A 70,426-nucleotide genomic window follows, 5' to 3' on the forward strand; every position below is an offset into this window, starting at 1 on the left:
GCTACTCGGGTGACTAACACCCACTCAGCTACACGGGTGACTAACACCCACTTAGCTACTCGGGTGACTAACACCCACTCAGCTACTCGGGTGACTAACACCCACTCAGCTACACGGGTGACTAACACCCACTTAGCTACTCGGGTGACTAACACCCACTCAGCTATACTGACACGGGCTCTTACGCCCCGTAGCCTTCCGGAACACACCCGGCTGGGGTGTCCGTCTCGGCTCTGGGTACCACCGTCCCGACCCACGCGGGCGTCGGACTACGGGTTCCCCAGTCTCGGCTCCGAGCCACACAGGGCCCCGGTCCCGACAAGGACGGCGGGACTAGGGGTCTCGGGCCACTACCTCCTCCACTCCGTCTTCGGTCTTCAACTGGTTAACACTGACCACGAGTGCTCTCGCGCGTCTCCCTTTATACCCCTCCTGCGGACGTCGCTGAGAGCACCCATCTTATTGACCAATCACTGCGCGCGCTGGCTACGATCCTCTTTTCCCCGATTGTATCAGCGCGCCTCACCACCGGCGTGCGCGTTCATACCACGCCCACATCGCGTGCCCAACCCCGCGCCCCGTGATCCATCACTGTCGGCGCACGTCAACACCACCACTACACATACATAAGTACTTTGAGGCGCCAAAGGCTCGCTGGCAGGAGTTCACGGCACACACTCAGATGTTCTGGGTTAAGTCACGAGCGTCACTTGCAAAGGATGCTGCGGTAACGTGATGTTAACTACCTCGCCTGATATGCAGGAGGTCGTAGTTTCGATCCTGACCCTGATGCCTGCTGTATATTTGGAGTTTTCCTTTCTCTCTCTTTTCTTTTCTTACCATCAAAGAAAACAAGAAATGCTCGGTGTAGTCGGCACTTTGCTTCGTTCACCATTTAGGTTTTTTTTTGTTTTTCAATGCTTTGCTTTATGTGCCCCCCCCCCCTCTTTTTAAATGAAAGATTTCACGAAATATTTTACGCTCTGCTCTCCTCCTTCTTACCCCTTCCCTCTCTCTGTACCCCCTCTCTCCCTCCTCTATGTGATGCATCTGCACCCAGCCCTTCTCGCAGTCCTACGGCCTCCTTTATTATTGTTGTCTATTTAACCGACCTGGAGTGAAGGGAATCGTTGAAGACCGTGTCTCATTCTGGAAGAAAATAAAAACTCACATTATTGAAGACTACGCTGTTGGGTGTCACTGCACAGGGATTCTGTGAGCTCCTCACACAATCGAGCCTGGTTAATATTAAAGCCAGAATGGGATTCGTAGACAAGCCATCCCCAATGTTTTGAAACACGGCATGGCGGATGATCTGGCAAAGCGGTCCACGTTTCGCAAACAGAGATGAAGGGAGGACATTACTGTGGTTTGAGAAGACCAGAAGAAGACTAGAAGACCAGAAGCTTCGTATAATAATGGTAAAACCCTAACAGCTTTGTAGGTCAATAGCAGCATCCAATGCAAGGGACAAGAGAACGGGGTGTGATGTGCTCACGAGATGGTGTTTCGTGTAAAGCGTTCTAGCAGCAGCAGCAACATTCTGGACGAACGGAAGTCTACCGAGCACCTCGTTCGGAATCCCAATCGGTAATGCGTTGCAATAAATTTCGATTTAAAGCTTTCGTGACTGCAGGGATTCATCTTCTTGGTTCTTTCGGTAAAGTCACGTAGAAGGGAAGTAATACAATAATAAAAATAAAACATAATAAATAATTCTCACGACGTTTCGGCCACAACGCAAGCAGCCTCGACAGACCTGGTTTTCACCTGAGGACGGCTGCTTGCGTTGTGGCCGAAACGTCGTGAGAATTAGAGACCAAGGTGCTCTGCAAACCTTCGGGCTTGGACCTGGCGTGAATCCATAATGTTGCATCGATGCACCAATGTCGGTACAGCGTGTTTGTAATTAGAGGCCCATGGGCTACACAGAAGTCTAGCAGCCACCTTCCATTGTTATTAATATGATCTGGACAAATGCCTACCAATCACTCCAGCCCAGGTGTCAGCGGCATTAAAATCACCCAACAGAATGACTCTATTGCGAGGACCCACTTTAGCTAGCAGGAGGTCATAGAAGGCATCTGACTCACTGGCCTTGCCTGCATCACTCCACTGATGTTCATCTTTGGTGGGGGTGTAAGCAACCACAACAATTCCTCGCCTCCCCCTTAATGGGGAGGTGAGCCCAGAGTTACCTGGAGCTTACAGCTTCTCACACTTCATTATTTTGTTCAGAAGAATAGCCACTCCCTGTAGTTTGGCAGTATCCTATCCCAAGTAGAGTACTGTCCACTCCTCATAGTAACTGGAGCCAGAGCCGGTCTACCGGACCTCCGGAATGCCACAGAGATTCAGGCGGTACCGGTTCACATCCAGACAGAGGAGTGGCAGCCTCTCCTCCGCAGTTAGGGTTTCAACATTCCACTTGGCCACTCGCAGTGTTTTTTTTTCTGTTTCTGACCCTGCCAAATGGGGTTAGGCCAGGATCCGTCATAGATGCCTGTCCCCCCGGGGCCTCCAGCACAAGCTTAGATTTTTTCACATGTACTTTAGTGGTACTTGGGTTAAAGGTGGAGGGGTTACCAGCCCCTCAGACCCATCCAGAGATCCTATTGGCCGCTGTGGTGGCTACAAACACCATGAGGGGAATAGCTGATTGAAATGGGCTTCCCCCCCATGACATTGCTCACCACAGCATTACCATTTGGCACCACAGTCAAGGAAGGGGGTTATTTTGCCGAACACTCTCTAAACCACTCGACCACCTACTCTCCCACTCAAACGCTCATTTATTCATTCACTCATCCACTTACTCTCCTACTCACCCATTCACTCACTCCCCTTCCATCTCCCAAGGCATTCTCCTTACCATCCTTCACCGCCAGAACGCCAGCACCAGGACCCTGGCTGCCTTCCATCACCGGGGCTTTAGAACGGTCTTGTTGACCGGTTGGGGTCGAGCCATTGGTACTAGAATGGATGTCTTCATTTGCTCCAGTGGTGTTATAACTGCTCTGTGCAGCTGAGTCATTGGCGTTAGAACTGGTCTGTGTAGCTGAGTCAGTGGCGTTGGAACTGCTCTGCATAGCTGATTGAGAGGTGTTAGAACTATTCTGTGGAGCGGAGTCAGTGTCACTAGAACTTCTTTGTGGAGCGGAGTCATTGGTGTTAGAACTGCTCTGTAGAGCGGAGTCAGTGGCATTAGATCTATCTTTGACGTTTGAGTCAGTCTGATTGCTTCGACCCACCCAGACATGGTGAGCGTTAGAATCTCTCTTGATAGCCGAGCCAATAACGCTTGAATGGATGCGTTCCCTTATGTCATCGGCGGTAGAATTGCCATGTGGAGTTGCATCACTGGTGCTAGAACCGCGATGTGGCGTTTCATTATGGGCGTTAGAACTGTTCTGTTTAGATGGGTCACTTGCATTAGAATGGAAGTCTTTAATTTCCAAGCGAGTATTATAACCGGTGTATGTAGTTAAACCGCTGGCGTTAGAATTCCACCATTTATTCAAGTTAATTTCGTTAGAATAAGGGTGCTCTAACACCCCTATTTTCTGGGCGTTAGAATTGCTCTGTGTTACGTTGTGGTCGTCATAACGGATACCACTGGCGTTAGAATTTCCGAGTGCAGTTACACTGATGGCATTCATAAGCAAGCCTTTTATCCCCAGGGCGTTAGAACTGCCCTGCGCAGCAGAGTCCGTTGCGTTAGAACGAACGCCTTCTCTCTTGTCACTAGCGGTGACATGTGGAATGATCACACTCGCGTTAGAACTGGTGTGTGTAGTCAACGCACTGGTGTTAGAACTTCCCTGTGTCGCCAATCGACTGGCGTCAGAACTTTCCTTTGTAGCCAATTCACCAGCGTTAGAACTTCCCTTTGTAGCCAATTCACCAGCGTTAGAACTTTCCTTTGTAGCCAATTCACCAGCGTTAGAACTTCCCGTTGTAGCCACTCCAACAGTGTTAGAACTTCCCTTTGTAGCGAATTCACCAGCGTTAGAACTTCCCTTTGTAGCCAATTCACCAGCGTTAGAACTTCCTTTTGTAGCCAATTCACCAGCGTGATAACTTCCCTTTGTAGCCAATTCACCAGCGTTAGAACTTTCCTTTGTAGCCAATTCACCAGCGTTAGAACTTCCCTTTGTAGCCAATTCACCAGCGTTATAACTTCCCTTTGTAGCCAATTCACCAGCGTTAGAACTTTCCTTTGTATCCAATTCACCAGCGTTATAACTTCCCTTTGTAGCCAATTCACCAGCGTTAGAACTTCCCTTTGTAGCCAATTCACCAGCGTTATAACTTCCCTTTGTAGCCAATTCACCAGCGTTAGAACTTTCCTTTGTAGCCAATTCACCAGCGTTAGAACTTCCCTTTGTAGCCAAATCACCAGTATTATAACTCTCCTTTGTAGCCAATTCACCAGCGTTAGAACTTCCCTTTGTAGCCAATTCACCAGCGTTAGAACTTCCTTTTGTAGCCAATTCACCAGCGTTATAACTTCCCTTTGTAGCCAATTCACCAGCGTTAGAACTTTCCTTTGTAGCCAATTCACCAGTGTTAGAACTTCCCTTTGTAGCCACTTCACCAGTGTTAGAACTTCCTTTTGTAGCCAATTCACCAGCGTTATAACTTCCCTTTGTAGCCAATTCACCAGCGTTAGAACTTTCCTTTGTAGCCAATTCACCAGTGTTAGAACTTCCCTTTGTAGCCACTTCACCAGTGTTAGAACTTCCCTTTGTAGCCACTTCACCAGTGTTAGAACTTCCCTTTGTAGCCACTTCACCAGTGTTAGAACTTCCCTTTGTAGCCACTTCACCAGTGTTAGAACTTCCCTTTGTAGCCAATTCACCAGTGTTAGAACTTCCCTTTGTAGCCACTCCAACAGCGTTAGAACTTCCCGTTGTAGCCAATTCACCAGTGTTAGAACTTCCTTTTGTAGCCAATTCACCAGCGTTAGAACTTCCTTTTGTAGCCAATTCACCAGTGTTAGAACTTCCCTTTGTAGCCAATTCACCAGCGTTAGAACTTCCCTTTGTAGCCACTCCAACAGTGTTAGAACTTCCCTTTGTAGCCACTCCAACAGTGTTAGAACTTCCCTTTGTAGCCAATTCAGCAGCGTTAGAACTTCTCTTTGTAGCCACTCCACCAGTGTTAGAACTTCCCTTTATTGGCAATCCTTTGGTGTTAGAACTCTCCTGTGCAGGCAATGATTTGGAGCTCTGAATGCCCCTGGTTCTGCGGCTCTGTGCTCTGACCGCTCCTAGTGTTGGAAGGAGGAGCAGCAGCAGGAGGAGGTGGTGGAGGTGAGACATGCTCTCTAGAGAGAGAGGGTGGAGAGAGATGATGGAGAGAGATGGTGGAGGGGGGGGGGGAGAGGGGGGAGTGAGGGGTGCATAGAGAGAGGGGGGAGAGAGAAAGCAAAAGAGGGAGAAGAGAGAGAGGGAAGGGGAGATGGGGGAGATGGGGGAGGGGAAATAAGGGGAAAGAGTAGAGGATGGAGAAACGGGGAGAATAGAGAGATGTAAGAGAAAAGATAATTATGTTTATTAGTTTCTGAGCACAGTACCAAAGACAAATACCCCCATTCCTCCTGCAACAAACAGCACTGTTGAAGGTGTAACGGATAGCAGTTGACACGTTTCTTTATTTGAACGAGGTTATTACGATGATCATTATTTTTATTATTTTAAGAAACTTTGGGGAAGATAGAGGCTGTGGGAGGGAGTTCCAAAGTGGAGGGAAAAGAGTTAACGTCGATCGGTCGGTCAGGAACTGGTTCGTTCTAAATCGAAAGACCAATGAATCGAAATCGTCAGCTGTACTTTGTTTTTTACGATTCATCCGACGGTTTATTTGGTGAGCTTTAATTTACGAAACTCTATTTTCTTAACCTCAACATAATTTATACCATAATTATTATTGGAAATGTCCACTACACGTCGCACACGCGTGTGAATAAACCGAATAAATATGTTGCTCCAGTTCATCCGAAATCTACGCAATCTCCTCTACAATACAGTAGTTGCCTTATGGTTACAACAGTGGGGTGGAGTTTGATTGACGTTGATTGGCTGTGACTCTGCTGTCATCCATTTAGTGGGCCGAGTCATCTGCTGCTGGGCGGGAACCAGGAAAGTGTAATCATCACTGAGCACGCACATCATCGATCGTTAAGTAATTCGTTCTAAATCGAAAGAGTAACAATCGATATCGTCACCTGTGCTTCGCTGCAAGCGATCTATCCGATAACACTGGTCAACAAAAAAAATATTTCTGGCCTGGACTTTTGCAGCTGTTCTAGACTAATTTCAGGGTGCTGATTCCAAATCTGATCAGATTTGCTCTATCACATCTCATTTTATGCTATCGGCACACCCCATTTTCATTGATTTTACCCGAAATTAACACTTTCACTTATGATTGCAAATTGTTGCGAGTCAGTGACTGCTTTAGTGTTAAAATATCGTGCTGTATTTTTAGGATAGTGTGTTTATAATATCATTTTATGTAGATATCCACATTTATTTAATATTTTTCTTCTGCAGTTTTTTTTGAAAATGCAATATTTGATATCTCAAACACCTGATGTGATAGACACAAACTGATGCCAGATTTGGAATCAGCACCCCAAAATTACATTAAAACCGTTAGAATACCTTATGCCAGAAAAAGTATGTTTACCAGTGTAATTTATTTTGTGAGTTTTAATTTACGCAACTGTGCTATGGCAGAGAAACGTCAGCGTGTCGCTTTAACTTTAAATTAGAAACTGGATATTGTATACGTACATTGGAAGATGGCAGTTCCATAAAACATCTTTGCTGCAAGTCATGGCATTGATCTAACAACTGTCCGAAACATAAAAGTAACAAGGACCATATCATAAACGTCACCAGCAGCTCAGATTCTTCAAGTTAATTTAACTTAAACATAATTTACACCTAGATTAGTAGGGTTTTGACGTAGAGATCCGCTGGAAAATTGTTACATGTTTTAATTATCCATGATGTTTGAATAATTCGCGGCCATCCTCCCTGTCACTCGCGCGGATAATTGAGACTTCTAACCGAAGTTACACGTTGATTTTGTGTCACCAGATGAGTCTTATTTGCAAGATGAATTTATAAAAATAAACCCAACTCATAACAACGTTTCTATGGGTCAGATCGCGTGAATATAAATGCGTCGTTAAACCCGCCATCACCACCCAGCCAATCAGTAAAGGTTTTCACCCAATCACAAAACATGCCAATTAGTTATATTTTTATAAATAAATATTTTATAAAATAATTATTTTATTATGTTTAAAATATTTTATTTTATTATTTCCCTTCTACGTGACTTTACCGAAAGAACCAAGAAGACAAAATTATAATATTTAAAACGACGTTTCGATCGCAACACAAGCTCTCGTCCTCAGGCGGAAACAATAATCCAGCAGTGGAACTGCTGAACCAGCGAGAAAGTTGTAACAGCTTGTGTTGCGATCGAAACGTCGCGATACATATTATGTTTTGTTTTATTTTTCTACCTACGTGACTTTACCGAAAGAACCAAAGAGTATGTATGGATCCCTGCATTCACGAAAACTTCAATCTAGATTTTAGTCGAAACTATTTTTTATTTTGCCAGGTAAGGCCCACTACAGAGCGATGTAGCCATTTTTCAGAATCTGGCTATCACAAAAAACCTGGCAATCACAAATGATAGGTCAACGAAGTGGGCTCATCATCATGTGGAAATTTCTCGCAGTAGCCAAATAACTCTAAACGCATAAATGTGGAGGGGAAAACGGGAGGACTTGGAGAGTAATCCACGGGGAGACAGAGACACATACTCCAACTATACAACACGCATTGTCAGGGTCGGGATCGAATCCACGACCTCCTGTATACCAGGCGAGGTAGTTAATTGACATGGGTTACCAAAATTATTAGGGGGGGGGGGAATTTACAATTAAATCACAGCAGTGAAGAGAATTGAAATCAGAACAAAAATCAAGGAGAAATTATCACAACGCCGAATAGAAAACAGAGCAAAACGTAACCAAATTGGAAATCAGCGAAAACAACCGTGTGCGTGTATCGGTGTGTACCTCAGCGTATCCCTCAGTGTCTGTATCTCAGAGCATCTCTGTGTGTATCTCTGTTTAATCTCAGAGCATATCCGTGTGTGTGTGTCTCTCTGTGTGTATTGTATTGGGGAGCGGTAGTGTAGCGGTTAGCGCTATGAACCTGGCGACCCAGGTTCGATTCCCGCTCACGGCCAACACCAGTGACGATTATCTGAACCGGTCCTGGGCCTCCCCTAGGTCGACTCAGCCTGAAATGAGTACCTGGTGCGGTGTGTAAACATCGCCACTGGGGAGACAAAGGCGGTCGGGCGTGGTGCTGGCCACCCACCCCGTCGTGTACGTTTCGGCCTTCATAGGTGCTCGCTAACAGCACTTGCCCCTAGAGTCTGCTAAGGCTATACGGGGGATCTTTGTCTTTGTATCTCAGAGTATCCCTGCGTGTCTCTACGTGTTTATCATTGTATACCTCTCTGTCTCTAGTGCGACCCGAGTTCGATTCCCATTCACGGTTACCAACACCGGTGACGATAATCTGAACCGGTCTTGGTCCTCCCCTAGGTTTACTCAGCCTCAAATGAGTACCTGGTGCAGTGTGTAGTAAACATCGCCACTCGTGAGACAAAGGCGGCCGGGTGTGGTGCTGGCCACCCACCCCCTCGTGTGCCACAGTGCCGGTAGCCTTCACAGGTGCTCGCAAACAGCACTCTCCCTAAAAGTCTATCAAGGCTATATGGGGAATCTTTATATTTTTCTTTGTATCTCTGTGTGGGTATATCCCTGTGTGTGCATCGCTATGTGTGGGGAAGGGTTAGTGCGCTTGGCTACTAACCCAGCGATCCGAGTTCTATTAACGCTCACGGCCAACACAAGTGACGATTTTTTTTTACCCAGGCATGGGCCTCCCCTAGGTCGACTCAGACTCAAATGAGTACCTGGTGTGGTGTGTAGTAAACATCGCCACTGGGGAGACAAAGGCGGCCGGGCGTGATGCTGACCACCCACCCCTCGTGTGCCGTGCCGGCCTTCATAGGTGCTCGCTAACAACACTTGCCCCATCAGTCTGTTAAGGCTATACGGGGGATCTTTGTCACAATGTATCTCTGTGTTTATATGTGAATCTCTCTGCGTGTGTATCAGTGTATCTGTCTGTGCGTGTCTCTGTGTGATGTATGTGCGTGTGCATCTGAGCATCTCTATGTATCGTTGTGTTTACCTGTGCCTGTGTGTGCATCTGTGTGTGTGTGTGCCTCTGTATGAACTCACAGTTGCTCTGTCCCTCTCTCTCGGTCTCTCTCTTCTCCAGCTGAAAGTGGTAACCACTGTGGTGAGGATAAGTGCCCGTTTATATAAGCACCCTGTGTGTGTGTACGTATGTACGTCTGTGTATATGTGTTTGGCAAGGCTGCGTTGGCTAGGTCATGTAGCCCGCATGTCCACCCACCACATGCCCAAACAGCCTTTGTTCGACCGGATAGAGAGGGCTAAACGGGCGTGGCATGCGCTACAGAAGAGATGGAGTGATGTGGTACAAGAAGATGCGGAGCTGAGTGGATTTGCCAATATCTGGTACCTGCGGTGTCAAGATCGGGCTCTGTGGAGAAGGCTCGTGAAGGATGCAACTGGGCAGTTGGAGGCAGTCGCCCTCCAACAGCAGTGGAGGGAAGAGGAACGACGCTCACAACAACGAGCGGAGCGCCAGGCAGTTAAAGCACAGCAAGTTGGCATAGTAGAGGGTACAGGTGGTGCATCGGCCACTCATCTCAGTCAGTCAAACCATGGCACCTGCTGGGTCTGCCCAATGACCTACTGCCATTGGGCGTTCGACACTTCACGTGGCCTTAACGTGCACATAGTCTGGCACAAGCGCCGTGGATACGTCACCGCCACTTAGTAGCGAATGGCGGTTTTGTTGCTGGTTGAGTGAATTATTGGCTGAGAACTTGGGTGAGTGGATGAGTGAGCGGGTGTGGACCAATCAACTTCAAGGACAGTGCATACATTATCAGAGTTATGTTTTTTGTTTGCATTATGACTGCAGGTATTGTGGTCTATGAAAACATGACTCCTTGTAAAAAAAGTTGCCAGTTTTGTTGCCAGATAGAAGGGTAAAAAAACAATTATCATATGTTTTACTGGCAAATGAGGTTCCAATGGTGTTAGTAATAGGTTTTCACCCTTTCAACTGGTACAAAAACTGACACAAGGCATCATGTTTGCAATAACCACAACACAAGCAGTCAAAATGCGAACTAAAATAAACTTTGATAATGATAATGATATGCACTGTCCTTGAAGTTGATTGGTCCACACCCGAGACAGCTTTTCTTAGAGCCTATTCTCCATTGGTGTTGGACCAGATGACGCCAAAAGGTGTACAACTCAAAAACAGCGCACTATCAGAGTATTGAGAGCTCGGGGAAAGCATTTACACTATGAGACCTCCTTTACCAGTGGTAAAATATAGTGATAGGTTTTTACCCTTTCAACTGGTACAAAAACTGACACCTTTATACAAGGCATCATGTTTGCAATAACCACAACACAAGCAGTCAAAATGCAAACAAAAATAAACAACTCTGATAATGATATGCACTGTCCTTGAAGTTGATTGGTCCACACCCGAGACAGATTTTCTTAGAGCCTAGTCTCCATTGGTGTTGGACCAGATGACGCCACTGGTAAAGGAGGTCTCATAGTGTAAGTCCTTAACTCGCTGACGCAATGCGTCCCTGGGGCCCGTTCGTAAGTCGAGCTGTTCGTAAGTCGGAACGCGGCAACGCAAACGTGTTTAAATGTTGCTCCATGCGGCCAGCTTTATGCAATGTGTTACGATTCAACAAGAAAAAATGGAAGCGTTGTTGAACTCATTAATTCGACGAAATGTTGGACATTTGCATGTAACGCTGTAAAAATTAAACTGTCGAGTAATAAAAAAAAAATTAAGTAACATGAATAAAAACAAAATCTGTATTACTTGGAGGTCTGACGGTGGCTTGCTTGTCAGAGTCACTGCAATTGTACACAAACATGGGGGCACGCACAGAGAAACACAAACACAATTACAAAGATCCCCCATATAGCCTTAACATACTGTTGGGGCAAGTGCGGTTAGCGAGTACCACCTATGAAGGCCGGCACGGCACACGAGGGGGTGGGTGGCCAACACCACGCCCGGCCGCCTTTGTCTCCCTAGCGGCGATGTTTACACACCGCACCAGGTATCTCATTTGAGGCTGAGTCGACCTAGGGGAAGCCCAGGACCGGTTCAGATAATCGTCACCGGTGTTTGACCGTGAGCGGGAAAAGAAACCGTGTCGCCAGGTTCGTAGTGCAGAGCGCTAACCTCTACACTACCGCTCCCCACGTGTATACACACACACAACCACTCACTCCCAGTGCGAGGATGACTCACACTCGCGGAGGATCACTCCGCTGAACAAAATAGTTCCGTGGTTCAGTTTGCAAGTGAGAGTTTGCGTTTTAAGTTAACGTTAAAAGCATTAACATTGCATGGAAGCTGGTTCGTAAAGTGCAAGTGTTCGTAAGTGGGGGTGTTCGTAAGTGGGGGTGTTCGTAAGTGGGGGTGTTCATAAGTGGGAGTGTTCGTAAGTAGAGGTGTTCGTAAGTGGAGGTGTTCGTAAGTGGGAGTGTTCGTAAGTAGAGGTGTTCGTAAGTTGGAGGTGTTCGTAAGTGGGAGTGTTCGTAAGTAGAGGTGTTCGTAAGTGGAGGTGTTTGTAAGTGGGAGTGTTCGTAAGTAGAGGTGTTCGTAAGTTGGAGGTGTTCGTAAGTTGGAGTGTTCGTAAGTGGGAGTGTTCGCGAGGGCGAGTGTTCGTAAGTAGGGGTGTTCATAAGTGGGAGTGTTCGTAAGTAGATGTGTTCGTAAGTGGGGGTGTTCGTAAGTTGGAGTGTTCGTAAGTGGGGGTGTTCGTAAGTTGGAGTGTTCGTAAGTGGGGGTGCTCGTAACTAGAAGTGTTCGTAAGTGGGAGTGTTTGTAAGTGGGGGTGTTCGCAAGTGGGAGTGTTCGTTAGTGGGGGTGTTTGTAAGTGGAGGTGTTCGTAAGTGGAAGTGTTCGTAAGTGGGGGTCCTCGTAAGTGGGAGTGTTCATAAGTTGAGGACCGTAAGGTCGCCACTCAAATGAATCGCATTACCTTGCTGATTCCATCAAGGAGCATAAACAATCATCACTCGAACTCTGGTCATCCTCGCAGCGGCGGCTTTTGGCTTTGCCATCGAACAAAGACGGGCACAGCATTGCGTGCTTCTGCGGCCGTCTGGAATGCTCTTCCTTCTGATATTAAGAATTTAACAGTTTCTTAAGAACTGTTTTTTGTGTTTAGTTTTGGATGTCCTTCCCCCGCACCTTCGATTAGCACAGTTGGCTGTGTAGTTTGCGAAATAAGTTCAACACACATACATAGACTCACACAGAGACCCGTAGACTCATCACACAGAGACCCATAGACTCATCACACAGAGACCCATAGACTCATAAAACAGAGACCCATAGACTCGTAGTTTTTTGTCCTTCCCCCGCACCTCCGCTTAGCACGGCTAACTACGTACGGTGCGAAAGAAGTTCAGCGTGCATACAAACCTGTCACAGAATCGAGGAAGGTGGCGGCGGCTGCCTAGGGAGGCCTACATCCAGCAGCGGATAATCCCTGGCTGATGCTGATGATGGCAGTAGCGGCGTGGGTGAGACATCACACACAGGCGCGCGCGCGTGCGTGTTTTGGTTACAAATCGAGAAACGCAATTAGCGGACAGGGTCATACTAACTCCATCACGTGTGTGTCTGTGTGTCTGTGTGTGTGTCTGTATGTCAAGTGTGGGGAGCGGTGGTGTAGCGGTCAGCGCTACGCTGCGCTGCGAACCTGACGACCCGGGTTCAATTCCCGCTCACGGCCAACATCAGTGACGATTACCTGAACCGGTCCTGGGCCTCCCCTAGGTCGACTCGGCCTCAAATGAGTACCTGGTGCGATGTGTAAACATCGCCACTGGGGAGACAAAGGCGGCCGGGCGTGGTGCTGGCCACCCACCCCCTCGTGTGCCGTGTCGGCCTTTAAAGGTGCTCGCTAACAGTACTTGCCCCTACAATCTGTTAAGGCTATACGGGGGATCTTTGTCTTTATCTTTGTGTGGGGCATAGGGACCGGTAGTGGTAGCGGTTAGTGCCACGCTGCGCTCCGAACCCGGGCCACCCGAGTTCGATTATTCGCTCCTGGGCCTCCCTTAGGTCGGCTCGGCCTTAAATGAGTGCCACAGGCGCTGCTAAGCGTTAACAGCACTTGCCCCAACAGTCTGTTAAGGCGATTCGGGGGGGTGTCTTTGTCTCTGTGTGCCAGTCACAAACGTAAACGTCTCATTACCGAGGAGCCAACTTTGGCTCGGTCATTGTCATGTTGAACAAAAACAAAGAGCCCGTAGACAAAACCCGACTTCGCGAATCACAAGTTAGCTAAGGCGTTTACTGATAGGGGTTATCCACTTTTTTTCTGGCAACAAGACTGACACCTTTTGCAAGGAATCATGTTTACATTAACCACAATACTTGCAGTCAAATGCCAGAAAAAAGGGGAAAAGCCCTATTAGTATATTTTGGTACTGGCAAAGGAGGTCTCATGATATAGCTAAGGGGTTGTTTGCATCGCTAGTTTTTTTGTGCGTTACCGGTAACCGCACTGAAGGGAAGAAACCGGTAACCGGTTTCTTGGTTCTTTCTGTAAAGTTACGTAGAAGGAAAATAATAAAATAATAAAAATTAAACATAATAAAATTCTTACGACGTTTCGGCCACAACGCAAGCAGCCGTCCTCAGGTGAATAACGGGGCTGTCGGAAAGACAGCGTCCTAATGAACACTGCTAAGCTTGGCAGCGTATTTTTTAAGCTCTCTCCTCCTCCGACCCAGCTTAAAAATACGCTGCCAAGTTTAGCGGTGTTCATTAGGACGCTGTCTTTCCGACAGCCCTTTAATTCTAGATTTGAAGCTTTCGTGACTGCAAGGATTCATATTCTCAGGTTTTTTCGGTAAAGTCACGTAGGTAAAACATCAAAATTAATAAAAATAAAATAAAATAAAGATCACGACGTTTCGGAGGCAACACATTTTCGGTTGAATATGAATCCATGCAGTTACGAAAGCTTTAAACCGGTATAAACCGGTTTAGCGGTGTTTCGAAACGTCCAGCTCAGCGTATTGGCCAAATCCCCTCGCCACATGACCTTGTACACCGCCGATTACGATGGTGGTGATGGAGGTGATGCTGGTGGTAGTGAACATCTCGTCAAGATGGCTAGGAGATGTTAACTACCTCTGCTGGTGTATAAGAGATCATGGGTTTGAACCTGACCTTGCTGCCTGCTGTATATTTGGAATGTGCGTGTCTCTATCTCTTTCACATCACCACGGTGGCTAGGAGATGTTAACTACCTCGCCTGGTACACAGGAGGTCGTGGGTTCGATCCCGACCCTGACGCCTGCTTATGTATATTTGGAGTTTGCGTCTCTCTCTCTCTCTCATCATCATCACGGTGGCTAGGAGATGTTAACTACCTCGCCTGGTATACAGAATTTTCGTGGGTTCGATCCCGACCCTGACGCCTGCTTCTGTATATTTGGAGTTTGCGTATCTCTGTCTCTCTCTCTCTCTCCCCGTGGAGATGTTAACGACGTCACATGGTCCACAGGAGGTCGTCGGTTCGATCCCGACCTTTACGATGTCTGCTGCTCTACATTTGGAGTTTGTGTCTCTCTCGCATCATCACCACGGTGGCTAGGAGATGTTAACTACCTCGCCTGGTACACAGGAGGTCGTGGGTTCGATCCCGACCCTTACGATGCCTGCTGCTGTACATTTGGAGTTTGTGGGTCTCTCTCTCCCCGTGGTAGTTTAGAATCAACATCACGGCGTTGATGAGCGTTATTTGGCTACTTCAAATATCAAACTTGATGATGATGATGATGATATCAGCCACTTTTATTCAGATATCATTTGTGATAGCCAGGTGGGGCTTATCTGGTGAACATTTCTTTTTTAATATTCTATGGTTCTTTCGGTTAATAGATAACAAGTAAACCCGTAAAAACAAAGTTTTTCACTCTAAATCCTTTATATGCGTGGCGGCTAGAGTTCTCTCGTCCTCTGGCTTGAGATGGCTGCAATCTATGGGTCAGATGATTGTCTGCCAGTATTAAGCAATTGGTAATTAAATATTTAATTTGTTTTCCCTAAACAGTGTAAAGTTTTGGAAAAAAAATTTCACGAACATTAATTGTCACGCACAACGAGTCTGTGTGGAAAATGTCAGCTCGATTGGATCACGGGAAGTGGGTTAAAAAACGACCGAAAGATTTGCACGGTCCTAAGCAAGCAAGGAAGCACGCAAGCACGCAAGCACGCAAGCACGCGAACTTAATATAAAGGATTTAAAAAAGAAACATAAAGTGATTAAAAATATCACGACGCTTCGATCGAAACGTCATCAGGATGACGATAGTTTTGTGTTGCGATCGAAACGTCGTGATATTTTTAAAAACTTTTTTTTCTATCTACGTTACTTTACCGAAAGAACCATAGAATGTGAATTCCTTCAGCCACGAAAGTTTAAAGTCAAAATTTAGTTTTCAATATTTTAGTTTAAACATGACATTATGATATCAACAATAACATTAGTGTCAAACAACAACTACGCATTTTAAATGCGATTTTAAATGTATTTCTCATGAAAACTCGTTGTAACATTTACGTTTCGCCTTTGGTTTTAATCTTATTTAGAGCCGTCACGTAAAAAGTATTTTTAAACATTCATCTTTATATGCTATGTTTCGGCTTGGGTCTAATTGTCCACGCTCAACTGACGTTGGCTGTAAATCACCACGGTCCCTTACGTTTTTCTGGACTCGTGGAGTTCCGCGATTACTCGGACGGTACATTTCATTAAAGCTTGTTTAAAAAAAAATATTTTTAAATATTACTTGTTTCATAAAGCTGCTCCCGGGTTTTCGCGGTTTGAGTTTGGCAAATTTGATGCTGGCTGCTGTGGTGGTTGGGGTGATGTTGCTGCTCATGCTGCTGCTGATGATGATGATGCTAATAGCCATTAGCTTTTGCTAATTTCCCTGATGAGTAACAATTAGACGTTCTGTTATTTTAACCCTGGGTCTGTGAGTCTGGGTCAAGTCGACCTTGAGATCAGGGATGATGTCACGGGCGCGGGGTATATGGTGAAGTGAGTGGTAGCTAGGAGATGTTAACTACCTTGCCTTGTATGCACGAGGTCGTTTGGTCGATCCTGACTCTTACTGTGTATTTGGAGTTTGCGGCTCTCTCTCTCCCCATCTTCGGAAGGTGACACTGATGGTTGCTCTGTGCTTCCAGTGTTCAGAGGCCTGCTTAAGGCGCGGCTCCGGCTGGAGCACGCGTACCACACACATGTTGATGATGTGCACGTCTTCTTCGAACGCTGGGGAGCCGGAAAAGCCCCTCTCTGTACCAGCGTGGACGGCACCCTCATGTTCACCTTCTGAAGCGCTCGCTCGTCACCGTGGCGTGCGCGATGACACCCAAACCACGTGACTTTTCTTTAGTATTGTGCGCGGTGCTTTTAGCGCCACAGCTCGTCGATTTGTAGCGTTTATTTTCATTTGTTTGCTGGTGACTTTGTGTATTTCATATTGAAATCGCCTCCACTGCTCCACGCTTAGAATATTTGGCTGCTAAAATGAATGTCCACGTGATTAGCCACTTCATTGAGCTATCATTTGTGGCCAGGTCGCTTCTGAAAAATAGCGAAAAAGCTCAGTTGGTCTTACCTGGTTAAAAAATATATAGTTTACCTTGTAGTTTAGTTTGAGTGTCTCCTCCCATCTCATTCTACTCTCCTCCACGCACTCTCCTACCTCTCATCTCTCATCTCACTCCACTCCGCTCCACGAACTCTCCTGTCTCTCTCTTCTCACTCCACTCCCCTCCACGTACTCTCCCACCTCTCATCTCACTCCACTCCGCTCCACGAACTCTCCTGTCTCTCTCTTCTCACTCCACTCCCCTCCACGTACTCTCCTACCTCTCATCTCACTCCACTCCCCTCCACGCACTCTCCAACTAATCTCACTCCACTCCCCTCCACGCACTCTCCCACCTCTCTCATCTCACTCCACTCACTTCCACGCACTCTCCTGATAACTCATCTCACTCCACTCCACTCCACGCACTCTCCTGCCTCTCTCATCTCACTCCACTTTCCTCCACGCACTCTCCTGCCTCTCCCCTCTCATCTCACTCCACTCCCCTCCACGCACTCTCATGCCTCTCATCTCACTCCACTCCACTCCACGCACTCTCCTGCCTCTCGTCTTACCCGACACACACTCTCCTGTGTTGCTGAGGAGATGGAAACTTCCTCAGCAGCTTCGCTATAACAAATCACTCTTTAACTCCATCAACAGCCTATGGGTCTTTGGGTGAGTCTATTGGCCTCTGTGTGAGTCTATTGGCCTCTGTGTGAGTCTATATGTCTCTGTGTAAATATATATGGGTCTCTGTGTGAGTGTATGGGTCTCTGTGTGAGTGTATGGGTCTCTGTGTGAGTGTATGGGTCTCTGTGTGAGTCTATTGGCCTCTGTGTGAGTATATAGGTCTCTGTGTAAATATATATGGGTCTCTGTGTGAGTGTATGGGTCTCTGTGTGAGTGTATGGGTCTCTGTGTGAGTCTATTGGTCTCTGTGTGAGTGTATGGGTCTCTGTGTGAGTCTATTGGTCTCTGCGTGAGTCTATGGGTCTTTGGGTGAGTCTATATGTCTCTGTGTGAGTGTATGGGTCTCTGTGTGAGTGTATGGGTCTCTGTGTGAGTGTATGGGTCTCTGTGTGAGTGTATGGGTCTCTGTGTGAGTGTATGGGTCTCTGTGTGAGTCTATTGGCCTCTGTGTGAGTATATAGGTCTCTGTGTAAATATATATGGGTCTCTGTGTGAGTGTATGGGTCTCTGTGTGAGTGTATGGGTCTCTGTGTGAGTCTATTGGTCTCTGTGTGAGTGTATGGGTCTCTGTGTGAGTCTATTGGTCTCTGCGTGAGTCTATGGGTCTTTGGGTGAGTCTATATGTCTCTGTGTGAGTATATAGGTCTCTGTGTAAATATATATGGGTCTCTGTGTGAGTCTATGGGTCTCTGTGTGAGTGTATGGGTCTCTGTGTGAGTCTATTGGTCTCTGCGTGAGTCTATGGGTCTTTGGGTTAGTCTATGGGTCTCTGTGTGTATGGGTCTCTGTGAGTCTATGGGTCTCTGTGTGAGTCTATTGGTCTCTGTGTCAGTCTATTGGTATCTGTGTAAGTCTATAGATCTTTGTGTGAGTCTATTGATCTCTGTGTGAGTCTATGGGTCTCTGTGTGAGTCTATGCGTATCTGTGTGAGTCTCTGGCTCTCTGTGTAAATACGTTAAACTTTTGTCGCACCGTACGCAGCCAACCGTGCGAATCGGAAGTGCGGGAGGAAGGACAACAAACTAAACACAAGATGCAGTTCTAAAGAAACTAGTTTTTTGCAATCTGAATGATTAAAAAGTGCATAGCTCCAGTGGCTTCCTAACATCGGAAGGGAAGAGCGTTCCAGACGGCCGCAGAAGCTCATCTGATGACGCGGTGACCACCGGCTTTGTTCGACGGCTAACTTGCAGTACCACCCCTATAACCATCACCGAGTGAGTGGGTGAGTGATTGCGTCAGAGAATCAGTCAATCTATGGCACCAGGGTCTGTCCCGTGACCATCTCCTACACCGAGCCTGGCACAGCAGTCAACCCATGTCAACTGCTGGGTCTGTCCCGTCACGGCCTCCTGCACCTAGCCTGGCACATCAGTCAACGCATAACACCTGGGTCTGCCCCGTGAGCCACCTCCTGCACCTAGCCTGGCACAGCAGTCAACTCATAACACCTGGGTCTGCCCCGTGAGCCACCTCCTGCACCTAGCCTGGCACAGCAGTACAATCCTTACCACCTGAATATGTCCGGTGACCCCTGGCCAGCAGCAAGCCTTCGACACTTGACCTGGCCTTATAGTGTACATAGCCTGGCACAAGCGCCGTGACGTCACCGCCACTTAGTGGACACACGTGATGGTTGCTCGTTGTTGTCACCTGCACAGTAAGCGCATGGGTGAGTGAGTCGGTGAAGTAAGAGTTGCGGTGCAATTCACGACTCCGAGGCAGGTTGCTGTTAGGAGCTCACGCCACGTTTATTTCAGGGCTTACGCCAGGTTGGTAAGGCCGAACCAACACCCCCCTTAGCCAATAACTCCCCAGGGGACAGGGTACTGGGACCCCTACACCCCGGCTAGCTCGGCTCTCCACCCTGCCCCGGTCCGGGACCACCCCCAACCTCGGCCGGTCGTGCAGAGTAGCCTCCCCTCGCCTCGTGTGAGGACCAACTACCCGAGTCCCCACTCCTACCCCCTTTAAATACCCCCCTGGGGGCATGACGTCACCGTCCTCCACGGCCCGCCTGACGTCACTCTCTCCGAGGGCGCGCGTGACGTGATGTCACCCACTACACGTCTACATGAGTATGCCAGTGGATGGATTGGTGAGGATTGGGTGAGTGTCGGCCTCAGCAAGGTAAGGTAAAAGGTAAAAAGCAACGAGCCTACCTTTACCCTACCGTTTACCCTTACCCCTTGGCATGTCGACACCTTTACCCTTTTACCCGGTAAAAAGGGTAAATTACCTTACCTTGCCAAGGCCTAGGTGAGTGTGTGAGTGAGTGGGTGAGTGAGTCGGTGATCTCGGGGGAGGGGAAGTATGGAGGCCCCACCTCTGAATTCGTGGCTGGCTCGCCGTGCGATGCAGAGCCGGAGAGCGGGTGGACATTGAGATTATTCAGATGGACATGTGGCTGCTGCTATACAGGTAAAGTCACGTAGGTATAAAAGAAAATAAATTAAATCGCGACTTTTAGATTGCAACACAAGCAATCGTCATCATCATCAGGTGGGAAAACCACAGCAAGTGACGTCACGCACCTAGGGGGGGTTGGGGGGGGTCAGACATTTGTGACGATGTGTGTGACGAGGAGGGGGGGGGGTGAGAAATGTGACGTCACATCAAAATGCGCAACTTTAAATAAATATAGACAACACGTTCTACTTAATTAAATAGACTTTAAAAAAATGTTTTCTCCTACAACATCAGCGTGCAGCGCCACATTAAATACGCACTACAATGACAATATTTTAAAGAGATTTGAAGCATTTTTTATTTTCAAAATGGAAATATGGTTTTGGGGGGGGGGCAGAGCTTTGTGACGTCATATTTGAGGGGGTTTCTGATTTTTTGTGACGCCTTGTGACGAGGGGGGGGGGTCAAAAATCGTCCAAAATCGCGTGACGTCATTTATGGACGGCCCCTTACTCCACAGACTACAGCGGTTTTTCCTCTATGGCCCAGAGTTTTGGTTGCACGGTCACATCCGCACTGCGGCTCATTTATTAGTTCTACATTCATGAAGGCAGGGACGCAACTATGGAGGCGTGGGCGGGTGGGTTGGGGATATGTATGTGTGTGTGGCAGCGTTAGGCGACGCATAGCGGGGAAAGTGCTCAGTCGGCCACAAGGGGGACCCCTAAATCAACAGATTAAACACATTGATTTCTCCAAGACAGAGGTTCTTTGCAAGCCATCTGGCTACCATGAGAGGTTCGTTCATGAGGCTATTCACATATACAAACACAGAGACAATTTCAACCGAGAAGATTGATTATGGCTTAGCAATCATTGGAAGGATTTAATAAACCTTTTCGGGTCTTAATTGATTGTGTTCATGCTTACGGTGACTTTCAGACCGCATTCCATTTTCTGCTCCCCCCTCCTCTTTTCCGCAGTCACGAAAGCTTTAAATCGAAATTTAACCGCCACTACGGGGTGGGATTCCATAAAACTTTAAGATCCTTCAACAAGCTCCGTGATAAGAAGGCTCAGCTAATCGAGTCTCTCACCTTTCTGAAGAGATGCCGCGACTCTAAGACCCGTTTCTTCACCTGAGGACGGCTGCTTGCGTTGTGGCCGAAACGTCTTGAGAATTATTTTATTATTTTATTTTTTATTATTTTATTACTTCCCTTCTACGTGACTTTACCGAAAGAACCAAGAAGATAGATGGACTCGTCCATCTGGCAAACTGCCAAATCGCTGTCCTTGGTGCTGACGTTAGGAAAAACCGCCACTTTTTAAATCCTTTATATTAAGTTCACTTGCTTGCTTGCGTGCTTGCTTGCTTGCTTACGACTGTGCAAATCTTTCGGTCTTTTTTTAACCCACTTCCCGTGATCCAATGGAGCTGACATTTTGCACACAGACTCGTTGTGCGTGACAATTAATTTTCGTCAATTTTTTTTCTCCAAAATTTTACCCTGTTTAGGGAAAAATAAATAAATATTTAATTACCAATTGCTTAATGGTGGCAGACAATCATCTGACCCATAGGTGGCAGCCATCTCAAGCCAGAGGACGAGAGGACTCTAGCCGCCCCGATGCCACGCATATAAAGGATTTATAGTGAAAAACTTTGTTTTTACGGGTTAATTTTCTTCACATTTTCTTGCAGTGTATTTCACACCTGATGATTATTGCTTGTGTTGCAGTCGAAACGTCGTGAGAATTTGTATTGTTTTATATTAATATTATTTTATTGTTTCCCTTTTACGTGACTTTACCGAAATAACCAAAAATATGAATAAGTAGAAATCATGTTAAGAATTTTTTTATTCATAACAAAAATATATGCAGTCTACCATGGAGAAAGCCCGGATTAACGCATCTGGCTATCATCATATCAACAGAGCAGCATACAGTTTCGGTGATCTATCCAACCCCCTTTGAGGAAGTCCTGGACCGATGGGGACCCGGCATGAAAGCAAAAGAGGCACAATAACTTAATTGTTGAGTATTGTAACCTTTACATCTGTTTTAATTATTAATAACACTGTCACCATGAGACTCTCTTCTTATAAACCCAAATACACGGTGCAACTAAGGTAATATATAGGCGATATGGCTATACACTACCAACAAGCACGCGTGGTTAAATGCAGACTTGATGATGCCTTGCACTAATAGTTGCCTGTTTATTTTCTCTCTGAATGTCTTAAAACCTCTTGTGCTATTGCTGGACTAGGGTAAAGTGGATTATAATTTTATATATTCCAGTTGTTCGCTCTACCTCAGGGGCGTCGGCATTCAACATAACAAGAAGCTCCGTGGTTTTTTTCTTCTCTTTTTTCGAATTTGGTAGAACGTGAATGCGCACGTTACGTCACGAAGCAGTCTGCAGAGAAGCCGCATGCGGTTCAGGAGCTGCAGGTTGCAATGATTGTCTACGTGTATAATGTTAGTCTACGGGCAATGGTAGTCTATGGGCAATGATAGTCTAAGTGAAATGTTAGTCTATGGGCAATGTTAGTCTACGTGTATAATGTTAGTCTATGGGCACTGGTAGTCTATGAGCAATGTTAGTCTATGGGCAATGTTAGTCAACGTGTTTAATGTTAGTCTATGGGACACCGATAGTCTATGTACACTGATAGTCTAAGTGAAATGTTAGTCTATGGGCAATGTTAGTCTATGGGGCACTGATAGTCTATGGGCAATGTTAGTCTACAAGAAATGTTAGTCTATGGGCAATGTTAGTATATGGGCAATGTTAGTATATGGGCAATGTTAGTCTATCGGGCACTGATAGTCTAAGTGAAATGTTAGTCTATGGGCAATATTCGTCTACGAGAAATGTTAGTCTATGGGCAATGTTAGTCTATCGAGCACTGATAGTCTATGGGCAATGTTAGTCTACGAGAAATGTTAGTCTATGGGCAATGTTAGTCTACGTGTATAATGTTAGTCTATGGGCACTGGTAATCTATGGACACTGATAGTCTAAGTGAAATGTTAGTCTACGGGCAATGTTAGTCTATGGGGCACTGATAGTCTATGGGCAATGTTAGTCTACAAGAAATGTTAGTCTAAGTGAAATGTTAGTCTATGGGCAATGTTAGTCTAAGTGAAATGTTAGTCTATGGGCAATGTTAGTCTATGGGGCACTGATAGTCTATGGGCAATGTTAGTCTACAAGAAATGTTAGTCTAAGTGAAATGTTAGCCTATGGGCAATGTTAGTCTAAGTGAAATGTTTGTCTATGGGCAATGTTAGTCTATGGGGCACTGATAGTCTATGGGCAATGTTAGTCTACAAGAAATGTTAGTCTAAGTGAAATGTTAGCCTATGGGCAATGTTAGTCTAAGTGAAATGTTTGTCTATGGGCAATGTTGGTCTATGGCGCACTGATAGTCTATGGGCACTGATAACCTACGGGCAATGTTAGTCTATGGGGCACTGATAGTCTATGTGCAATGATAGTCTATGGGCAATGTTAGTCTAAGTGAAATGTTAGTGCAGGGGCAATGTTAGTTTATGTGCAATGATAGTCTATGTGCATTGTTAGCCTACGGGCAATGCTAGTCTATGGGTAATGGTAATGAAGCAGTAACATAAACAGCCGCAATGCATGTGAATACACAATATATTACATCACGAAGCAGTAACGCAAAGAGCCGCCTACAACTCCAGAGCCGCAGCTTGGCGACACCTTGCGCTACATCTACACCCACCGTACGAAGAAGAAGATGAAGATGATGATGATGAAGATGAAGATGATGAAGAAGTAGAAGGAAGAAGAAGGAAGAAAGACGAAAGAAGAAGAAGAATTCGCTCGTGGAACACAATTTTGAAACCGAGGCTTTAAACATCTCACAATCCGAGTTAGTAGAGCAGGAACCCGGTGAATGAGCTGTCAGGGAAGACCTTGACGCTGGGGCTGGTGAAGGAGGCGCCCTGTGCCGTCAGCCACACCTCATCGCCGACCTCCAGCGGCAGCACGAAGGCCCCGCTGACTACAACCCAGCCGGGGCTCCGGGCCAGCGCCCAGTCCGAGTAGCGCAGCGCCCTCTCTGAGTTGCGCATAACGTCGACGCGCGATGCTGACGCCTCGAGGGCCACGTGGAAGGAGAAGTGAAAGTGGCCCGCGTGGTGGGCCATGAACTTGGCCGTTTGGACGTTGAAGTGGTCCTGCTCGTTGACGATGGCGCCATCAAACGGGATCTGCGGGTGGGAGGTGGACCGGCCAGATGTTACATCATAGTGGCACTGCTCATTGACGATCGCACCGGCAAATGGAATCTGTGGGTGGGTGGGCGGTGAACCGGCCTGACCTGAAGTCATCGTGGCCCTCTTCTACGTGACTTTACCGAAAGAACCAAGAAGTCGGTAATTGTTTTTTTACCCTTCTATCTGGCAACAAAACTGACACCTTTTTACAAGGAGTCATGTTTGCTTAGACCACAATACCTGCAGTCGTAATGCAAACAACAAACATAACTCTGATAATGTGCACTGTCCCTGAAGTTGATTGGTTTATACAGTACGGTACTGTAAATTTCTACGTTTTGATAAATTATCACCATTCTTTAAGACTCCTGGGTAGGCTAGGCCATCTTCGACTTACGATATGTTTTACTTACGGTGGGGTCGTCGTAATGCATCTCTATCGTAAATAGAGGACTGCCAGTATTTGATGGTTGCATGAGTCTCTCTCTTCCATGGTAGTGTGGGTGTTTTGCTCCGGGTTCTCCGATTTTCCCTCCATATTTAGAAACATGCATTACATTTCTGTAGATTATTTTGATGCTATAAATGTCCTAATGATGGGCGAATTTGTTGAGCTATCATTTATGGCCAGATCGCTTCTGAAAAATGTTAGTCCCTCAGTGGGATTTGCCTAGTAGAATGGGGATGGTTTAGTTTTATGAGTGTTTGGGTGATTTCATATTCTTTGGTTCTTTCGGTAAAGTCATGGAGACAGAAATTTATGAAAAATAAAATATATAAAAATAATAATACAAATTTTGATTTAAAGATAAATTTAGATTTTATTATTTTATTATTTCCTTTCTACGTGACTTTACCAAAAGAACCAAGAATAATAACAAAATATTTTAAACATAAAAACCAAAAACTCACAACGTTTCGATCGCAATACGTGCGGTCGTAATCGGAAGCTTGTGTTGCGATCAAAGCGTATTATTTTCTATCTACGTGACTTTGCAGAAAGAACCAAAGAATATGTATTCCTGTAGTCACGAAAGTTTTAAGTCAAAATTTGGGTGATTCGTTTACCTTTCTTGTACTTTGCGCTACTATCATATTTTTGTATTGTTTGTTGTTGTAGCATTCTGACACCGTGCCCCTAACTGGACATCTGTGGAAAAAAAACTGCTTCATAGCTCATCGGATTCCTCCTGCAGTATAAATTCTGATTCTGAATCAAATGGTGCCCAACATCAACTGCTACGCTTTATATGACTTCACATTTGAACACCACCGCCATTTTTCTTACGCTAACCGAGTGCACATGAGCACCACGCTCGCCCTCTCATTGTTGAAGTGGTCGCGACGATCATTTGCGACAAAGCCCGTACCCATCGACAAAGCGAGCACTCGTAACTACGCAGAGGCGTAGCTAGGGGGGGGCAGGGGGGTACATATGTCCCCGGGCGCCAAGGTAAAGGGGCGCCAAAATGAGGCTTACAACGTTACATTATAACTTATTGCAGCGGGCGCGGCAGCCTGAAACTAGTAGTAGGTTTTTACCCTTTAAACTGGTACAAAACTGACACCTTTATTCAAGGCATCATGTTTGCAATAACCACAACACAAGTAGTCAAAAAAGCAAAGAAAAAGAAGCAACTCTGATAATGATAATAATATGCACTGTCCTTGAAGTTGATTGGTCCACACCCGAGACGGCTTTCTTTGGAGCCTAGTCCCCATTGGTGTTGGACCAGATGACACCAGAAGGCGTACAACTCAAACACAGCGCACTATCAGAGTATTGAGAGCTCGGGGTGAAGCATTTACTCTATGAGATGCCTTCGTCCCCGGGCGCAAAATATCCTAGCTACGCCTCTGTAACTACGCACGACGCACGAGAGAGAACACGATGGGACCGAGAAGGATGGCGGCGCATGTAGAGATTGCAAGTTGTTACAGTACGATCTTGATTTGAAGCTTTCGTGACTGCAAGAACCCATACTCTTTGGTTCTTTCGGTAAAGTCACGTGGGTATGAAAGTAAAATAAATGACGACGTTTCGGGCGCAACACAAGCGTCCATCATCAGGTGGGAAAGCACTCCAGTTTATGAGTTGCACAGTACGAAAACACCGTAACGACGCATGTCTGATTTCGATTTAAAGCTTTCGTGACTGCAGGGATTCACCTCCTACGCATTCCACAAGTAGTGACTAATCCCATATCTGCATTTCCCATAAACATGCTAAATTCCTCTTGATATGCAAATGCATTTGTCAAGGCGCTCTTCCCCCTCCAACCCAGCTTAAATATACGCTGCCAAGCTTGGGGTGGTGTTCATTCAGACGCTGTCTTTCCGACAGACCTGTTCTCCACCTGAGGACGGCTGCTTGCGTTGTGGCCGAAACGTCGTGAGAATTATTTTATTATTTTTATTTTTATTATTTTATTATTTTCCTTCTACGTGACGTTACCGAAAGAACCAAGAAGATGCATGTCTGAGTGGGGAACATTTTACATCGGGTTCCTCAAAAGAGTCAGCGACGTAAGCGCGAAACGACGTCTTGGAAACCCCTGTACTTGCATTGCCTTTTGTACAATTAGCCCCTTTTGGCGAATGGTAGTTCGATTTGACCGACGTTTCAGCCGCACACCCAGACCCCCATCAACTCACCGGGACTTTGGACAGCGCCAGCGCGTTGGAGGCCGTGACCTTGACGCTGAAGACTGAACGTGGAGCTTCCGTCCCCTCTCCCCTCGACCCTTTTTGTCCCGGGGGTCCCTCCGGACCCATGGGCCCTGTGAGGCCCAGCGGCCCCATCTTACCCGGCTGGCCTGTACAGGGTGGGGGGGGGGGAAGTGTGGGTAGAGGGTATGGTGCGATATGTCGTTGTCGTCACCACATCGCATGAGCAACTTCCGATTGCGCTGTTTCTGCGGTCCGGGTGGAACACTCTCCCCGTCCCGATGTTATTAAGCAAGTGGGGAGCAATGCCACTTTTAAATCACAATCTCGATTTTTGTCGTCCTTCTCTCCCGCAGCTCCAATTTGCACGGTTAGCTACATACATTGTGAAAGAGGTACAATATACGTGCATAGACTCACACAGAGACCCATAGACTCACACGAGACCCATAGACTCACACAGAGACCCATAGACTCACACAAAGACCCATAGACTCACACAGAGACCCATAGACACAGAGACCCATAGACTCACACAGAGACCCATAGACTCACACGTAGACCCATAGACTCACACAGAGACCCATAGACTCACACAGAGACCCATAGACTCACACAGAGACCTATAGACTCACACCGAGACCCACAGACTCACACAGAGACCCATAGACTCACACAGAGACCCATAGACTCACACCGAGACCCATAGACTCACACAGAGACCCATAGACTCACACAGAGACCCATAGACTCACACAGTGACCCATAGACTCACATAGAGACCCATAGACTCACACAGAGACCCATAGACTCACACCGAGACCCATAGACTCACACAGAGACCCATAGACTCACACAGAGACCCATATACTCACACAGAGACCCATAGACTCACACCGAGACCCATAGACTCACACAGAGACCCATAGACTCACACAGAGACCCATAGACTCACACAAAGACCCATAGACTCACTCAAAGACGCGTAGACCCAAACAACGACCCATCGACTCGTACAGAAATCTATAGACTCACAGAGACACGAAATACTCACATGGACACTACTCTGCTATACACTACACTGCTACTTCTTTAGAACTGCTCATTGTGTTTAGTTAGTTGTCCTGCCGCTCCTCCAATTAGCATGGTTAGATACGTATGGTGCAAATGAAGTTTAGCATACGTACTTATATATGTCATCTCTCATGAAGTTGAGATGTATGGAAAAGTTAATGAAATTTCGGTTATTTTGTATTATAATTATTACGAGGCGCGGTTACCCAGCAAAATCTCGACATCATGGGACCTCCTGCATACTATATATATTTTTATTTTAGCATGCACGGCCGCACTGAGCTGCTATGGAGCTATTTCAAAAGCGACCACCTGGCAATCACAAATAACAGCCCAACGAAGTGGCCTATCGTCAGCCAAATACACGAAGTGCATTCTGTGTCTAAATGTGGGAGGGAAAACCCAGAGGACCCAGAGAAAAATCAACGGGGAGAAAGAAAGAGAGGTCGTAATCTCTAAATCTACAGCAGGCATTGTCAGGGTCAGGATCGAAGCCACGACTTCTTGTATATCAGGTGAGGTAGCTAATATCTCCTTGCCACCATTGCGTCGTGGTCATGATTGAACCCACGACCTCCTGTATACCAGGCGAGGTAGTTGACATCGAGTCACCGTTATGTCAGGGTCGGGATCGAACCTACAACCTCCTTCATACCAGGCGAGGCAGTTAACATATCCTAGCCACCATGGGATCGAACCCACGACCTCCTGTATACCAGGCGAGGCAGTTAACATCTCGCCATCGTGCGGCCATCCCGAACATCTCGCAACTGGTTGTTGGGGCCAGGCTTTGTTGCCGAGAGCCTTTGAAGGCCGGCATAGCGCACGAAGGGGTGGCACAAAGACAATAAACAACAGTAAATATCCCCCATATCGCCTTTAACAGGCTGTCCACGAATGTGCTATTCGCAAGTACCTATGACGGCTGGGACGGTGCATGAGGGAAGGCAGTGGTGTGGCCAACGCCACGCCCGGCCGCCTTTGTCTCCCCAGTGCTGATGTTTACACACCACAGCACATACTAATTTGAGGCTGAGTCGACCTAATGAAGGCCCAGGACCGGTTCAAATAAAATCGTCACTGTTGTTGGCCATGAGCGGGAATTGAACTCGGAGAGCAGGGTTCGTAGCGCAGCGTAGCGCTAATCCGCTACACTGCCGCTCGCCACACACGCAGACACGTGCCCGGCACGAGCGCGTGTAGTGCACGGGGCGGACACGCAGACACGTGCCCGACACGAGCGCGTGTAGTGCACGGGGCGGACACGCAGACACGTGCCCGACACGAGCGCGTGTAGTGCACGGGGCGGACACGCAAGGCACGTGCCCGGCACGAGCGCGTGTAGTGCACGGGGCGGACACGCAGACACGTGCCCGGCACGAGCGCGTGTAGTGCATGGGGCGGACACGCAGACACGTGCCCGGCACGAGCGCGTGTAGTGCACGGGACGGACACGCAAGGCACGTGCCCGGCACGAGCGCGTGTAGTGCACGGGGCGGACACGCAAGGCACGTGCCTGGCACGAGCGCGTGTAGTGCACGGGGCGGACACGCAGACACGTGCCCGGCACGAGCGCGTGTAGTGCACGGGGCGGACACGCAGACACGTGCCCGGCACGAGCGCGTGTAGTGCACGGGGCGGACACACAGACACGTGCCCGCCACGAGCGCGTGTAGTGCACGGGGCGGACACACAGACACGTGCCCGGCACGAGCGCGTGTAGTGCACGGGTCGGACACGCCCCGTGCACTACACGTGTTTTGTCAAGCAACAGGGGCAATCGGACAGCGGAATGACTCGCCGCTTGACAGTGAATTCAGCATCATCGGGGCGGTGACCTGACCTCCCCGGTAGCGCAGGCGTTCGCGGTTCGATACCCGTAGGCCGCCCTGGTCACAACTGCACGAGTATTTACCGTAGAGTAACCATGCTCCACCATTGGAACCTCATTTGTCAGTGGCTAAATATGATAATTGGTTTTTTACCCTTTTATCTGGCAACAAAACTGACACCTTTTCTGAGGTTCCAATGGTGTAAATGCTTACCCCGAGCTCTCATACTCTGATGGTGCATTGTCTTTGAGTTGTGCACCTTTTGGCGTCATCTGGTCCAACACCAAGTGAGACTAGGCTCTACAATTCTAACGACGTTTTGGCCACAACGTATTTTATTATGTTTATTATGTTTTATTTTTATTATTTTATTATTTCCCTTCTACGTGACTTTACCGAAAGAACCAAGAAGCAGAGGTGTGGACTCGAGTCATGTGACTTGGACTCGAGTCAGACTCGAGTCATGAATTTGATGACTTCAGACTCGACTTGGACTTGCATAACAATGACTTTGTCCCACCTCTGAGGTGTGGACTCGAGTCATGTGACTTGGACTCGAGTCAGACTCGAGTCATGAATTTGATGACTTCAGACTCGACTTAGACTTGCATAACAATGACTTTGTCCCACCTCTGCCAAGAAGACACATTATTATTATTATTAAATTAGCGTTAACGGGGCGACACTCGTGTCTTCTGGTGGCCCCCGAGATAAGAGTGGAATTATCCACGTGCTCATGACGGGGCAGTCTGCTCCAGTAAGGACAGGCCACGGGGAAGGGGCAAGTACAGGGTGGTCTCGATGTTTTGTGACCCCCATTTCATTCTCTCAAACTTAATATTTTTAACCAAAGGTTTATTTAAAACAGAAATGAATATGCAAAGAGAAACACGTTTTAGGGATCAATTAATTTGAGGTAAGAGGACATCTGGACCACCCTGTACAGCATCTTTTCCCAGATGGCAAAAATATCGGGCTCTTGCTCCGATGACAACCACTGCTGCCTCGCCACAATTCGGTACTTGTTTTCCCGACCCTGGATTGATGATTGGTTGAGATTACCTCCGACCCATTGAACTTAAAAGCCAAAGATTCAAAGTCAGCACCGTGGTTCTTGATCATCTCCTGTTCACAGCCCTGAGCCAGTGGTGGACATTCCACATTCCTATGGCAGGGTGGGGAGGATCACTGTTGACTCGCCCCTAAAGTAGTTACTATTTTTATCCACCCCGGAGGGCTGATGGGTCGAGTGATTCCCCGACCACGATTTGAATTGGTGACTCTCCGATTGCGAGCCAATCGCTCAACCCGCTGCGTTGATGATGGACGGCTGAGAAACACGGCCCAGTGAAACGAAGGCAGCGCAGTCCAGTACAGAGTGGTCCAGATGTCTTGTGACCCCCCCCCCCAATTAATTGACCCCAGAACAGACCGTACAACATATAACGACGCAATGCCGGTTCGGGATCGAACAAACGACCCCCCTGTATACCAGGCCAGGTAGTTAACACATTCCTGCGGAGGGAGCTGGTAGGAACGTTGGGTTGCTCGGTCAATGGCCAGGGTCAATGGCGGCGTGGTGTATTCCGCAAATATGCCCGACTGTGAGGGCGGGCACAAGCCGGCGTGAGTAGGTTAAACGTTGAGTTTTATAAGGGCACCACGGGGTGACCAGCCCCTTCCCACCCAGCCCCACCCCTCCCACCCCCCACCCAGCCCCACCCTCCCCACCCAGCCCCTCCCCACCCTCCCCTCCCCACCCAGCCCCTCCCCACCCTCCCCTCCCCACCCACCCAGCCCCTCCCTACGCACCCAGCCCCACCCTCCCCACCCAGCCCCTCCCCACCCTCCCCTCCCCACCCAGCCCCTCCCTACGCACCCAGCCCCTCCCTCCCCACCCAGCCCCTCCCTGCACGACGGACGGACACAATAATCCCCTGTGGGCTGGTGGAACCAGTGGGTTCCTACCAGTAACATATCTCTGTATCGTTACGAATATACGTACCGAGGAATCCTCGTTCACCTTTTGCACCTTGGGTTCCCATATCTCCCTTTTGACCGGGTTCACCTGAATCACACAGAGACATCGACCCATGGCCTGTCAACTGCTGGATTAAGGCACCCTCCAATCTGTCACCATCTTTCACAGCACACACACACACACGAATACGTACACACACCTCCAATTAGCACGGTTGGCTACATCCGGTGCGAAATAAGTTCACCATACGTACAGACTTATACACACAAAAACGACGAAAAACATCCCCACGTAGAGCCAGCTTCTATGAAGGCTGGCACGGCACACGAGGGGGTGGGTGAGTCCATGGGTCTCTGTGTGTGAGTGCATGGGTCTCTGTGTGAGTCTATGGGTCTCTGTGTGAGTCTATGGGTCTCTGTATGAGTCTATGGGTCTCTGTGTGAGTCCATGGGTCTCTGTGTGTGAGTCCATGGGTCTCTGTGTGTGCGTGCATGGGTCTCTGTGTGAGTCTATGGGTCTCTGTGTGAGTCTATGGGTCTCTGTATGAGTCTATGGATCTCTGTGTGAGTCCATGGGTGTCTGTGGGTGAGTCCATGGGTGTCTGTGTGTGAGCCCATGGGTCTCTGTGTGATGAATTTATGGGTTTTTTGTGTGAGTCTATGGGTCTCTGTGTGGTGAGTCTATGGGTCTCTGTGTGGTGAGTCTATGGGTCTCTGTGTGTGAGTCCATGGGTGTCTGTGTGTGAGCCGATGGGTCTCTGTGTGATGAATTTATGGGTTTTTTGTGTGAGTCTATAGGTCTCTATATATGTATGTTGAACTTCCTTCGCACCGTACGTAGCCAACTGCGCCAATGAGAGGTCCGGGGGAATTACAATCAACTAAACACACAAAAACAGTCCTAGAGAAACGAGTTTGTCAATCTAGACGATGATTTCAAAGTGGATTTGCTCCCCAGTGGCTTTGCGGAATGTCTGGAAGAAGAGTGCAGAACCGCATCCAAAAGCAGCCCACGATGCGTGGCCATCTTTGTTCGATGGCTGAGCCAAAAGCTACCACCGCCACCGCCGCGGCTGCGAGGAAACCCCGGAGTTCGCGCGGCCTATTGAGAAGACATCACCCAGCAGTGGGTAGACCATGGCGGTGATGACGATCACCGTGGCGACCTTGCAAAGGCTTACCCTTCGTCCCCGGAATTCCACTGCCACCTGCAAGAGACAACATAGACGCACGTTCGTAACGATACGGATCCCGTCACAGTAGCGTCGAGTGTTCGGCGCTCAGTGTCCACCTTGTGTTTTTTTCCGGATGGATACGTGCAACATCACGTGATGCACTTTCTTCTTCAGGCACAAGGGTCTCTACAGTTACAAGGTTATGACGGACGCTTGTGTTGCGCCCGAAACGTCGTAATTTATTTTATTTTATACCTACGTGACTTTACCGAAAGAACCAAAGAGTATAGAATGTAATACGTTGAACACGTAGGCTTTCGCGACCAATATCATTCATGATAAAGGTTTTTTTGGGTTAGATCGCGACACATGTATATATTTACGCGATGTAACGCCCAAAAACCCCCTCTATTATGGATTATTTAATACGTTAAAACATCATTGGAACCTCATTTGCCAGTAAAAAATATGATAATTGTTTTTTTACCCTTCTATCTGGCAACAAAACTGACACCTTTTTACAAGGAGTCATGTTTGCATAGACCACAATACCTGCAGTCATAATGCAAACAAAAAACATAACTCTGATAATGTGCACTGTCATTGAAGTTGATTGGTCCACACCCGAGACCAATCAACTAGTTGCCAGATAGAAGGGTAACAAACCAATAATCATATTTTTACTGGCAAATGAGGTTCCAATGGTGTAAATGCTTACCCCGAGCTCTCATACTCTGATGGTGCATTGTCTTTGAGTTGCGCGCCTTTTGGCGTCATCTGGTCCAACCCATGTGAGACTAGGCTCTAAGGAAAGCTGTCTCGGGTGTGGACCAATCAACTTCAAGGACAGTGCACATTATCAAAGTTGTGTTTTTTGTTTGCATTATGACGGCAGGTATTGTGGTCTATGCAAACATGACTCCTCGTAAAAAAGGTGTCGGTTTTGTGGCCAGATAGAAGGGTAAAAAAACAATTATCACGTTAAAACATGTTTTTATTTATAGTGACACAGTATTCTTCAATAATAGGAGTCTTTATTTCTTCCAGCAAGAGACACGCGGGTCTTCAAAGGATTTCCTTCACTCCAAGCGTCCCGAACTCGCTCGCTCTCTTCCCCCTTATCTAACCCTCCAAGTCCCTTTTACCGAAGGTTCCTTCAACTTCCGCTTTACCTCCAGCCAATCACCTTCCACATTTCCTAACGGATTCCAACCGTCTACCCTGTCAATCATCCTCCGTTCACAATGTCCCCGCCTCTAACTAATCACCTTTCAGGCCAGTTACGTTACCAATCAGAGGGACTTGTTTTTACTTCCCGATTATCCGTGTTACGCGGTGTCCACCAACTCAAGTGAGTATCGTTGGTAGTGATACAATCTCTCCATATTTATTTAAAGTTATTTGTCTACCCTGCTTATTATTTTCACTCCTATCGTGTGTCCGCGTGTATTGTGTTTGTTGTTGTAACTTTCTGACTTCGTGCCCCTAACTGAAGACGTCTGTGACGAGAAGAGCTTTATAGCTCATCAGATTCCCCCTGCAGTTACAAATACAGATTCTGATTCTAAATGAACGCTGACGATTTTGTATAGACGCATGGAGAGATACACACAGGGCCGGATTAAGGCACGGGGGCTTTAGGGCTGGAGCCCAGGGGCCTTCGCCAGCTGGATGGCCTCCAAAGATTAAGTGAAAAGTTTTTGTTTAAAATTTGTGAATGCTGAATTGTATTTGTTGTTAGCCTTGTAAAAACTAAAAAAACAATTCTTTAACTTTGTTTCTCTTTTGAAAATATTACTGGGGGCCTCACAGTTACCTGTAGCCCAGGGGCCTACACAATCTTAATCTGGCCCCGGATACACACTCGGAGTTCCACTTGAGAGACGGAGAGGAAGACGCGGAATCAAACTATCAACGATTTTTAAAATGTTATTTTACTGGGTAAAGCCCCACTGAGCTGAAATGCAGCTCTTTTGCACAAGCGGCCTGGCTATCACAAATGATCATCATCATCATGTGGAAATTTATAGCAGCAGCCAAAAACCATAAACGCGTGACGTTGATTCTAAATGTAAATGGAGGACCCGGGGAAAAAAATTCCACGCGGCCACGGGGAGAGGGAGAGAGACGCAGACTCCAAATATATATCAGGCGTCAGGGTCGAGATCGAACCCACGCTCTCCTGCATATCAGGCGAGGTAGCCAACATTTCCTAGCCACCGTGGATTAGACAACAGACACAAGCTAGTCACCCGCCCCCTCACTGGATAACTGTGAAAAATAGTTTCGTAGCTCATCGGATTTCTCCAGGATAAAGATTCTGATTTCCGACATCAATGTTGATATTCTTGGTTCTTTCGGTAAAGTCACGTAGAAGGGAAATAATAAAATAATATAAATATATAACAATAACAATATATCACGACGTTTCGACTGCAACACAAGCAATCATCGTCAGGTGTGAAATCCACAGCAAGAAAATTTGAAAAAAGTGGCGGTTTTTCCTTTTTTTTTAATTTTCTTGCTGTGGATTTCACACCTGATGACGATTGCTTGTGTTGCAGTCGAAACGTCGTGATATAATGTTTTATATTTTTATTATTTTATTATTTCCCTTCTACGTGACTTTAGCGATTTAACCAAGAATATGAATCTCTGCAGTCACGAAAACTTTAAATCAAAATCAATGTTGATCATCATCCAGCAGTGGATAGACCAAGGCTGTCGAGATGTTGACCACCTCGCCTGATGGACAGGAGATTGTGGGGTTCGATGCCGACCCTGACGCCTGTTGTATATTTGCAGTTTGCATCTTTTTCTCTCCCCGTGGTCGCGTGGATTTTTCTCCTGGTCCTCCATTTTTTTTCCTCTCCACATTTAGAATCGACGTCACGCGTTTAGAGTAATTTGGCTCCTGCTACCCATTCCCACGTGATGATGAGGAACCGCCAATTCGTTGAGCTGATATCATTTTTCACAGCCTAGGTTGCTTCTGAAAAAGAGCTATATAGCTGGTTAAATAAAATGAAAACATTGTTTAGTTCTAAGTTTCATGATGACTCACCTGGTTCTCCATGGCTACCTTTGATTCCCGGGTTCCCGATGTCTCCTTTGAGGGCCTGCGCTCCCGGATTCCCTGCGGAGAGGATCAACTCATCTCTTTTTTTACGCCTCAATGGATAGGCACAGCTCAGCTCTGCCTGTGCGTTTCGTCCGTCCTTCTGTCCGTCTGTCTGTCCAACCGTCCATCTGACCAACTGACTGACCGACTGACCGACCATCTATCCATCTGACCGACTGACTGACCGACTGACCGACCATCTATCCATCTTACCGACTGACTGACCGACTGACCGACCATCTATCCATCTGACTGACTGACTGACCGACTGACTGACCGTCCATCCATCTGACCGACTGGCCGAACGACTGACCGAATGTCCATCCATGTGACCGACTGACCGAACATCTATCATCTGACCGACTGACTGACCGACTGACCGACCATCTATCCATCTGACTGACTGACCGCCTGACTGACCGTCCATTCATCTGACCGACTGGCCGAACGACTGACCGAATGTCCATCCATGTGACCGACTGACCGAACGACCAATCGTCCATCTCACCGACCGACCGTCCATACATCTGACCAACTGACCAAACGACTGACCGACCGTCCATCCATCTGACTGACTGAATGATTGACCGACAGTCCATCCATCTGACCGACTCACCGACTGACTGACCGACCGTACATGCATCTGACCGACCGACCGACTGACTGATCGTCCATGCATCTGACCGTCCGACCGACCAATCGTCCATCTCACCGACCGACCGTCCATCCATCTGACCGACTGACCAAACGACTGACCGACCGTCCATCCATCTGACCAACTGACTGACCGACTGACTGACCGTCCATGCATCTGACCATCTTACCAACCAACCAACCGTCCATCTGACCGACGGATCGTTCATCCATCTGACTGACTGACCGAACGACTGACCGACAGTCCATGCATCTGACCGACTGACCGACCAACCGTCCGTCTGTGTGTAATGCCGCGTCACGGTGAGGCGTTGAGTTGTGTCACCGTTCGCTAAAACGCCCAGGAAAAAACACGGCCACCTTCATTAAAGGGTAACCACGTGTGGTTTTATCCGATTTGCAGATTAACCTCGCCACCTGAGATTTCGACGTGAATTAATAATCTCTCATATCTCTCTCAATCTCACTCTCTACTCTATCACCCCGCTCCCATCTCTCCCTTCTCTCTCTTTCCTCTTCCTACTCTTCTCTGTCCTCGCTCTTCCCTCTCTCCTCCCACTCACGCCCCACTTTATCACCCCTCCCCTCTCCACCTCCCTCTACTCTCCCCTCTATCCTCACTTTCTTTGACCATCTCCTTCCCTCCTCTCTCACAGTGTCTTCCACGCTCTTTGGTTCTTATGGTAAAGTCACGTAGGTATAAAAGAAAAAAAAGAAAATATTTGTATTTATTCATCTCTCTCAAATCTCACTCATAAAAAATACAAATATAATTATTTTATATTTTATTTTATACCTACGTGACTTTATCGAAATAACCAAAGAGTATGGATACCTGCAGAGACGAAATCAAGATTGTCTTCCATCTCATGCCCCCCTCTCTCTCTTCAATATATCATCTCTCTCCCCACCCGGCTCCCCTCTCTCTCCCAACTTTCCTCTCATGTTCCCCCTCTGTCTCCATCTCTCTCTCGCTTTCTCTCACCATCTCTCCCCCCCCCCCCCCCCACCTCTTTTTCTCACCATTTCTCCCCTCTCTCGCTTTCTCTCTCTCACCATTCTCCATCTCTCTCTCTATTAATCTCTCTCAAATCTCACTCTCCCCACCTCTCCTCTCTCTCATTTTCTCTCCATCTCCCCTCTCTGCTCTCCCTCACTATCTCTCCCCATCTCCCCTCTCTCTCGCCTCTCTCACCATCTGTTACATATTTCCATATCTCTCTCCATCGCTCTCAATCTAACTTTCCCCATCTCTCTCCTCGCTCTCTCTCTTACCATCTCTCCCATGTTTTTATCTCTCACCATCTTTCACTCTTTCCTCTCTCACTCTCTCCATCTCTATGACCCTCTTTCTCCACTCTCCTACAATCTCTCCCATCTCTCCTCGCTCTCTCTCTCTCACCATCTCTCCCATTTTCCATCTCTCGCCATCTCTCACTCTCTCCTCTCTCTCCATCTCTATAACCCTCTCTCTCCACTCTCCACTCTCCTACCATCTCTCCCATCTCTCCCGGGCGATCCTGGCGTCCCAGGGACCCCGGGAAGGCCGTTAACCCCGGCTACACAGCGACTCTCCGATCCATCTCCTAAAATCTGCCCCTTGGAGGCCACGGGTGTCCTCAGCAACAGCAGGAGGAGCCACGCGTGGTGACACGGGGACACCTGTCACACAGAGAGGGGAGACACAGGGACATTTGTCTCAGAGAGGGAGACACGGGGACACCAATTTCACAGAGAGTAGCAAGTGGTGTTAGCGAGCAAATATGAAGGCTGAAACGGTACACGAGGGGGTGGGTGGTCAGCACCACGCCCGACCGCCTTTGTATCACCAGTGGCGATATTTACACATCGCACCAGGTAGAGGACCCATTTAAGGCTGAGTCGACCTAGAGGAGGCCCATGATCGGTTCAAATAAGCGCCGCGCTAACCACTACACTACCGCTCCCCACACACACTGACATGCACACACACACCGACACCTACATACACACTGACAATAGCAACTGCCATTCGACACCGCCGTTTCGAACGCTCGCTGGCATGAGGTCGACTGACTGAGATGACTGGCTGATGCACCACCTGTGCCCCCTTCTGTGCCAACTTGCTGTGCTTTAGCCACCCAGCGCTCCGCTCGTTGTTGTGAGCGTCGCTCTTCCGCCCTCCGTTGTTGTTGGAGGGCGACTGCCTCCAACTGCCCAGTAGCAGCGTCCTTCACGAGCCTCCTCCACAGAGGCCGATCTTGACACCGCTGGTACCAGGCATCGGCACGTCCACTCAGCTCCCCATCCTCTTTTACCACATCACTCATTTCCTATCTAGACCATGCCGCGCCCGTTTAGCCGAACAAAAGCTGTTTAGGCATGCGGTGGTTTGGCATGCGGGCTACATGAGCCAGCCAACGCAACCTTGCCTGCCGGAGGAGCTCACACATGGGACTTGTCCAGAACTATCAAGGATTTGTGAGCTCCTCACACAATCGAGCCTGGTTAAACACACACACACAGACACTGACCACACACGTACACACACTCTGACGCACACACGCGCGCGCACACTGATATGCAGAACACACAAGCGTGTGCGCGTGACACCACTCGTTACGTACCGACATTGTCCTGAACAGCGCTGAACCACCACCACCAACTCGATGTCACCGGCTTCAGTTGCCGCGCAGGTTTGATCATCTGGGTATTTATGAGGTGTGCTGGATGTTAAAAAAACACTTCGAGTACAAGAAAACTCTAAAATCAACTAGGCGAACGTCTCTCCCATTCCTCGTCGTATCTCAAAATCAACAAAAAACGCCCCCGGGGAATTACTTTTCATTGACAAATTGCTCCCACGTGTAGCCCAGACTGTTCGTTTGTTTTTAGACATGAGCAGTAGGGATTTTCGCGAACCAACATTTATTATTTTGGGTAAGATAAATGGAGGAATTATCTCCACAACTCTGGGCTGTCGGCTGAGGAGGCTGGTTTGTGGTTGTTGCAATCACCGGCGAAACGCCACCAGCCTACTGGAATGTGTAAATCTTTTCTAGGATTTTATACGGCGCTTTTATCAATGCGCTGGGCAACAATTACAAAATGGTCCATTAGTTAAATTTCGATTTAAAGCTTTCGTGACTGCAGGGATTCATCTTCTTGGTTCTTTCGGTAAAGTCACGTATTTCCCTTCTACGTGACTTTACCGAAATAACCAGGAAGATTGGTCCATTAGTTATTGGCTGATGGGGGGAGGGGGGAAGGGAGGTTGATAGGGAAAGGGGAGGGGTGGTGAGTTTAGTGAGGGGAAGGGTGAGGATGGTGAGGGAGGGTGATGATAGGGAGAGGGAGAGTGGGGATGTTAGTAAGGTGAGGATGGTGAGGGAGGGTGGTGAGGTTAGTAAGGGGAAGGGTGAGGGTGGTGAGGGAGGGTGATGATAGGGAGAGGCAGAGTGGTGAGGTTAGTAAGGTGAGGATGGTGAGGGAGAGTGGTGAAGTTAGTGAGGGGAAGGGGGAGGATGGTGAGGGAGGGTGGTGGTAGGGAGATGGAGGTGGTGAGGTTAGTAAGGGTGAGGATGGTGAGGGATGGTGATGGTAGGGAGGGGTGGTGAGGTTAGTGAGGGGAAGGGTGAGGGTGGTGAGGGAGGGTGATGGTAGTGAGAGGGAGGGGTGGTGAGGTTAGTAAGGGGGAGGATGGTTAAGAGGTTTGAAGGACAAGGATAGGAAGTAGTAGAGGGATGCGCTATTAAAAAAAAGATGAGTCTTAAGCGAGGAACAACAAATGGTGAGTGAAATGTTGTGAGTTTAACTCTCAAACACGCAGTAACTGGTTAATGCTGAACTAGTCACTAATTAATGCACGTTTTGTGTGCTGAGTGGTGATGGGGAGTTTAACGACACTTCTATATTTACGAGATCTAACACACGTTTTGGAGATTTTTTATTTTTTCAACTTGCTTCAGCGACTTTGTAATGATAACTAACACTCAAAACTAAACTATTGCTTTTTATAGTAATAGGTTTTTACCCTTTCAACTGGTACAAAAACTGACACCTTTATACAAGGGATCATGTTTGCAATAACCACAACACAAGCAGTCAAAATGCAAACAAAAAAGGCGTACTTTTGGCGTCATCTGGTCCAACACCAATGGAGACTAGGCTCTAGGAAAAGCTGTATTGGGTGTCAACTTCAAGGACATAGCATATCATTATCAGAGTTGTTTCTTTTTGTTTGCATTTTGACTGCTTGTGTTTTGGTTATTGCAAACATGATCCCACGTATAAAGGTGTCAGTTTGTGTACCAGTTGAAAGGGTAAAAACCTATTACTATAGTTTGCCACTGGTAAAGAAGATGTCTCATAGTGTATTGCTTTTTATTTCAACCAGGTAAGGCCCACTTAGCTCTGTAGCTCTTTTTCAGAAGCGACCTGGCCATCACAGATGATAGCTGAACGAAATTGGCTTATTATCGTGGGGAAATGTACAGCAGCAGCCCAAACACTCTTAACGCGTGTTGTTGAGTACTGAATGTTAAGGGGGAAATCGGAGAACCCGGGGAGAGAGAGATAGAGAGACACGCCAACTCCAAATATACAGCAGGCATCATCAGGGTCGGGTTCGAACCCAGGACCTCCTGTATACCAGGCGAGGTAGTTAACATCTCCTAGCCACGGTGATGATGATGAGAGATAGAGAAACACGCCAACTCCAAATATACAGCAGGCATCATCAGGGTTGGGATCGAACCCACGAAACCCCCTGTATACCAGGCGAGACAGATAACATCTCAACACTAGGTTGACTCAGCCTCAAATGGGTACCTGGTGTGGTGTGTAAACACCGCCTTTGGGGAGACAAATGCGGTTTCACCTGAAGACGGAGGCTTGTGTTGCCTCCGAAACGCCGTGATTTTTATTTTTTATTAATTTTAATTAAATTTTTTACCTACGTGACTTTACCGAAAGAACTAAGAGTATGAGACAAAGGCGGTCAGGCGTTGTGCTGGCCACGCACCCCCCGAGCGAGCCTTCGACATGTCACGTGGCCTCAAAGTTCACCTGGCCTGGCGCAGGCGCCGTGGTGACGTCACCACCACTTAGTGACAAATGGTGGTTGTTGTCGATGGTGATGGCACATCGGAGAAGCTTGAAACCGATTCATGGCCTTGTATGGCAATTGTTAGAATAGCAAGAAACAGGGGTGGGGTGGGTGCAACTTATGACCTCAAAGTTCCATTTTCGCCTCATTTGAGACGATTTTCTTTCCGCAAATTCCCACGGCGATAAGCGTGATACTGTTTTGACACGTGTTTCAAATCATCGTTGGTGTTTTGCGTACGTGCGGCGAGAGCGCAGGAGGTAGATTGCACATTCGCAGGCCACTCGAATGTATGTTGAACTTGTTTGGTGTCGTACACAGACAACCATGCTAATCGGATGTGTGGGGGAAGGACAACAATCTATGGGTCTCTGAGTCTATGGGTCTCTGTGTGAGTCTATGGGTCTCTGTGTGAGTCTATGGGTCTCTGTGTGAGTCAATGGGTCTCTGTGTGATTATATGGGTCTCTGTGTGAGTCTATGGGTGTCTGTGTGAGTCTATGGGTCTATGTGTGAGTCTATGGGTCTCTGTGTGAGTCTATGGGTCTCTGTGTGAGTCTATGGGTCTCTGTGTGAGTCAATGGGTCTCTGTGTGATTATATGGGTCTCTGTGTGAGTCTATGGGTGTCTGTGTGAGTCTATGGGTCTATGTGTGAGTCTATGGGTCTCTGTGCGAGTCTATGGGTCTCTGTGTGAGTCTATGGGTCTCTGTGTGAGTCAATGGGTCTGTGTGTGATTATATGGGTCTCTGTGTGAGTCTATGGGTCTCTGTGTGAGTCTATGGGTCTATGTGTGAGTCTATGGGTCTCTGTGTGAGTCTATGGGTCTTTGTGTGAGTCTATGGGTCTCTGTGTGAGTCTATGGGTCTATGTGTGAGTCTGTGGGTCTCTGTGTGAGTATATGGGTCTCTGTGTGAGTCTGTGGGTCTCTGTGTGAGTCTATGGGTCTCTGTGTGAGTCTGTGGGTCTCTGTGTGAGTATATAGGTCTCTGTGTGAGTCTGTGGGTCTCTGTGTGAGTCTTTGGGTCTTTATGTGAGTCTATGGGTCTCTGTGTGAGTCAATGGGTCTCTGTGTGATTATATGGGTCTCTGTGTGAGTCTATGGGTCTCTGTGTGAGTCTATAGGTCTTTGTGTGAGTCTATGGGTCTCTGTGTGAGTCTATGGGTCTATGTGTGAGTCTGTGGGTCTCTGTGTGAGTATATGGGTCTCTGTGTGAGTTTGTGGGTCTCTGTGTGGGTCTATAGGTATCTGTGTGAGTCTGTGGGTCTCTGTGTGAGTATATGGGTCTCTGTGTGAGTCTGTGGGTCTCTGTGTGGGTCTATGGGTCTCTGTGTGAGTCTGTGGGTTTCTGTGTGAGTCAATGGGTTTCTGTGTGAGTCTATGGGTCTCTGTGTGAGTCTTTGGGTCTTTATGTGAGTCTATGGGTCTCTGTGTGAGTGAATGGGTCTCTGTGTGATTATATGGGTCTCTGTGTGAGTCTATGGGTCTCTGTGTGAGTCTATGGGTCTATGTGTGAGTCTATGGGTCTCTGTGTGAGTCTATGGGTCTTTGTGTGAGTCTATGGGTCTCTGTGTGGGTCTATAGGTATCTGTGTGAGTCTGTGGGTCTTTATGTGAGTCTAGGGGTGTCTGTGTGAGTTAATGGGCCTCTGTGTGAGTCTATGGGCCTTTTTGTGAGTCTATGGATCTCTGTGTGAGTCAATGGGTTTCTGTGTGAGTCTATGGGTCTCTGTGTGAGTCTATGGGTATCTGTGTGAGTCTATTGGGCGACCCATAGACTCACACAGAGACCCATAGTTTATCGTCCTTCCCCTACACCTCCGATGAGCACGGTCGGTTATGTAGAGTGCAAAAGAAGTTCACTCTAACAACATTGGCCCCTACTGGGAGACTCATGCAGATAGACTTCTGCCGCTCGTTAACAGCACTTGCCCCAACCGTCTGTGAAGGCTTATTGCGTTTCTCGATTTGTAATCAAAACACGCACCCGCTCGTATGTGTGTGTGATATCTCATCATCACCATCAGCCAGGGACTATCCACTGCTTGATGAAGGCCTCCGTAAGCAGCCGCCGCCATCTCTTGCTGTGACACGTGTGTATGCACATTGAACTTCTTTCGCACCATACATAGTCAACCGTGATAATAGAAGGTGCGGGGGAAGGACACTTTCACACATACACTTGCTTGTGCGTGCACAACAACAACCGCCATTCGCCACTATGTGGCGGTGACGTCACCACAGTGCTTGTGCCAGGCTATGTGCACGTTGAGACCACGGGAAGTTTCGAACGCCCACTGGCAGGAGGTCATGCGGCAGACTGAGCAGGTACCATGGGTCGACTGACTGAGATGACTGGCCGATGCACCACCTGTGCCCTCTTCTGTACACACTTCTTGCATTTTAGCCACCCGGCGCTCCGCTCGTTGTTGTGAGCATCGCTCCTCCGCCCTCCGTTGTCGCTGGAGGGCGACTGCCTCCAACTGCCCAATTTGCGTTCTTAACAAGCCTCATCCACCGAGGCCCATCTTGACACCTCTGGTACAGCCATTGGCAAGTCCACTCAGCTCCGCATCCTCTTGGACAACATGATTCCATCTCTTCTCTAGCCCATGCCACGCCCGTTTAGCCCCCTCGATCTGGCCGAACAAAAGCTGTTTAGGCATGCGGTGGCTGGGAATGCGGGCTACATGACCCAGCCAACGCAGCCTTGCCTGCTGGAGGAGCTCACTGATGGGATTTTGCCCAGATCTTTTAAGGATTTGTGAGCTCCTCACACAATCCACCCTGGTTAAACCCAGGATGGATCATAGGCAGGCCAGCCTAAATGGTTTCAACCGGCGAAGATGCTCCATTAGGGGGGTCCACGTTTCGCAAGCGTAGAGAAGGGAGGGAATCACTGTGGCCGAGAAGACCTGAAGCTTCGTGCAGAGCGACAGACCAGGTAGCTTCCACACAGCGTTACGCAACTGATGAAAAAATATTGCCGCTCGACTGATTCGGAGTGAGACCTCTGCTGTTAAACTGGAGCAGGTCATAAGCACACCGCCCAAGTATGGTAAACTCTCCACTCTCTCCACTACTGCCCCATCACCGATTAGGAGTTGTGAGGGTGGAGTGTCCGATGGTACAAAATACCCAGGCAGGTGCTTAGTTTTGGTGGGGCTAATGGTAAGGCCCCACCTCTTAGTAGCATGCTCCAGTCTCAGCAGCAGCGTCTCCAACTCCTCCTCTGAATGAGCAGCTATTACCAAATCATCGGCATACATAACGTGGTTGAACAATAGGGAGCCATCCATTGATCGCACCCGGGCATCGATCAGCCTCACATTATATCTGTACCAAATGGAAATTCCCCCGGTACAGCTAGTGAAGGCTTCATGAACTACGTGGTCAAAATAGATGTTAAATAATGTGGGAGCCAGTGAACATCCCTGTCGCACCCCAAGGTGTACAGGGAAAGGCTCTGACTCCCGGCCACGTAGTTTTACCCGGGCCCGCTCACCATCATGAAGGTCCTTAATGATCGTGAGCAGAGGGTCAGGGACTCTGAAAGCACGAAGAACAACCAGAGCCCAGGCCTACTGATGGTATATCATAGGCCTTGACCAGGTCAATAAAGCAGAGATGTAGGTCTTGTTGAAATTCCCTACACCTCTGCTGTAGCAGACGGACAGGAAATATGGCATCTGTGCAGGACCGCCCTTTCCTGAAACCGCATTGGGGCTCCGCAAGCCTCTCCTCTGCGTGCCTAGCAAGGCGATGTTGAATTATCCTTGCCAGGACCTTTCTCGGCAAACTGAGGAGTGAGATGCCCGTGTAGTTGTTACAGTCAGTGCGGTCTCCCTTCTTAATGAGGGGGACCACCAGGGCATCCTTCCAATCCTGCGGAACCCGTCCAGCGATCCAGACTGTTGTTATGATGTCATATAGGGCAGTCTGTGCACAAACGCCACCCTCCCTCAGAATTTCGCTTGGGAGATCATCTCTGCCCGGTGCCTTTCCTGGTCTCAGACTCCGGATCGCCTTCAGTACTTCCTCATCAGATGGCACCTCAGCCAGCCACTCACAAGGGGTGACCTCTTCCAATATTTTAGGCACCGCAGCCTCAGCAGTGTCGCCCCCACTTTGTGCCATGATATTTTCCTAGCTGAGGGATTTCCCCTCCCCCAGGACCTCATAAAAATGCTCAGCAAATCTGCAAACTTGTTCCTGGGGGTCGGAGATTGGATCACCGTTTTTTCCCCTCATGATGGTAATAGGTGTGGCGCTGCAGGTTACTTTTTTGATGGAGTTAAATAATTTAACACGTAGGCTTTCGCGACCAATACAACGTTTTTGGGTTTAGATCGCGTTATTTATAAATGTGTCGTAACCCTCCACCACCCGACACGGCCAATCAGTAAAAAAGTGTCACGTTGACAAAAGACAAATAGTTTACTGCTTTAGCCCACCGGTGTGTTGATGCGTGAAACCACAACATTTACAATTTTTGAGTACGACGTTTCGCTGGTAATTGCATCCAGCATCATCGGGCAATTCGCCAGAATTCTGGCGAATTGCCCGATGATGCTAAGGCAGTGAACTATTTGTCTTTTGTCAACGTGACACTTTTTTACTGATTGGCCGTGTCGGGTGGAGGGTTAAGACACATTTATAAATAACGCGATCTAAACCCAAAAACGTTGATTATGGAGTTAAATAGTGATTTGTGATCGCGGGCCACTGAGGCAGACTCCATCTCCTCAGCAACCCGCGACCACCACCCATCCTTGCAGCGCTTTACGGCTCTCCGAACCTCCGAGCGAAGGCTGTGGTAAACCTCCTCATTCTCTGATGTGGGATGCTGTAGCCGATGAGAGTTGGCCTGTCGCTTTTTCTCAACTATGCTGAACACCTCCTCTGTCAGCCTGGGTCTCTGGGGAGGTCTGTACCGCGTACTCAAAACAGCCATTGTAGCTGCAGGAGTGGGAGACGAAGCCAAACCCAGCTGCAAGTGATGATGAAATTCTCGCTTCCAACTTCATCAGCTAACTGAGACCAGGCCACTTTAGGTTGGTATGGGGTCCTGGGTGTACACCCACCACCGGAGTTGAAGAATGGCAGGCGCATCTTACAGATGATTAGTCGATGGTCAGAGGGCAGATCAGCTCCACGGAAGGTCCTGGTGTCAAGGGCATGGGCTCGCATCCGCTGGTCCGTCACTATGTAGTCCAGCAGATGTTCTTGCTTGAACCCGGCATGCATCCATGATGTTGTGTGGATGCGCCGATGCCAGAAGAGCGTGTTAGTAATTACAAGCCCATGGGCTGCACAAAAATCTAGCATTCTCCTACCGTTGTTATTGAGCTGATCTGGCCCATGCCTTCCAATCACTCCAGACCAGGTGCCAGCATCATGACCAACTCGGGCATTGAAGTCACCCAACAAGATGACTCTGTCCCGAGTGGCCACTTTAGCCAGCACCTGTGACAGGAGGTCATAGAAAGCATCGGACTCATCGGCTTTGCCTGCATCCCTCCACGGATGTTCGTCTTCGGTGGGGGCATAAGTAACCACGACCACCACTCCTCGCCTCCGGTTGATGGGAAGGCGAGCCCAAAGTAGCCTGGGGCTTACAGCTTCCCACACCTCACCGCCACACTCCAACGCCCCCTTCTTTCTTTTGTTCAGAAGAAGAGCCACACCCTGTTGTTTGGCAGTCTCCTGCCCCGAGTAGAGGTCTGTCCACCTCTTATGGTAGCAGGAGCCAGAACCGGTCCACCGGACCTCCTGAATGCCACAGAGATCCAGGCGGTACCGGTCCAGCTCCCGACAAAGGAGTGGCAGCCTCTCCTACGCAGTGAGCGTTCGACCATTCCATGTGGCCATCCGTAGTGGATTTTCGTTGTTTCTGGAGGAGCCCCGAGGTTGAAGATTCAATCTCCGGGCTCTGCCATTGGGGTTCGGCCAGGAGACGTCATAGACGCCTGTCCCCCCGGGGCCTCCGGCACAAGCTTATTAGTTACATATTTATGTTTAAGTCGTGGTTTCGTAGTAATGAATTGAAGATGGAGCGGTTACCAGCCGCTCACACCCGTACAGAGCCCCCCTTTAGCCACTGTGGTGGTCAGATACGCCATGAGGGGAGAGGCCAATGGGCATTGGCCCTCCCCCCACAAAACTGTCCACGACAGAGTTGTCCGTCCGGCACCGCGGACAAATACACATGTGAACACACAAATAGGAACATTCACATATACACACATGAACACGCACACACAGATACTCACACATGAACAGACCCACAAAATGACAAACTAGTCTAAGCACCCCCCCCCCACCGGTGGCTCTGATGTCAGAAGAGGAAATTCATTCCACGTGTGCTGTTGTTGCTGCTGGTGATTGAGCGAATCCCCAAATAGGATTGGATATGTTTAGAAAGTAAGAGATTCTAGGCCGATAAAACAAAAATACACACGGAGGTCATAAATCATTCAGAGTCAGGAGCTGCTGCTGCTGCTGCTGCTGCAGATATTCCCCTGCGTGGGGTATAAGGCAACGTGATGCGACGCATGGGAGAGAGTGGAGAGGTTTCATACACACACAGATACCCATAAACACAGAGACCCATAGACTCACACAGAGACTCATAGACCCACACAGAGACCCATAGACTCACGCAGATATCCATATACTCACACAGATACCCATATACTCACACAGAGACCAATATACTCACACAGAGACCCATAAACTCATCACACAGAGACCCCTAGACTCATCACACAGAGACCCATAGACTCACACAGAGACCCATAGACTCACACAGAGACTGGAGACTCATACATAGACCCATAGACTTGCACAGAGACCGATAGACTCACACAGAGACCCATACACTCACATGCAGAGACCCATAGACTCACACAGAAACCCATAGAATCACACAATGACCCATAGACTCAAACAGAAATCCATAAACTCACTCAGACGAATAGTTTGCCGTACATCTCCGGCACCTTCAATTAGCACGGTTGGCTACATACGGTGCGAAAGAAGTTCAACATAAATACATAAACTCACACAGAGACCCATAAACTCACACAGAGACCTATAGACTCACATAGAGACCCATAGACTCACACAGACACTCAAAGACTCACATAGAAACACAAACTCACATAGAGATCCATATAATCACACAGAGACCCAGAGATTCACACAGATGCAAACACTCACACAATGACCTATAGACTCACGCAGAGACTCATAGGCTCACATAGACTCAAAGACTAACATAGAAGCCCCTAAACTAACATAGAGACCAAGAGACTCAGACAAAGACACGGAAACTCACACAGAGATACATAGTTTATTGTCCTCCCGCACCTCCGGTTATATATGTAGTTATAGCCTACATGTTGTATATACGGGGGTTAAAAAAAACAGCCCTAGCTATTTGAGTAAAAGTGAGTCGTAACTTGCAAAGCCACCCCACCAACGTTGAAATGGCGAATCGGTAGTTGTGCCACCTAGGAGCGTGTTTTGATTGGGCTGGGACTTTGTGCAGCTGTCTTGAACTCACGACGAGAGAGAGAGCGCCTCTATCTCCAGTGCTCCTGTGTTTAAGACCCCGTGGGCTGAACACAACATCCGGCTGTAGCAGAGGTCGCAAACGGGTTTTGATTCCTTACCCGTACCCGGCCGCACCAGGGTCGCAAATGAGTACCCGTACCCGGCCGGGTACGGGTTAGCCGTTCCCTACCCGTACCCTACCTGAAATGAGTGACAAACGGCTACTCACCAGTGACTCACGGCCTACCCGTACCCGTACCCGGCCGCACCAGGGTCGCAAACGGCTACCCGTACCCGTACCCGACTGGGTACGTGTAGCCGGGTATCGGGTAGGGTACGGGTATCGGGTACCCGGTTGCGACATCTGGGTTGTAGGTGTCACCGGGCTGCAATGAAGACTTGTATTCTGACACCTAAACGTTCAACTCCGGTCCTTTAACTGGACGGTGTCCTGTGCTTTATGACTGTCAATTTAACCTAAAGTAGCAGTAGGCTGTCGCCACCAATATTATTCATGATAGATGTTTTTATTGGAGTAAAATGGCGTCAGTATAAATGTCGTTACTGTACCGTACAGTACATGTGGCTACAAACTTTACTGCACTCCGTGAACACGTACGCCTTTGTCGTGCAACAATGCAATCGATTGATCAATAATACATTTAAAGCTGATAAGCCATGCATCAAACGATATGTGTGAAGAATATACTGCAGCAGACTCCAGACGTGCGTCAGGGTTGTTGCGAACGGTCCTCGCGGTGGTCTCTATCTGTGTAAGTCGCCGCGGTGTTCTGTCATTGTCGACACGCGGGGTCGCTGTGTTAAGTTGGTGAACTGCAGGGTTCTGTAGACGCGTGCTATTACTGTCCCTGAGAGTTTGAATAGTTGGTTGTATTTGGTTGTCAATGAATTATTATCCACCACAGTTGGTCCACGTCCTTGTGCGTAACGAACCAAGGCATAGTTACTGCATTCCAAATCTTGTTAAGATTCTCAGTATTCCAGATCGAGTTATTGTCCTTCTTTCTGTTGCCGTCAAAGTGCGTTTAAAAATCTGTGTTGGTGTCCGATTAAAAATATTGAGAGAATTGCAGAAAATGGATCGGAACTCCTCTCTCTCCCATGTTAGAAATGAGCAACCTTCATAGCTATCAGCTGGAATTGGAATATTTCTCCCTTCACTGCCGATGCCGGATGGGAAAATTGGTGAGGTTTCAGGACTTTTTCAGTTGGTGAAAGTTGCTATGTCTCTCTGCATTGTCTAACCGATTCATAATCGCCCAGACACCCTGGCTGGCAAGGAGAGAGGTGGCTGAGAAAAAGTGCCGGGCCTATTTTTCCTCTGGTGAGAACATCTCACATCCGAAATTTAACAGTCATTACCACAGCTTTGGGAATATTTGCAGATTTTTGTTGAGCATTTTTCTGAGATGTTGCCCAAAAGCTTTGTTTATCACGGGGGGGGGGGTGCATATGCGTGCATGTTAATGTGTTCCCAATCTGTTTTCCCAGACGAGCCGATGGAAACAAAAACGATTCACTCGGAGTACAAGATATAGCCGCTGAACACGGCGTCTCTGTGCGCGTTCAAGTAAAAATGAATGTACGGAGCCTCCATCTCCAGCCACACCTCGTCGCCGGCTTTGAGACTCAACACGACGCTGCCGCTTATTGCGTTGTAGTTGATACCACATATCTTAGAGATGACCTCCCCGTTTTTCATGATCATAACTACGAGGTTCTTTTCACCGGGGTGCGCGTACAGCGTGAAATAGTAGACGCCTGGGTGGGCGCAGGTGAACTTCCCCGTGCCGGGGTTGTAGTGGCCCTGCGGGTTGGTGATGATGACGTTGAACGTCACGGGGGAGCCGGCCGCCGGCGTGTAAGCGCCAGCCTTCGCAGAGAAGGCCGACCTGGGCCCCATGCCGCTCTCTCCCTGCTTGCCTTTCTCGCCTCTTTCGCCCTGCTCACCTGGGACTCCCGGAGTCCCCGCGAGCCCCGGTTGGCCAAGAGGACCCAGCTTTCCTGGCAGACCTAGTCGGACAACACGGTCCAAACACACGGCGTGTGCATGTGTCACCCCATGGTAGTGTAGCGGCTAGCGCTTCAAACCAGGCAGAGACCCGAGTTCAATTCCCGCTCATGGTCATCACAAGTGACGATTAGCTGAACTGGTACTGAGCCTCCTACCCTAGGTCGACTCAGCCTCAAATGATTACCTGGTGAGACGTGTTAACAACGCCACTTGGGAGACAAAGGCGTGCCGGCCTTAATCAGCACTTGCCACAACAGTCTGATAAGGCGATACGGGTGATTTTAGTGTATTTATCCCCACTCTCAAACAGAGAGATGGGGCCATTCTACATCTATGTTGATGACTGTGAGTCAAACCTGCACAATTGGTGTCTTTTAACTTCGCGTAAAAAAGTATAGGAGAAGTGATAAATCGCTTCGTGGCACATGCAGCCTGTCGGTGGCTAGATGTTAACTACCTCGCCTGGTTTACAGGAGGTCGTGTGCTCGATCGCAATCCTGACGCCTGCTGTTTATTTGGAGTTTGCATGCGTCTCTCCCCGCGGTTGTGTGGATTTTTAACCAGGTCCTCCGATTTCATTCCCTCCACATGTAGACATGTATTTGGCTGAATAAATGTCCACGTGATGATAAGTCCACTTTGTCGAGCTATCATTACATCTGCCAGGTCGCTTCTGAACAAGAGCTCCATATGTCGCGTGGTGTTTATTCACGCGGAAAACTTCGTCTTTTTCTCCTGAGTTACTTTATTCGAAGCATCCCACACGGATGCTCCTCACGTTCAACACCAGGTACTCCTGTAGCGAACTCTTTCTTTCTTCCTCCGCTAGCCTGCTAATTCGAGCTTACTCTCTCTTGCTCTGCTAGCCTGTTACTCCCCGTTCTCCTAGCCTGTCACGGACTCTCTATCTGTACACTCTGCTAGCTTCTCACCCCTCTAGCCTATCACACTCAAACTAAAGATTTTTCGCTAGCCTCTCCACTGCTAGCGTGTCTCGCCCGTACCCCCAGCGGGGGATCAGCCATCACCTCTGGGGAGGACGAGGTGTGGAGGGCAAGGTCCCGGACTTCTCTGGAATATGTTCACTACTTCATCTCCAACCAACTCAACCCCATTGCTTCACACGTTCCCCTTATATCCCCCTTCTCATTAAGTGCCCTCAGATGATCCTCATTAAGATGGCTTCTCTCGCACGTGTTCTCCCCCTCATCGCCACTATCTCTCGCCTCCTTGGCACCGACCCCGCGTTGGCATTTGCAGCCAGCCAATCACTGCCTCGTTCCCTAATTGCTGGCGTCTCTCTGTCTGCTGTCACCCAGGCCACCCTCCTGCACCTGCTCGTCCTGAGCTGACCTCACTGTTTGCAACCCCGTACATGAATGCAACTGCTGTTTGCAAACCCTGCGCTCGTTACGCCACTACGCATAGCTCAGTGAGGATTACTTGGTAATAAAATAAATACGTAGAATCAGCTGCTAGGAGCACACGAGTCAGTGTCACAGTCCCACCTGGGTCCCCAGTCAAGCCTCGAGCCCCGAGGTCTCCCTTGGCTCCGGGTGCTCCGGTAACGCCTGCGAGAAGAACAAAGCATGGCTCATCCGCTCCTCAAGCCACTCTCAATTCACACCACTCACCTCCACGCACTGTCCTGTCTCTCCCCTCTCATATAACTCTACTCCCCTCCACTCACTCTCCTGCCTCTCCCCTCTCATCTCACTATACTCCCCTCCACTCGCTCTCCTGCCTCTCCCCTCTGATCTCACTCCACTCCCCTCCATGCACTCTCCTCTCATCTCACTCTACTCCCCTCCACGCACTCTCCTGCCTCTCCCCTCCCATCTCACACCACTCACCTCCACTCACTCTCCTGCCTCTCCACTCCCAACTCACTCCACTCCCCTCCACGCAGTCTCCTGTCTCTCCACTCTCATATCACTCCACTCCACACACTCTCCTGCCTCTCCCCTCTCATCTCACTCCACTCTCCTCCACGCACTCTCCTGCCTCTCCTCTCTCATCTCACTCTACTCCACCTCCACGCACTCTCCTGCCTCTCCCCTCTCATCTCACTCCACTCTCCTCCACGCACCCTCCTACCTCTCCACTCTCATCTAACTCTACTCCCCTCGACGCACTCTCCACTCTCATCTCAATCCACTCCCCTCCACGCACTCTCCTGCCTCTTCCCTCTCATCTGACTCTACTCCACTCGAGACACTCTCCTACGAGAATGAGCGAGTAAACGATCGAGTGCATGACATGGCGAGTGAACGATTGAGTGAATGATTGAGCGAGTGAACGATTGAGTGAGTGATCGAGTGAACGCGTCGCATCACCGTGGGGGGGACTCTGGGACCTGACCCCTCACCGTCTCTGCCGTCCCTCCCGGGGGCCCCAGGGGTCCCGTGCTGCCCCGGGGCTCCGGGCTGACCGGGGATCCCGTTGATGCCCGCGCAGACGGTCTTCTCCTGCTGGGCTCCCACCACCACCACCCCCAGCAGCAGCATCAGCGGCAGGGCCGAGATGGACATCTGGGGACAGCAGTGGCGAGATGTTAACTAGCTCGCCTGGTGTACAGGATGGATTTAAACACGAACTATTATTTTATTTTACCAAGTAAGGTATGAATGAGCTGCTATATAGTAGCTCTTTTTTCACAAGCGCCCTGCCCGTCACAAATGTGGGTCTATGTGTAAGTCTCCTCGTCTCTGTGCGAGGCTGTGGGTCCATGTGTGAGTCTACTAATCTCTATGTGAGTTCACGGGTCTCTTTGTGAGTCTATGAGTCTGTGGGTCTCTGTTTGAGTCGATGGGTCTCTGTGTGAGGTGATTATGGGCTGAGTGAGTATACAGGTCTCTGTGTGAGTCTGTGGGTCTATGTGTGAGTCTGTGAGTCTATGTGTGATGAGTATATGGGTCTCCGTTTGAGTCCATGGGTTTTGAGGCTATCGATCTCTGTGTGCGTCTATGAGTCTGTGTGAGTCTACGGGTCCCTGAGTGAGTCTGTGGGTCTATGTGTGAGTCTGTGGGTCTCTGTGTGAGGCTATGAATCTCTGTGTGAGTCGATAGGTCTGTGTGAGTGTTCTCATCTCTATGTAAGTCTATGGGTCTTTTTGTGAGTCTATTTGTCACTTTTTGAGGAGTCCATGGCCTCTGAGTGAGTCTATGGGTATCTGTGAGTAATATATCGGTCTGTATTTGAGGAATCTTCGGGTTTCTGTGTGAGGCTATGGATCTCTGCGTGAGTCTATTGGTCTCTGTGTGAGTCTATGGGTCTCTGTGTGAGTATATGGGTCTCTGTATGATGAGTCTATGGGTCTGGTGTGATGAGTCTATGGGTCTCTGTGTGAGTCTTCATACGTACGGTAAGTTGAATTTTCTTTCGCTCCACCGTACGTAGCAGCTGAGCGTCCTGCTAATCGGAGGTTGTCGGTGCTCAGCGTTGGTCACCGAGTCACTGGAATCCTCTCCCCCGTCTCCCCTTTTAAACGTTACTCGGGTCACGTGCTCCTCCATTTCCCACTTGGTCCAGACCTCCCACGTGTGACGTCACAGTCAACACGCGCGCGCACAAACAAGAAAGACAAAGATCCCCCGTGTAGCCTGTAACAGACTGCCAGGGGCAAGTGGCTGTTAGTTGCGAGAAGTAGCAGCGCCTATGAAGGCCGGGACTGTGGCACACGAGGGGGTGGGTGGCCAGCAGCACCACGCCCAACCACCTTTATCTCCATTAGTGGTGATATTTAGCAGTGACGTGCGGTGACGTCAATGGCTGGGGAGGCACTGGCTCGTATCAGAGCCAGATTTACACGCTGAGGGGGCGTGTCTTCACTGAAGGGGCGTGTCGTCACTGAGGGGGGCGTGTCGTCACTGAGGGGGGCGTGTCGTCACTGAGGGGAGTGTCGTCACTGAGGGGAGTGTCGTCACTGAGGGGGAGTGTCTTCACTGAGGGGGCGTGTCTTCACTGAGGGGGAGTGTCTTCACTGAGGGGGCGTCTTCACTGAGGGGGGCGTGTCTTCACTGAGGGGGCGTGTCTTCACTGAGGGGGAGTGTCTTCACTGAGGGGAGTGTCGTCACTGAGGGGAGTGTCGTCACTGAGGGGGAGTGTCTTCACTGAGGGGGAAGTGTCCTTCACTGAGGGGAGTGTCTTCACTGAGGGGGGAGTGTCGTCACTGGAGGGGGAGTGTCTTCACTGAGGGGGAGTGTCTTCACTGAGGGGAGTGTCGTCACTGAGGGGGAGTGTCTTCACTGAGGGGGAATGTCTTCACTGAGGGGGAGTGTCTTCACTGAGGGGAGTGTCGTCACTGAGGGGCGTGTCTTCACTGAGGGGGGAGTGTCGTCACTGAGGGGGAGTGTCTTCACTGAGGGGGGAGTGTCTTCACTGAGGGGAGTGTCGTCACTGAGGGGGAGTGTCGTCACTGAGGGGAGTGTCGTCACTGAGGGGGGAGTGTCTTCACTGAGGGGGAGTGTCCTCACTGAGGGGGAGTGTCTTCACTGAGGGGGCGTGTCTTCACTGAGGGGGAGTGTCGTCACTGAGGGGAGTGTCGTCACTGCACTGAGGGGGAGTGTCTTCACTGAGGGGGAGTGTCCCACTGAGGGGGAGTGTCTTCACTGAGGGGGAGTGTCTTCACTGAGGGGGAGTGTCTCACTGAGGGGAGTGTCTTCACTGAGGGGGATGTCTTCACTGAGGGGGAGTGTCTTCACTGAGGGGGTGTCTTCACTGAGGGGGAGTGTCTTCACTGAGGGGGAGTGTCCTCACTGAGGGGGAGTGTCTTCACTGAGGGGGAATGTCTTCACTGAGGGGAGTGTCTTCACTGAGGGGAGTGTCTCACTGAGGGGGAGTGTCTTCACTGAGGGGAGTGTCTTCACTGAGGGGGAGTGTCTCACTGAGGGGGAGTGTCTTCACTGAGGGGGAGTGTCTTCACTGAGGGGGAGTGTCTTCACTGAGGGGGAGTGTCTCACTGAGGGGGAGTGTCTTCACTGAGGGGTGTCTTCACTGAGGGGAGTGTCTTCACTGAGGGGGAGTGTCTTCACTGAGGGGCGTGTCTTCACTGAGGGGGTGTCTTCACTGAGGGGAGTGTCTTCACTGAGGGGGAGTGTCTTCACTGAGGGGGAGTGTCTTCACTGAGGGGGGGTGTCTTCACTGAGGGGGAGTGTCTTCACTGAGGGGGTGTCTTCACTGAGGGAGGTGTCTTCACTGAGGGGGTGTCTTCACTGAGGGGGAGTGTCTTCACTGAGGGGGCGTGTCTTCACTGAGGGGTGTGTCTTCACTGAGGGGGAGTGTCTCACTGAGGGGGGTGTCTTCACTGAGGGGGAGTGTCTTCACTGAGGGGGAGTGTCTTCACTGAGGGGGCGTGTCTTCACTGAGGGGGAGTGTCTTCACTGAGGGGGCGTGTCTTCACTGAGGGGGTGTCTCACTGAGGGGGGTGTCTTCACTGAGGGGGGAGTGTCTTCACTGAGGGGGAGTGTCTTCACTGAGGGGTGTCTTCACTGAGGGGGAGTGTCTTCACTGAGGGGGTGTCTTCACTGAGGGGATGTCTTCACTGAGGGGGAGTGTCTTCACTGAGGGGGAGTGTCTTCACTGAGGGGGAGTGTCTTCACTGAGGGGGGAGTGTCTTCACTGAGGGGGGAGTGTCTTCACTGAGGGGGGAGTGTCTTCACTGAGGGGGAGTGTCTTCACTGAGGGGGGAGTGTCTTCACTGAGGGGGAGTGTCTTCACTGAGGGGGGAGTGTCTTCACTGAGGGGGAGTGTCTTCACTGAGGGGGAGTGTCTTCACTGAGGGGGGAGTGTCTTCACTGAGGGGGAGGGCCTTCACTGAGGGGGATGTGTCTTCACTGAGGGGGGATGTGTCTTCACTGAGGGGAGTGTCTTCACTGAGGGGGATGTGTCTTCACTGAGGGGGGATGTTTTGGGGGGGAGTTTCACTGAGGGGGAGTGTCTTCACTGAGGGGGAGTGTCTTCACTGAGGGGGAGTGTCTTCACTGAGGGGGAGTGTCTTCACTGAGGGGGAGTGTCTTCACTGAGGGGGAGTGTCTTCACTGAGGGGGGAGTGTCTTCACTGAGGGGGAGTGTCTTCACTGAGGGGGAGTGTCTTCACTGAGGGGGGAGTGTCCTTCACTGAGGGGGAGTGTCTTCACTGAGGGGGCGTGTCTTCACTGAGGGGGAGTGTCTTCACTGAGGGGGAGTGTCTCACTGAGGGGGAGTGTCTTCACTGAGGGGGTGTCTTCACTGAGGGGGATGTGTCTTCACTGAGGGGGAGTGTCTTCACTGAGGGGGATGTGTCTTCACTGAGGGGGAGTGTCTTCACTGAGGGGGATGTGTCTTCACTGAGGGGGAGTGTCTTCACTGAGGGGGGAGTGTCTTCACTGAGGGGAGTGTCTTCACTGAGGGGGCGTGTCTTCACTGAGGGGGAGTGTCTTCACTGAGGGGGAGTGTCCTCACTGAGGGGGAGTGTCTTCACTGAGGGGGAGTGTCTTCACTGAGGGGGATGTGTCTTCACTGAGGGGGAGTGTCTTCACTGAGGGGGAGTGTCTTCACTGAGGGGGTGTCTTCACTGAGGGGGAGTGTCTTCACTGAGGGGGAGTGTCTTCACTGAGGGGGAGGTGTGTCTTCACTGAGGGGGAGTGTCCTCACTGAGGGGGATATGTCTTCACTGAGGGGGATGTGTCTTCACTGAGGGGGGTGTCTTCACTGAGGGGGAGTGTCTTCACTGAGGGGGCGTGTCTTCACTGAGGGGGTGTCTTCACTGAGGGGGCGTGTCTTCACTGAGGGGAGTGTCTTCACTGAGGGGGAGTGTCTTCACTGAGGGCGTGTCTTCACTGAGGGGGTGCGTGTCTCACTGAGGGGGCGTGTCTTCACTGAGGGGGGCGTGTCTTCACTGAGGGGGCGTGTCTTCACTGAGGGGCGTGTCGTCACTGAGGGGGAGTGTCTTCACTGAGGGGGCGTGTCTTCACTGAGGGGGCGTGTCTTCACTGAGGGGGAGTGTCTTCACTGAGGGGGGAGTGTCTTCACTGAGGGGGCGTGTCTTCACTGAGGGAGTGTCTTCACTGAGGGGGCGTGTCTTCACTGAGGGGGCGTGTCTTCACTGAGGGGGAGTGTCTTCACTGAGGGGAGTGTCTTCACTGAGGGGGAGTGTCTTCACTGAGGGGGCGTGTCTTCACTGAGGGGGCGTGTCTTCACTGAGGGGGAGTGTCCTCACTGAGGGGCGTGTCTTCACTGAGGGGGATGTCTTCACTGAGGGGGAGTGTCTTCACTGAGGGGGATCTTCACTGAGGGGGAGTGTCTTCACTGAGGGGGAGTGTCTTCACTGAGGGGGAGTGTCTTCACTGAGGGGGAGTGTCTTCACTGAGGGGGCGTGTCTCACTGAGGGGAGTGTCTTCACTGAGGGGGGTGTCTTCACTGAGGGGGAGTGTCTTCACTGAGGGGGAGTGTCTCACTGAGGGGGCGTGTCTTCACTGAGGGGGAGTGTCTTCACTGAGGGGGGTGTCTTCACTGAGGGGGAGTGTCCTTCACTGAGGGGGCGTGTCTCACTGAGGGGGAGTGTCTTCACTGAGGGGGAGTGTCTCACTGAGGGGGAGTGTCTTCACTGAGGGGGAGTGTCTTCACTGAGGGGGAGTGTCTTCACTGAGGGGGAGTGTCTTCACTGAGGGGGAGTGTCTTCACTGAGGGGCGTGTCTTCACTGAGGGGGAGTGTCTTCACTGAGGGGGGTCTTCACTGGGGGAGTGTCTTCACTGAGGGGGAGTGTCTTCACTGAGGGGGCGTGTCTTCACTGAGGGGGCGTGTTCACTGAGGGGGAGTGTCTTCACTGAGGGGGCGTGTCTTCACTGAGGGGGCGTGTCTTCACTGAGGGGAGTGTCTCACTGTGGGGGAGTGTCTTCACTGAGGGGGCGTGTTCACTGAGGGGGCGTGTCTTCACTGAGGGGAGTGCTTCACTGAGGGGGGGGTCTTCACTGAGGGGGCGTGTCTTCACTGGGGGGAGTGTCTTCACTGAGGGGGAGTGTCTTCACTGAGGGGAGTGTCTTCACTGAGGGGGGCGTGTCTTCACTGAGGGGAGTGTCTTCACTGAGGGGGAGTGTTTCACTGAGGGGAGTGTCTTCACTGAGGGGGAGTGTCTCACTGAGGGGGAGTGTCTTCACTGAGGGGAAGGTGTCTTCACTGAGGCGGCGCGTGAGGGGGAGTGTCTTCACTGAGGTGGGAGTGTCTTCACTGAGGGGGATGTGGTCTTCACTGAGGGGGAGTGTCCTCACTGAGGGGGGGAAGCGTGTCTGTCACTGATGCGGGGAGTGTCTTCACTGAGGGGGAGTGTCTTCACTGAGGGGGAGTGTCTTCACTGAGGGGGAGTGCTTCACTGAGGGGGAGTGTCTTCACTGAGGGGGCGTGTCTTCACTGAGGGGGAGTGTCTTCACTGAGGGGCGTGTCTTCACTGAGGGGGAGTGTCTTCACTGAGGGGGTGTCTTCACTGAGGGGAGTGTCTTCACTGAGGGGGAGTGTCTTCACTGAGGGGGAGTGTCTTCACTGAGGGGAGTGTCTTCACTGAGGGGCGTGTCTTCACTGAGGGGAGTGTCTTCACTGAGGGGGAGTGTCTTCACTGAGGGGGAGTGTCTTCACTGAGGGGGAGTGTCTTCACTGAGGGGAGTGTCTTCACTGAGGGGAGTGTCTTCACTGAGGGGGAGTGTCTTCACTGAGGGGGAGTGTCTTCACTGAGGGGGAGTGTCTTCACTGAGGGGGGTGTCTTCCACTGAGGGGAGTGTCTTCACTGAGGGGAGTGTCTTCACTGAGGGGGGAGAGTCTTCACTGAGGGGGAGTGTCCTCACTGAGGGGATGTGTCTTCACTGAGGGGAGTGTCTTCACTGAGGGGGAGTGTCTTCACTGAGGGGAGTGTCTTCACTGGGGGAGTGTCTCACTGAGGGGAGTGTCTTCACTGAGGGGGGTGTCTTCACTGAGGGGGAGTGTCTTCACTGAGGGGGAGTGTCTTCACTGAGGGGGAGTGTCTTCACTGAGGGGGAGTGTCTTCACTGAGGGGGAGTGTCCTTCACTGAGGGGGAGTGTCTTCACTGAGGGGGAGTGTCTTCACTGAGGGGGAGTGTCTCACTGAGGGGAGTGTCTTCACTGAGGGGAGTGTCTTCACTGAGGGGAGTGTCTCACTGAGGGGGAGTGTCTTCACTGAGGGGGAGTGTCTTCACTGAGGGGGAGTGTCTCACTGAGGGGGCGTGTCTTCACTGAGGGGGAGTGTCTTCACTGAGGGGGAGTGTCTTCACTGAGGGGGAGTGTCTTCACTGAGGGGGAGTGTCTTCACTGAGGGGGAGTGTCTTCACTGAGGGGGAGTGTCTTCACTGAGGGGGAGTGTCTTCACTGAGGGGGGAGTGTCTTCACTGAGGGGGAGTGTCTTCACTGAGGGGAGTGTCTTCACTGAGGGGGAGTGTCTTCACTGAGGGGAGTGTCTTCACTGAGGGGAGTGTCTTCACTGAGGGGGGTGTCTTCACTGAGGGGGCGTGTCTTCACTGAGGGGGAGTGTCTTCACTGAGGGGGAGTGTCTTCACTGAGGGGGAGTGTCTTCACTGAGGGGGAGTGTCTTCACTGAGGGGGAGTGTCTTCACTGAGGGGGGGGTCTTCACTGAGGGGGAGTGTCTTCACTGAGGGGGAGTGTCTTCACTGAGGGGGAGTGTCTTCACTGAGGGGGAGTGTCTTCACTGAGGGGGAGTGTCTTCACTGAGGGGGAGTGTCTTCACTGAGGGGAGTGTCTTCACTGAGGGGGAGTGTCTTCACTGAGGGGGAGTGTCTTCACTGAGGGGGAGTGTCTTCACTGAGGGGGAGTGCTTCACTGAGGGGAGTGTCTTCACTGAGGGGGAGTGTCTTCACTGAGGGGGAGTGTCTTCACTGGGGGGAGTGTCTTCACTGAGGGGGAGTGTCTTCACTGAGGGGGAGTGTCTTCACTGAGGGGGAGTGTCTTCACTGAGGGGAGTGTCTTCACTGAGGGGAGTGTCTTCACTGAGGGGGCGTGTCTTCACTGAGGGGGAGTGTCTTCACTGAGGGGGAGTGTCTTCACTGAGGGGGAGTGTCTTCACTGAGGGGAGTGTCTTCACTGAGGGGGAGTGTCTTCACTGAGGGGGAGTGTCTTCACTGAGGGGGAGTGTCTTCACTGAGGGGGAGTGTCTTCACTGAGGGGGAGTGTCTTCACTGAGGGGGAGTGTCTTCACTGAGGGGGAGTGTCTTCACTGAGGGGAGTGTCTTCACTGAGGGGGTGTCTTCACTGAGGGGGAGTGTCTTCACTGAGGGGAGTGTCTTCACTGAGGGGAGGTCTTCACTGAGGGGGAGTGTCTTCACTGAGGGGAGTGTCTTCACTGAGGGGGAGTGTCTTCACTGAGGGGGAGTGTCTTCACTGAGGGGGAGTGTCTTCACTGGGGGAGTGTCTTCACTGAGGGGGAGTGTCTTCACTGAGGGGGAGTGTCTTCACTGAGGGGAGTGTCTTCACTGAGGGGGAGTGTCTTCACTGAGGGGAGTGTCTTCACTGAGGGGGAGTGTCTTCACTGAGGGGGAGTGTCTTCACTGAGGGGGAGTGTCTTCACTGAGGGGGAGTGTCTTCACTGAGGGGGGTGTCTTCACTGAGGGGGAGTGTCTTCACTGAGGGGGAGTGTCTTCACTGAGGGGGCGTGTCTTCACTGAGGGGGGTGTCTTCACTGAGGGGAGTGTCTTCACTGAGGGGGAGTGTCTTCACTGAGGGGGAGTGTCTTCACTGAGGGGGAGTGTCTTCACTGAGGGGGAGTGTCTTCACTGAGGGGGAGTGTCTTCACTGAGGGGGGTGTCTTCACTGAGGGGGAGTGTCTTCACTGAGGGGGAGTGTCTTCACTGAGGGGGTGTCTTCACTGAGGGGAGTGTCTTCACTGAGGGGGAGTGTCTTCACTGAGGGGGAGTGTCTTCACTGAGGGGGCGTGTCTTCACTGAGGGGAGTGTTCACTGAGGGGGAGTGTCTTCACTGAGGGGGAGTGTCTTCACTGAGGGGGAGTGTCTTCACTGAGGGGGGTGTCTTCACTGAGGGGGCGTGTCTTCACTGAGGGGAGTGTCTTCACTGAGGGGGAGTGTCTCACTGAGGGGGAGTGTCTTCACTGAGGGGGAGTGTCTTCACTGAGGGGGAGTGTCTTCACTGAGGGGGGGTGTCTTCACTGGGGGGAGTGTCTTCACTGAGGGGAGTGTCTTCACTGAGGGGGCGTGTCTTCACTGAGGGGAGTGTCTTCACTGAGGGGGAGTGTCTTCACTGAGGGGGAGTGTCTTCACTGAGGGGGCGTGTCTTCACTGAGGGGGAGTGTCTTCACTGAGGGGGAGTGTCTTCACTGAGGGGGCGTGTCTTCACTGAGGGGAGTGTCTTCACTGAGGGGCGTGTCTTCACTGAGGGGGAGTGTCTTCACTGAGGGGGAGTGTCTCACTGAGGGGGAGTGTCTTCACTGAGGGGGAGTGTCTTCACTGAGGGGGAGTGTCTTCACTGAGGGGGAGTGTCTTCACTGAGGGGGAGTGTCTTCACTGAGGGGGAGTGTCTTCACTGAGGGGGAGTGTCTTCACTGAGGGGGCGTGTCTTCACTGAGGGGGAGTGTCTTCACTGAGGGGGAGTGTCTTCACTGAGGGGGAGTGTCTTCACTGAGGGGGAGTGTCTTCACTGAGGGGGCGTGTCTTCACTGAGGGGGGTGTTCACTGAGGGGGAGTGTCTTCACTGAGGGGGAGTGTCTTCACTGAGGGGGTGTCTTCACTGAGGGGGCGTGTCTTCACTGAGGGGGAGTGTCTTCACTGAGGGGGCGTGTCTTCACTGAGGGGGAGTGTCTTCACTGAGGGGGAGTGTCTTCACTGAGGGGAGTGTCTTCACTGAGGGGGCGTGTCTTCACTGAGGGGGAGTGTCTTCACTGAGGGGGAGTGTCTTCACTGAGGGGGAGTGTCTTCACTGAGGGGGCGTGTCTTCACTGAGGGGGAGTGTTTCACTGAGGGGGAGTGTCTTCACTGAGGGGGAGTGTCTTCACTGAGGGGGAGTGTCTTCACTGAGGGGGAGTGTCTTCACTGAGGGGGAGTGTCTTCACTGAGGGGGAGTGTCTTCACTGAGGGGGCGTGTCTTCACTGAGGGGAGTGTCTTCACTGAGGGGGCGTGTCTTCACTGAGGGGGAGTGTCTTCACTGAGGGGGTGGTGTCTCATGAGGGGGAGTGTCTTCACTGAGGGGGAGTGTCTTCACTGAGGGGGAGTGTCTTCACTGGGGGAGTGTCTTCACTGAGGGGGAGTGCTTCACTGAGGGGGCGTGTCTTCACTGAGGGGGAGTGTCTTCACTGAGGGGGCGTGTCTTCACTGAGGGGGAGTGTCTTCACTGAGGGGGAGTGTCTTCACTGAGGGGAGTGTCTTCACTGAGGGGGAGTGTCTTCACTGAGGGGGAGTGTCTTCACTGAGGGGAGGGGGAGTGTCCTCACTGAGGGGGCGTGTCTTCACTGAGGGGAGTGTCTTCACTGAGGGGGAGTGTTTCACTGAGGGGGAGTGTCTTCACTGAGGGGGAGTGTCTCACTGAGGGGGAGTGTCTTCACTGAGGGGAGTGTCTTCACTGAGGGGAGTGTCTTCACTGAGGGGGAGTGTCTTCACTGAGGGGGAGTGTCTTCACTGGGGGGCGTGTCTTCACTGAGGGGAGTGTCTTCACTGAGGGGGAGTGTCTTCACTGAGAGGGGAGTGTCTTCACTGAGGGGGAGTGTCTTCACTGAGGGGGAGTGTCTTCACTGAGGGGGAGTGTCTTCACTGGGGGAGTGTCTTCACTGAGGGGGAGTGTCTTCACTGAGGGGGAGTGTCTTCACTGAGGGGAGTGTCTTCACTGAGGGGAGTGTCTTCACTGAGGGGGAGTGTCTTCACTGAGGGGGGGTGTCTTCACTGAGGGGGAGTGTCTCACTGAGGGGGCGTGTCTTCACTGAGGGGGAGTGTCTTCACTGAGGGGAGTGTCTTCACTGAGGGGGAGTGTCTTCACTGAGGGGGTGTCTTCACTGAGGGGGAGTGTCTTCACTGAGGGGAGTGTCTTCACTGAGGGGGAGTGTCTTCACTGAGGGGGAGTGTCTTCACTGAGGGGAGTGTCTTCACTGAGGGGGAGTGTCTTCACTGAGGGGGAGTGTCTTCACTGAGGGGGAGTGTCTTCACTGAGGGGAGTGTCTTCACTGAGGGGGAGTGTCTTCACTGAGGGGGAGTGTCTTCACTGAGGGGGAGTGTCTTCACTGAGGGGGAGTGTCTTCACTGAGGGGGAGTGTCTTCACTGAGGGGGAGTGTCTTCACTGAGGGGGAGTGTCTTCACTGAGGGGAGTGTCTTCACTGAGGGGGAGTGTCTTCACTGAGGGGGAGTGTCTTCACTGAGGGGGAGTGTCTTCACTGAGGGGGAGTGTCTTCACTGAGGGGGAGTGTCTTCACTGAGGGGGAGTGTCTCACTGAGGGGAGTGTCTTCACTGAGGGGGAGTGTCTTCACTGAGGGGGAGTGTCTCACTGAGGGGGTGTCTTCACTGGGGGAGTGTCTTCACTGAGGGGGAGTGTCTTCACTGAGGGGGAGTGTCTTCACTGAGGGGGGTGTCTTCACTGAGGGGGAGTGTCTTCACTGAGGGGGAGTGTCTTCACTGAGGGGGAGTGTCTTCACTGAGGGGGAGTGTCTTCACTGAGGGGGAGTGTCTTCACTGAGGGGGAGTGTCTTCACTGAGGGGGCGTGTCTTCACTGAGGGGAGTGTCTTCACTGAGGGGAGTGTCTTCACTGAGGGGAGTGTCTTCACTGAGGGGGGTGTCTTCACTGAGGGGGAGTGTCTTCACTGAGGGGGAGTGTTTCACTGAGGGGGAGTGTCTTCACTGAGGGGGAGTGTCTTCACTGAGGGGGAGTGTCTTCACTGAGGGGGAGTGTCTTCACTGAGGGGGAGTGTCTTCACTGAGGGGAGTGTCTTCACTGAGGGGGAGTGTCTTCACTGAGGGGGATGTGTCTTCACTGAGGGGGAGTGTCTCACTGAGGGGGAGTGTCTTCACGGGGGGAGTGTCTTCACTGAGGGGAGTGTCTTCACTGAGGGGGAGTGTCTTCACTGAGGGGGGTCTTCACTGAGGGGGAGTGTCTTCACTGAGGGGGAGTGTCTTCACTGAGGGGGAGTGTCTTCACTGAGGGGGAGTGTCTTCACTGAGGGGAGTGTCTTCACTGAGGGGGAGTGTCTTCACTGAGGGGGTGTCTTCACTGAGGGGGAGTGTCTTCACTGAGGGGGAGTGTCTTCACTGAGGGGGGTGTCTTCACTGAGGGGGTGTCTTCACTGAGGGGAGTGTCTTCACTGAGGGGGAGTGTCTTCACTGAGGGGGAGTGTCTTCACTGAGGGGGAGTGTCTTCACTGAGGGGGAGTGTCTTCACTGAGGGGGAGTGTCTTCACTGAGGGGGAGTGTCTTCACTGAGGGGGAGTGTCTTCACTGAGGGGGTGTCTTCACTGAGGGGGAGTGTCTTCACTGAGGGGGCGTGTCTTCACTGAGGGGGCGTGTCTTCACTGGGGGAGTGTCTTCACTGAGGGGGAGTGTCTTCACTGAGGGGGAGTGTCTTCACTGAGGGGGAGTGTCTTCACTGAGGGGGAGTGTCTTCACTGAGGGGAGCGTCTTCACTGAGGGGGAGTGTCTTCACTGAGGGGGAGTGTCTTCACTGAGGGGGAGTGTCTTCACTGAGGGGAGTGTCTTCACTGAGGGGGAGTGTCTTCACTGAGGGGGGTGTCTTCACTGAGGGGGAGTGTCTTCACTGAGGGGGCGTGTCTTCACTGAGGGGGAGTGTCTTCACTGAGGGGGAGTGTCTTCACTGAGGGGGAGTGTCTTCACTGAGGGGGAGTGTCTTCACTGAGGGGGGTGTCTTCACTGGGGGAGTGTCTTCACTGAGGGGGAGGTCTTCACTGAGGGGGAGTGTCTTCACTGAGGGGGAGTGTCTTCACTGAGGGGGGTGTCTTCACTGAGGGGAGTGTCTTCACTGAGGGGAGTGTCTTCACTGGGGGGAGTGTCTTCACTGAGGGGGAGTGTCTTCACTGAGGGGGAGTGTCTTCACTGAGGGGGAGTGTCTTCACTGAGGGGCGTGTCTTCACTGAGGGGGAGTGTCTCACTGAGGGGGCGTGTTCACTGAGGGGAGTGTCTTCACTGAGGGGGAGTGTCTCACTGAGGGGGAGTGTCTTCACGGGGGGGAGTGTCTTCACTGAGGGGGAGTGTCTTCACTGGGGGGAGTGTCTTCACTGGGGGGAGTGTCTTCACTGAGGGGGCGTGTCTTCACTGAGGGGGAGTGTCTTCACTGAGGGGAGTGTCTTCACTGAGGGGGAGTGTCTTCACTGAGGGGGAGTGTCTTCACTGAGGGGGAGTGTCTTCACTGAGGGGGAGTGTCTTCACTGAGGGGGAGTGTCTTCACTGAGGGGGCGTGTCTTCACTGAGGGGGAGTGTCTTCACTGAGGGGGGTGTCTTCACTGAGGGGGAGTGTCTTCACTGAGGGGGAGTGTCTTCACTGAGGGGGGTGTCTTCACTGAGGGGGAGTGTCTTCACTGAGGGGGAGTGTCTTCACTGAGGGGCGTGTCTTCACTGAGGGGGAGTGTCTTCACTGAGGGGGGGTGTCTTCACTGAGGGGGAGTGTCTTCACTGAGGGGGCGTGTCTTCACTGAGGGGGAGTGTCTTCACTGAGGGGAGTGTCTTCACTGGGGGGCGTGTCTTCACTGAGGGGGAGTGTCTTCACTGAGGGGGAGTGTCTTCACTGAGGGGGAGTGTCTTCACTGAGGGGGGTGTCTTCACTGAGGGGGTGTCTTCACTGAGGGGGAGTGTCTTCACTGAGGGGGCGTGTCTTCACTGAGGGGGAGTGTCTTCACTGAGGGGAGTGTCCTTCACTGGGGGGTGTCTTCACTGAGGGGGAGTGTCTTCACTGAGGGGGAGTGTCTTCACTGAGGGGGAGTGTCACTGAGGGGGAGTGTCTTCACTGAGGGGTGTCTTCACTGAGGGGGAGTGTCTTCACTGAGGGGGCGTGTCTTCACTGAGGGGGAGTGTCTTCACTGAGGGGGAGTGTCTTCACTGAGGGGAGTGTCTTCACTGAGGGGGAGTGTCTTCACTGAGGGGGAGTGTCTTCACTGAGGGGGAGTGTCTCACTGAGGGGGAGTGTCTTCACTGAGGGGAGTGTCTTCACTGAGGGGGCGTGTCTTCACTGAGGGGAGTGTCTTCACTGAGGGGGAGTGTCTTCACTGAGGGGGAGTGTCTTCACTGAGGGGAGTGTCTTCACTGAGGGGAGTGTCTTCACTGAGGGGGATGTCTTCACTGAGGGGGAGTGTCTTCACTGAGGGGGGTGTCTTCACTGAGGGGAGTGTCTTCACTGAGGGGGAGTGTCTTCACTGAGGGGAGTGTCTTCACTGAGGGGGAGTGTCTTCACTGAGGGGGAGTGTCTTCACTGAGGGGAGTGTCTCACTGAGGGGAGTGTCTTCACTGAGGGGGAGTGTCTTCACTGAGGGGAGTGTCTTCACTGAGGGGAGTGTCTTCACTGAGGGGGAGTGTCTTCACTGAGGGGGAGTGTCTTCACTGAGGGGGAGTGTCTTCACTGAGGGGGAGTGTCTTCACTGAGGGGGAGTGTCTTCACTGAGGGGAGTGTCTTCACTGAGGGGGAGTGTCTTCACTGAGGGGGCGTGTCTTCACTGAGGGGAGTGTCCTCACTGAGGGGGAGTGTCTTCACTGAGGGGGAGTGTCTTCACTGAGGGGGAGTGTCTTCACTGAGGGGAGTGTCTTCACTGAGGGGAGTGTCTTCACTGAGGGGGAGTGTCTCACTGAGGGGGAGTGTCTTCACTGAGGGGGGAGTGTCTTCACTGAGGGGGAGTGTCTTCACTGAGGGGGAGTGTCTTCACTGAGGGGGAGGTCTTCACTGAGGGAGTGTCTTCACTGAGGGGAGTGTCTTCACTGAGGGGGAGTGTCTTCACTGAGGGGGAGTGTCTCACTGAGGGGGAGTGTCTTCACTGAGGGGAGTGTCTTCACTGAGGGGGAGTGTCTTCACTGAGGGGGGTGTCTCAGGGGGAGTGTCTTCACTGAGGGGGAGTGTCTTCACTGAGGGGGTGTCTTCACTGAGGGGGAGTGTCTTCACTGAGGGGGGAGTGTCTTCACTGAGGGAGTGTCTTCACTGAGGGGGAGTGTCTTCACTGAGGGGGAGTGTCTTCACTGAGGGGGAGTCTTCACTGAGGGGGACTGAGGGGGGTGTCTTCACTGAGGGGGTGTGTCTTCACTGAGGGGAGTGTCTTCACTGAGGGGGAGTGTCTTCACTGAGGGAGTGTCTCACTGAGGGGGAGTGTCTTCACTGAGGGGGTGTCTTCACTGGGGGAGTGTCTTCACTGAGGGGGAGTGTCTTCACTGAGGGGGAGTGTCTTCACTGAGGGGGAGTGTCTTCACTGAGGGGGAGTGTTTCACTGAGGGGAGTGTCTTCACTGAGGGGAGTGTCTTCACTGAGGGGGAGTGTCTTCACTGAGGGGGCGTGTCTCACTGAGGGGGAGTGTCTTCACTGAGGGGGAGTGTGTGTCTTCACTGAGGGGGAGTGTCTTCACTGAGGGGGAGTGTCTTCACTGAGGGGGAGTGTCTTCACTGGGGGAGTGTCTTCACTGAGGGGGAGTGTCTTCACTGAGGGGGAGTGTCTTCACTGAGGGGGAGTGTCTTCACTGAGGGGGAGTGTCTTCACTGAGGGGGAGTGTCTTCACTGAGGGGGAGTGTCTTCACTGAGGGGGAGTGTCTTCACTGAGGGGGCGTGTCTCACTGAGGGGGAGTGTCTTCACTGAGGGGGAGTGTCTCACTGAGGGGGAGTGTCTTCACTGAGGGGGGTGTCTTCACTGAGGGGGAGTGTCTCACTGAGGGGGAGGTCTTCACTGAGGGGAGTGTCTTCACTGAGGGGGAGTGTTCACTGAGGGGGAGTGTCTTCACTGAGGGGGAGTGTCTTCACTGAGGGGGAGTGTCTCACTGAGGGGGAGTGTCTTCACTGAGGGGAGTGTCTTCACTGAGGGGGAGTGTCTTCACTGAGGGGGAGTGTCTTCATGAGGGGAGTGTCTTCACTGAGGGAGTGTCATCTGGGGGAGTGTAGAGGGGGAGTGTCTTCACTGAGGAGGGAGTGTCTCACTGAGGGGGAGTGTCTTCACTGAGGGGGAGTGTCTTCACTGAGGGGGAGTGTCGTCACTGAGGGGGAGTGTCTTCACTGGGGGAGGAGTGTCTTCACTGAGGGGAGTGTCTTCACTGGGGGAGTGTCTTCACTGAGGGGAGTGTCTTCACTGAGGGGGCGTGTCTTCACTGAGGGGAGTGTCTTCACTGAGGGGGAGTTCTTCACTGGGGGAGTGTCTTCACTGAGGGGGAGTGTCTTCACTGGGGGGAGTGTCTTCACTGAGGGGGAGTGTCTTCACTGAGGGGGGTGTCTTCACTGAGGGGAGTGTCTCACTGAGGGGAGTGTGTCTTCACTGAGGGGGAGTGTCGTCACTGAGGGGGAGTGTCTTCACTGAGGGGGAGTGTCTTCACTGAGGGGGAGTGTCTTCACTGAGGGGAGTGTTCACTGAGGGGAGTGTGTCTTCACTGAGGGGGAGTGTCGTCACTGAGGGAGTGTCGTCACTGGGGGGCGTGTCGTCACTGAGGGGAGTGTCGTCACTGAGGGGAGTGTCTCATGAGGGGGCGTGTCGTCACTGAGGGGGCGTGTCGTCACTGAGGGGGAGTGTCGTCACTGAGGGGAGTGTCGTCACTGAGGGGGAGTGTCGTCACTGAGGGGCAGGAGTGTCTTCACTGAGGGGGCGTGTCCTCACTAAGGGGCGTGTCTTCACTGAGGGGGTGTGTCGTCACTGGGGGGCGTGTCCTCAACTAAGGGGGCGTGTCTCACTGGGGGCGTGTCTCACTGAGGGGCGCGTGTCCTCACTGAGGGGGGTGTGTCCTCACTAAGGGGGCGGTCGTTACTGAGGGGGCGTGTCTTCACTAGGGGCGTGTCTCACTGAGGGGGTGTGTCGTCACGGAGGGGGCGTGTCTTCACTGAGGGGGCGTGTCTTCA

At 50.7% G+C, this 70,426-nt stretch overlaps 2 protein-coding genes across 2 annotated transcripts; both read right to left on the minus strand.

Moving 5' to 3' along the window:
* Positions 1 to 21,510: 21,510 nt before the first annotated feature.
* LOC133360815 (complement C1q and tumor necrosis factor-related protein 9B-like) lies at positions 21,511 to 39,497 on the minus strand. The gene is made up of 7 exons (XM_061579690.1): positions 39,346 to 39,497; positions 38,233 to 38,401; positions 36,029 to 36,100; positions 32,971 to 32,997; positions 31,815 to 31,877; positions 26,892 to 27,052; positions 21,511 to 24,230 (listed from the first exon to the last, which is right to left on the minus strand). Exons 1-7 carry the CDS (start codon positions 39,349 to 39,351, stop codon positions 23,892 to 23,894), a joined length of 837 nt encoding a protein of 278 aa, XP_061435674.1. The 5' UTR covers positions 39,352 to 39,497; the 3' UTR covers positions 21,511 to 23,891.
* Positions 39,498 to 49,163: 9,666 nt separating this feature from the next.
* On the minus strand, positions 49,164 to 54,861 carry LOC133360712 (complement C1q and tumor necrosis factor-related protein 9-like). The gene is made up of 4 exons (XM_061579499.1): positions 54,779 to 54,861; positions 53,784 to 53,946; positions 52,924 to 52,986; positions 49,164 to 51,414 (listed from the first exon to the last, which is right to left on the minus strand). The coding sequence occupies exons 2-4, from the start codon at positions 53,944 to 53,946 to the stop codon at positions 50,918 to 50,920; spliced, it is 723 nt and encodes a 240-aa protein (XP_061435483.1). The 5' UTR covers positions 54,779 to 54,861; the 3' UTR covers positions 49,164 to 50,917.
* Positions 54,862 to 70,426: the final 15,565 nt, after the last annotated feature.

The sequence above is a fragment of the Lethenteron reissneri genome, chromosome 69 (genome assembly GCF_015708825.2).
Source record: "Lethenteron reissneri isolate LAM-NWPU_2019-01 chromosome 69, ASM1570882v1, whole genome shotgun sequence".
Lineage (NCBI taxonomy): Eukaryota > Metazoa > Chordata > Hyperoartia > Petromyzontiformes > Petromyzontidae > Lethenteron > Lethenteron reissneri.

Coding starts and splice junctions, on each gene's coding strand:
- LOC133360815 (XM_061579690.1), bottom strand. Junction 36,101..38,232: donor CGGGAGAGATGGGAGAGATG/GTAGGAGAGTGG, acceptor TCCTCTCCGCAG/GGAATCCGGGAGCGCAGGCC. Junction 24,231..26,891: donor TGGCGCTGTCCAAAGTCCCG/GTGAGTTGATGG, acceptor TCCCACCCGCAG/ATCCCGTTTGATGGCGCCAT.
- LOC133360712 (XM_061579499.1), bottom strand. CDS start 53,946: ATGTCCATCTCGGCCCTGCCGCTGATGCTGCTGCTGGGGGTGGTGGTG. Junction 52,987..53,783: donor CGGGAGGGACGGCAGAGACG/GTGAGGGGTCAG, acceptor TTCTTCTCGCAG/GCGTTACCGGAGCACCCGGA. Junction 51,415..52,923: donor AGGCTTGACTGGGGACCCAG/GTGGGACTGTGA, acceptor TTGTCCGACTAG/GTCTGCCAGGAAAGCTGGGT.